This window comes from Phyllopteryx taeniolatus, chromosome 1, assembly GCF_024500385.1.
Source record: "Phyllopteryx taeniolatus isolate TA_2022b chromosome 1, UOR_Ptae_1.2, whole genome shotgun sequence".
Classification (NCBI taxonomy): Eukaryota; Metazoa; Chordata; class Actinopteri; order Syngnathiformes; family Syngnathidae; genus Phyllopteryx; species Phyllopteryx taeniolatus.
Window position 1 is genome coordinate 17916813 of NC_084502.1, and position 60948 is coordinate 17977760.

Below are 60948 nucleotides of genomic sequence, written 5' to 3' on the forward strand. Positions count from 1 at the left end.
GCCGAGTGGACCTTGTAATTGCGGTCCCTTCACCCCTCTGGGCAAATATTCAATTTTAGTGGTTTAACCTTTCTACATCGTCAAATTGCCCGGCCAGATGTTAAGGAGCACAGTGGTAGTCCTCGGCCTTCTGATCAGTGTTGAGAAAAAGCTTGCAGATTTTCTTGTTAATATTGTCCCTGCTGATTTCTTGCAGCGGTTTTCTTCCCAGAGAAGTTCTAGTCCCATCCCATGATGTCGAGTCACAAGCGAGGCATAGTATTTCAAATTGATGCGGTCATGTTCAGAAGATCAATTGCAAGATCAACTGTGCATATTAACCCTGCAGACAGTTCCTCGATCCAATAAGCACTGTAATTTGTCAACTGTTAAGGTGTAACTCCACTCAAACGTCTCTTTTCCTAAATGTGGGGAAGTAAAATAATTTATAGAGATGTCTATTTTTGTCTCATTCCATGGATAGAAAATATCAAATTATGAAAAAGCAGCAATCATAACAAGAATAAAAACATTAAATTGAAACATGTTATATTAAATGCAATCCTTTCTGGGACATGCTAAATCTTGATCTCTTCTTTTTGAAGCAATTTTCCAATAGGAATTACAGTTTTTCTCAATCGGCTTTACCATTTGCACAACAACTGGTACATTTCTCAAAACATTCAGCACAAACTGCAAAATTTGGGACTTCACAAACAAAATCAGTATCAGAATCCTATTTATTTGCCAAGTATGTCAAAAACACACAAGGAATTTGTCTGGGGTAGTTGGAGCCACTCTAGTACGACAAGAGACAGCCACTGTGACAAAATATACTTTTAGGACATAAAAAACACACTACGGAGAGACATTGAGCAATGGAAGGTTACCAGTAATGTGGTAATGCTGATACAATGACAATTGTGAAAAAATTGAAGAAATTTAAGCAGTTTAAAGGGACTAATAGTGTGATAATCTGGAACTATGAGAATTGTGCAAAATGGGTGCAGATAGTTCTCAAGTGCATGAGTGGCCAGTATTGGTCACCAACAGAAATGCAAATAGTGCAGAGTGATGAGACTACTACAGTGAGTCCACAAATAATGTGGTAGTGTCTGAACAGATATGTTAAAAATTGGCAGCATGACACAATGGAAATGTAAGTCAACAGGTTACTGTAATTGGTTAATGGCAAGAGGGAAGAACCTGTTGGAATGTCTGCTGGTTTTGCTTTGTATTGTTCCATAGTGCCTACCTGAGGTGGTGACCAGGATGTGGAGGGTCCAAGGACATTTTGCATGCTCTTGTCTTAGTTCTGGTAGCATGCAAGTCCTCAAGAGTGGATGGGGGGAGGGTACCGAAGATTTATTCAGCAGTCCTTTTTGTCCATTGCAGTCTTGACTTTGTCCTTTTTTATGGCAACACCAAACCAGACTGTGATGGATGAACACAGGACTGATTTAATGACTGCTGTGTAGAACTGCCTCAACAGCTCCTGTGGCAGGCTATGCTTCCTCAGAGGCCGCAAGAGGTACATCCTCTGCTGGGCCTTTTTGAGGACTGAGTTGATGTTGGTCTTCCACTGCAGGTCCTGAGTAACTGTAATTCCCAGGAACTTGAAGGTCTCAACGGTTGGCAGTTGGACATCGTGAGGGGCAGCTGTGGCGAAAGATGCCTCCACGATCATCTCTACAGTCTCGAGCGTGTTCAGCTGCAGGTTGTGTCGGCCGCACCACAGCTCCAGCGGCTCCACTTCCGGTTGATACGACTCGTCACTGTCTTTTATGAAGCCAATGACTATGGTGTGGTCTGTAAACTTGAGGAGTTTGACAGCGGGTGCGTTGAGGTGCAATCGTTCGTGTAGAGAGAGAAGAGCAGCGAGAAGATGCATCCTGGGGGGCCCCGGTACTGATGGTGTGTGTGGATGAGGTGGTGTCACCCAGCCTCACCTGGTGTGTCCTGCCCGTCAGGAAGCTATAAATGGCACTGCCACTGGCAGATGGCAGGCAAGATGCTGAGCTGGAGAAGCTTGGAGGACAGTAGTTTGGGAATTATGGTGTTGATGGCATTCACAAGCAGGATCCTCACATAGGTCCCTGCACTGTCAAGTTGTTCTAAGATCAAGTGCAGTCCCATGTTGACTGCATCATCCACAGACTGCACAAGGTGAAGCGGAGGTCCTGTGACGCTCTTGAGGTTGTCCAGCATGAGGTGTTCAAAGGACTTCAAGACCACAGATGTCAGGCCAACAGGCCTGTAGTCATTCAGACCCCATATTACAGGTTTCTTGTAGACTGGGTTGATGGGAGAGCGTTTGAAACAGGATGGTACTTCACACAGTTCCAGAGATCTTTTGAAAAACAGGTAAAGTGCATTTTACTATCAAAAAATTATTTTGATTATGATCATGATTATTTTGGTGGAAAAAGTGCCTTGTGCTCACTAAACGCAGCTAACGCAAGTATTTGGACCCAAAAGAAGTATTTTGCTGACAAAACACTTACATTAACAAAACATTTAAAATGCACAGCAAAAGCTAGTAATTCTCTCAAACATTACTTCAAATGAATGACATCATGTTTCACAATTGACCGCAAATAATTGAATACTACTACTACCGTATATGAATAGCTGTTTCAACCCATGTCATGCCAAAAGTAAGCACATAAAATCACACACGCAAACAAAATTTCAACAATAATTTTATGAGCTAACAATCCTCCTGCACTATTTGCCTATTTACATTCAGAAATGCCTTGTTAAAATACAATTTCATCTGCACCAAAAACCAAGAACTTGTACTTTGGAGAATTGCATCCACACCCAGAAACATACCTTGAACAACAAGTATTTTTATTGCTTCCTTTTGACAAACCTTGAACCTATGGCTGGAAACAGCCAATACAAACACCAAACAAAAACTAATCCAATAGCTAGTGTTGGGCTACAGGTTTTCATCCACATCGCCTTTGGAGTCGTCTTTTGTGACATACCTAAGAAAGAATCTTCTCGCATGTTTTCTCCCTCCCTGACAAGCATCCGCATCTACTGCCAGAAAACCTGCATTTCATTGCATCCAGCAGGGTCTTCTCCTGTTTCAAACCCTTCCATCTTCATTCTGAGAAGAATTCCTCAATTGGATTGAGTAAAGGGAAGCGTGCAGGGAGTAACTGCATTTTCATACAGGTGGGGCTTAATCAGGACAACCTTTCCTCTATCATGCAGGCCTCTTCCTCTCAAAAGTTCTCTCTTGACTCCTCCGTCCATGATCGCAGATACAAATGATATGGTCCAGAGCTGAGTACCTTTTATAGTTGGGTGAGAAATGATTGCTGACTGAATTATTCTGAGTCTGAGTCCCATGCAGGTGCTTCGACTAATCCAACTCGCTGTGAGGTAAGATTGCAGTTGTGTTTCTTGGGATGAGAACAGTATTCATTTTTAATGAAAAAAATGGTGTCAATGTTTGACAATTGTGTTAAATCTTTTGAAAAATGCATCTTTGTATGACAGCTGAGTTACGTGTTTTGAAAAAGGTCTGGGAAATGTGTGAAAACAATGAAAATGCGTTCACACGTTTGGAGAAGACTTTGGCTGTGCTCTCATTGTGATGATAAAGGTCAAGTTGGTCCGAGTTTCAATCATTGAGCCAAAGCAACTCAGAAAACCTGTAATGGAAGTACTGTAGAAATACTGTATATTCTAGGATCAAGCTATTGCCATAACAATCCATAAAGCCTTTATTAATTGTATATTTATTTTTTTTAACATTCTTTCCAGTCATACAGGTGTAAAAACTTTTAAATTAAGTACAATGTGCATGGTGTCGCAGGAGGTTTCTGACGCTGCTTACTTTATGGAACTTTTATCACTTTCTTCTGTTGAGCATGGTCCTTCGTTTGGAATAATTAACAGCATAAAAACACATGCAAAAAGACAAATAAAAAGGTATGGGAATTGAGGTCTGTGTGAGTTAGACAACATACTGACATCTTGTGTGAAGTCTTTCCTGTTGTATGAACTCACTACTCGGCTTTGGAAGGTGTAATGTATTGTCTTCCAGATCTTTGTCGAAAACAAGTTGGCGAATGATGTGTAAGTCTGTCCATACGATGATAGCAGCAAAATTAAAATGTTCTTGAAGAGTGTTAATTCCAGAATCCTTCTACCTGTCCATCCATCCAGCTGCCTATCTGTTCATCTGTTCAATCCATTTTTTTTATGTTGTTCACAGTCATAAATATCGGCACCTACGCCAGCTCACTGGGTGAGAGGCAGGATAGAACCTGAATTGGTCTCCAGTCTATTACAACCCCAATTCCAATGAAGTTGGGACGTTGTGTTAAACATAAATAAAAGCAGAATACAATGATTTGCAAATAATGTTCAACCTATATTTAATTGAATACACTACAAAGACAAGATATTTAATGTTCAAACTGATCAACTTGATTGTTTTTAGCAAATAATCATTAACTTAAAACTTTATGGCTGCAACACGTTCCAAAAAAGCTGGGACAGGTGACAAAAAAGACTGAGAAAGTTGAGGAATGCTCATCAAACACCTGTTTGGAACATCCCACAGGTGAACAGGTTAATTGGGAACAGGTGGGGCCATGATTGGGTATAATACTTCCCTGAATTGCTCAGTCATTCACAAACAAAGATGGGGCGAGGTTCACCACTTTGTGAACAAGTGCATGAGAAAATAGTAGAACAGTTTAGGGCAATGTTCCTCAACGTAAAATCGTAAGGAATTTAGGGATTTCATCATCTATGGTCCATAATATCATCAAAAGGTTCAGAGAATGTGGAAGAATCACTGCATGTAAGCAGCAAGGCCGAAAAACCAACATTGAATGCCCGTGACCTTCGATCCCTCAGGCGGCACTGCATCAAAAACCGATATCAATGTGTAAAGGATATCACTGCATGGGCTCAGGAAAACTTAGGAAAACCAATGTCAGTAAATACAGTTTGGCGCTACATCTGTAAGTGCAACTTGAAACTAAACTATGCAAAGCAAAAGCCATTTATCAACAACACCCAGAAACGCCGCCGGCTTCTCTGGGCCCGAGCTCATCTAAGATGGACTGATGCAAAGTGGAAAAGTCTTTTGTGGTCCGACGAGTCCACATTTCAAAATGTTTTTGGAAATTGTGGACGTCGTGTCCTCCGGGCCAAAGAGGAAAAGAACCAGCCAGACTGTTATGGACGCAAAGTTCAAAAGCCAGCATCTGTGATGGTATGGGGCTGTGTTAGTGCCAATGGCATGGGTAACTTACACATCTGTGAAGGCACCATTAATGCTGAAAGGTACATACAGGTTGTGGAGAAACATATGCTTCCAAGCAACGTCTTTTTCATGGACGCCCCTGCTTATTTCAGCAAGACAATGCCAAACCACATTCTTGCACGTGTTACAACAGCGTGGGTTCATAGTAAAAAAGAGTGCGGGTACTAGAATGGCCTGCCTGCAGTCCAGACCTGTCTCCCATTGAAAATGTGTGGCGCATTATGAAGCGTAAAATACGACAACGGAGAGCCCGGACTGTTGAACAGCTGAAGCTGTACATCAAGCAAGAATGGGAACGAATTCCACCTACAAAGCTTCAACAATTAGTGTCGTCAGTTCCCAAACGTTTATTGAATGTTGTTAAAAGAAAAGAAGATGTAACACAGTGGTAAATATGACCCTGTACCAGCTTTTTTGGAACGTGTTGCAGCCATAAAATTCTAAATTAATGATTATTTGATGAAAACAATAAAGTTTATCAGTTTGAACATTAAATATCTTGTCTTTGTAGTGTATTCAATTAAATATAGGTTGAACAGTTTTATTTATGTTTAACACATCGTCCCAACTTCATTGGAATTGGGGTTGTACATGGCACATACAGTATAAACAACCATTCATACGCACACACACATTCATACCTGTGGAAAATTTAGAGTCCCCATTTACCCTAGCATGCATGTTTTTGGTATGTTGGCATCAGATCCTTATGAGTGGATTCCACCCCCCCCCCCCAAAAAAAATAAAAAGACTCACCCAAATATGTACTGTAGGTCTTCATGCACAAGATTTCAGTTTAGTTTTTTTCATTATTCTTGTCAAAGGAAGACACCTTTTGAACTTTTCCCATATTTTCTAGTTTAACCCTTGTGTTCTTTTAGAAATATATAAGCTCAAATAGTAATGGAAATGTGTAGAATTTTTGAGTGTTTGGGCCCTTGGGGAGTTCACTTTCTAGCAGACTGGGCCCATTATGGGGAAAAGGTTCAGGGGATGAGGAGGGCACTGGGTTTCCGGATGTTTTTCCTGGGTCATTCCCAGACATTTCTAGAAGTCTCAGGTTTCTCCCTGTCTAAACTGCAAACCAAATCCTCTTCCTCTCCAATGAACCAAGCCCCAGTTCACCCAGTCTGAAATGGTTTCCTTCCTCTCCAGTCGTTCAAATGAAAAAAACAGTGTGAGAGAAGAAGAGGAAGGAAAGTCATCATGTCATCTTTCTAACCCACAGATGGACTGAAGTAACCTTTCAGCTTTTGGGGGGGAACTCAATACTGTGTGTGAGAGGGCATGAGGTGAGACAGGCAGCAAAGTGGTTCCAGGTGAGAGATGGATGTGAACGTTGGGAAACACTGGGATCAACTCTTAGAACTGAGGTGCAAGGTCATATTAGTACATGTTTTTGCTATACTGCATGCAGTTGTAATCTGTAATCACTTTGCTGGCATGACAATAGTTTTAGAGTTTTGAGACCAAACAAATACATCCCCCTAATAAAGTTGGGTAGCCGCAATACGTTCGGCACTCAGAAAATTGAACTACAGGTGTGTGTGGGATTTGGGAATATTTTTTAATTATATTAATTAGATCATTTGTAATTGTTTGCTGACCATAATTTAAAGAAAATTCAGGTGAATTAGAGTAATTCATTTTAGTCGAATGAGATTAAGGTTCAGCAATCCAATGGTTTTTATCCGCTCAGCAACTGCACATGCTCACGCCTTTGACCAGATGCTGAAGCGGGAGCAGGGACTCTTCACAGACAAATCTTTTTGTCTGTTCAGTTTTACCTGTAAGTAATTAACAAATACTGTATCTACTCAAACTTATTGAGCTCAACAGGATGAGCGATATATTATACTGTAGTTTTGCTATGGCTATGTCTTAAATTACCAGTGTTTAAGGTACTTCTGGAAGCCAATATTTTGTTCGGAAAAGTTAACCTGCCAAGACTTGCTACCAGCTAAGTAATGACAGAGGGGCAGGTGGAAGGGGGCGTTACCAGGTCAGCTAATTAGCTAACTAGTGACTGTTCGTGGTTAGTGGGCTGTTAACCGTAACCACGATTTGTGCTCTAATTTATGTTAGCAATGCTAACAAAATAGCGAAGGACATTATTGATTGTTACTATTATTATTACCATTATTCTGTTTAATGCCTTTGATTAAGTTTTCCAGTAAGGCGCTTAAGGTGTGCAAAGAGTCAAAATGCATATTGTTGTAGTTATTCGTACAGACATGATGTTTGGAGTTCGATATTTATTCTATGTTTAAAAATGGTTACGTTTGAGAATTTCAACCTTATGAAAAATTGGACGATACTGTATTAAATGAGTCAACTTTAGTTGGCTTCATGTTTTACATGGATTTCCTTGTTGATGGAGATACATTATAAACGGCAATGCCAGTGACAAAGACAGCAAACACTGAACAAGATGTAGTTTATTTGGCTGACTGGTTAGAACGAGTTTGTGGTTTTGAATCCCAGCTCCGGTGTGGAGGTTGCATCTTGAATTTTATTTTGCTAACAAGTGTCACCAATGTAAACTAAATTACATTTACTTTTACTAGAAGAAGTCAGTAGAAACATGTTAACTGAATGCAAAACAGGGTAACTGAATGAAAATGTTAACCACATATTGCGCCTCCAAAAGTATACTTTTTTCAATTAACATGATGAAAACAAATTGAATTAACAGTATATGACTGGTTTAGATGGAATTATGGTTCTAAGAGAAAATCATATTATTCCAATGATTTATTGTTTTTTAATGTGCATATGCATAAAATTAGTCATTAAGTCATTTTGAACAGTACCGTAATTGTCTGTTTTTTCCAAAATAAATGATGATCGTGGTGGCAGCCAAATTTCAAGAGAGATGCACCTGGGATTGGGAGATCCTTCATCATGCAGCAAGATAATTACCCAAAACACACTGCCAAAAAAACAAAGACCTCTCGCCCAAAGTCAGCTGGAATAGGCTGCAGCACACCTCCGACCTTAGTGTGTATAAGTGGTACAGAGAGTAGATGGATGGATTATATATACAACTCACTATTATTATACAGTTACGCTTAATGTAGTTGTTATAATTAGTGAGTTTCTCTTCAACGAGCTGGTCTCATCATTGGGGATTTATAATTTTTTTTTAACACCAAAGTTGTGTCTTTTAATGCCAGGCGCATGCGCCGAAGCAGTTTTGATGGCTTCATTATCTCATTTGCGAGCCTGTCGCTGGAAATTAGGCAGAGTGGGCTACATGCACGATCCATTTATAAACCAAAATCATAAGTAGGATGAATACTGTTCTCCTACTTGATATTGTAGGATGATATTGTCTCTTAAATACAGGTTTCTTTTTCTTGGAAGCTTCTTATGTCTCGTTATTTAGCTGGTACCATTCGCAGTCCAATTGTTGGGCATGTATTTTACCTGCTAAGTAGGAGACTGGAGGTCGTAGTGACTCCCCAAAACAAAACAAAAACAACTGAAAGAAGCTGCGGTGAAAGCATGGAAAAGCATCACTAAAGGAGAATGTAAAGCTTTTGTGATGTCATTGGGTCACAGGTTTGATGCAAGTATTGTAAATGAAAGTATGTAGTAGTCGTATTGTTTACCTAAGTCTGTTGCTCATCTTAACACATTGTTAAGTGACAAATTATGTTATCTATGTGTATCCAACCCATGCACACATCTTGAAATAAAAGCAAAACTGTTGTTGTTGAACTCTTGTTTCATATTCTCAAATGTTTTAAGTCGACAGCAATGATGAAAGAATTTGACTCACTGTGACCAACAATTTTGGAGATGAATGTATTTCTTAACAACTTCCCAGAGGAAAAGGAACACTGACTCTTTATGGTTGCTCTCTTTTTATTCCAAACTGTCCAAAGCTATTAGCTGCTGACACATTGGACCCAAACCGCCCCCTGAGCAGGATCAGGAGCTCCGGTCTGCTCAGGCAGCACTTGCCCCCATGGAGACACTCTGAAGATAAGGCGATCCAAAAGCTACAGACATCTATGGCCACCGCCCAATCTGTTGCATGCGCAGTTCATTTCACGCGCTGCCAGAAGTGCTTTGTAATTATCGTGATATTGATGAGAGCTGATTCCAACAGGTCATTACTGGCAGTTCAGCTGCCTTTACACATCTCAGTAAAATGTCTATTACTGATGGCAAATTAATTTCCACTCAGGGACGGTACTCTGTAATCTCGACATTACTGTGTGTGTGTGTGTGTGTGTGTGTACACGCGCATGTGCGTGTGTACGTGTGTGTGCAAGATAATGATATTGATATTTTAGCCCCGATCTGTATTAACAAAATAAGCAATTTACTGGATGATGCTTTGTGCTTTGTTCACACATGCACCTGCTGCAATTGGATCCACGCCACAGTCTTTTACTGAGCTCTTAACTTTGTACAGTACTTTTGTTGAGCACTAAAATGTATGCATAGCTAAGTGTGTTAAAGATGTCTGCTAAGTGATTTGTGGTATAAATGACCACTTGTAATTGAATACGGCATCTCTGTCTGGCAGTGTGGTGAATCCCCTGTGCTGCAGCACAGAGGGTAAATAAATGAGCATGAGGAAAGTGGCCATTTGAGTCTCCATGTTTGTGGAGGAACCATAATGGATTCTTTCGAGCCGTGAACGGTTTATAGTCATGTTTCAGCATGATGGGCTTATCCCTACGCAAGGCGCTAAGGATATTAGGGAATCAGCGTAAAGCAGCATGGAAATGATGACGAGAGCAAAGCCTCAGCTTGCCATTATTAAACCCCCCATCCTCTGGAAAGTGGGGGAAGGAACACTTGGCTCAGCTCCACAGTGTGATATCCTCCATTGTGAAATGTGCCATTGCTGTTTTAGGCACACAATTAAAAGGGTGCCACTCAATTTAAGAGAGAAGCCAGTCAGTGTGGCCTATTGTGGAATCCTGTTTATCCATGTGGAAATCAGTTGGAAGTCTTGGATGGGGGCCATCTGTGGGAACCCTGGCACCAAGTCACAGCATCATATGCACTTCCAATGGTTTTATTTTCTGCAGAAGTACACTGCTTTTACTCTCTGCCTCTCAGTGTTTACCAATCATGATGACCAAGGAGTATCTTGTCATCAACAAAAAGTGAAATTTGAAGATCTCTACCCATTCCACCCACGACAGCTCATATGTCAGGTAAGGAAGGATGATTAATGTCCCACCCCGCACCCCCACTGTGAATTAGAGAACACAGGTCAAAACTATTTTTCTTGGTGGGCAGGGGGACGCTCGTGGCAAAAGAAGGGGGCAAACGCTGTTTATCATCCAACTGACGACAGTCCTCCTTGAGGCAATTTAACCACACCGCCAAATCGACTGGCACCGGCCTAGAGTCAGTGCCCCTTCACTTTGATTAATCTTCCCGTGCTTCTCTTCCAACTCTATCAAAGTAATCTAAGTGAAGACACACAACATTGAACTGTCGACATAGTGCTCTGCACCATGCACATACACTGAGAAGCCGTAGTACGTAGAAATTAGGTGCCCTGAGATGTTTTTGTATCAGAGCAGCACAAAAAGAACCTTCAGTTTAGATGTGTTAAAAGATCTTTTCAGCAGATGTCTGGTGGTTGGGTTGAGAGGAATGTGCAAGTTGTACCGTTTGCCATCACGAAGGACTAGGATGACGGCTGGAATTGATTTGAATAAAACAGGAACAGATTTTGTTTTTCTGCTTCATCGTGTGGCTAGTTTGCTTTGTATCACCATTAACACATGGATTTTCAAGGAACTGTTATTCTCTGATGTGAACCGGAGAACTCAGAGATTTCAAAAAGTGGTGTTTTTGAAGTGGCCTTTGTGAGTCATTACGCAATTGTTGAAAAATGCTGTGTTTCTTTTATGCAATTTACACACTTGATTTACTTTGTTTGTCATTTATATCAGTTTTGTATCGTGGTCTACATTCCACCGTGTGCCTGTCATTATCCAATTAATACTGCGTTACTTGAGTCTTTAATTAGAATATCTTTTGGAGGATGTAATTGCATGTAATCCTCAAACATGACTACTTTGATCAAACTCTCCAAGACTTTATCTCAAGGTCTCATGAATAAATGAAACAAATGTCCATCTTTGCATTCTTTCACACTGTTATCTTGTCATAAATGAAACATGGTTGTGGTTACTTTATGGGATTTTGAATGCCACGTCTGAGGTACCTTATTTTGAACTATCAAACATATGTACAATTTTGTGAACAATACGAACTTCTGAATAATTCTTTATTAAAGATTATACCATATACAAAATAGAAGATATCCGACGTGTTTTTAAAAAAATGAAACAGTAATAAAGGCAAATTGTGTTGTCATTTCCGTTTGTTATATCCCAACGTGACAACTTCCGGGGTGACGTCATTGTTAGCCAGCCATCATGGCGGCGCCGTGTACGCGTACACTTGGTTACTTTCTCACGAAATATGGGACATCCTGTTCAAGTCTACCTGGAGTATCATCACATGCGAGTCGGCCGGTGAGTACAAATTTCCCTCCGGCTAAGAATAGTTCCACACAATTTAAACAGACCAAAATGAGATTGGAACGGCGATGTCCTTGGGCAAGCGTCTTATTCTTCTTGCGAGATGAACTTCCGTCATAAATACAGGGGTTGTGTTTGAAATTCCTCCCTATCCACTACTGTGTAGTGTACTATACAGCGTAGTATATATATTGCAGTGCTGTTTGAATATGTAGTGAGCACAAGTTACCCCGCATGTAGTGATGCGTCCCACAGTGAACAACGATGCTTACTAGGAAATCCACTGATGATGCATTTCGCAGAAACGTGATTTTCTGTTTTGAGTAAACTATTTAGACCATTATATGAAAATCCCTTTGTAGTTGTTCTGCACTAGGAATGAGTAAACGATTCATACTGCATTCCTATTCCTGTTTCTCCTCCCCCAGGTAGTGAGGAGACAAATCTGTACAAGTGCCTCCATGCACAGGAAGAACCTGGCTGCTGCTGGCCCCGAAAAGTTCACGATGGAGTTTATCGAAAAGCAGGTGGAAGAATTCAATATCGGCAAGCGGCACCTGGCCAACATGATGGGAGAGGACCCTGAGAATTTCACTCAGGAGGATATAGATGTAAGACGTTTTAGGGCAGATTTGGGCATCCATTTTAGGGGGGGGTTATAATTTAGATGGGTGATCCTTGAAGTTTTTCACCAAGTACCACCTCAAGAATACTTAGCTCTCTAAGCACCACCATCATGGCCAACGGTAAGATACAGTAGCGTATTAGGTGTAAGTGTTCATCAAAAAATGAGGCAGAGGTTTTATTCCTAAAAAGTATATTTAATATTATCAGCCGCTGTAACATTATGCTCAATTTGATAATACTGTGCTTAAATTTAGGAAAATAATTTTTTTAAAATAATGATTCAATTGTTTTGCAAGTTAAATAAAATTGGACCTAAATAAAGGTTTGAAAACAAATGGCTCTTTAAAGTAAAAGCTTTAAATACAAATTTATTACACTTAAAAGTTAAATACAACTGAACTGTACTTAACAACATGTACTGTTCAGGATTTTTCTTTTGTTTTAGTTTGTCACTGTGGCAGAGTTTGTGCATTTAATTCAGTGATTCTTCACATACCACAAGAGGGAGCCCGCACTTTGACAATCGCCGATTTAGATTACAAATTGTCCACGCAGAGGTTACACTGACAACTTTTTGACATGGCCTTGGAATAAATGTTTTATTCCGAAATCGCAAAGTGTTTCGTGTAGTCTGTGGCACCAACGGCTTTGATGCAGCAAGTGACGTGAGCTTACTCTTTTTATTCCATCGTTGCCTCAAACACTGTCACCACTAGGGTTGGGCATCGTTTGAATTTGAGCGATTCCGGTTCCTTATTTCGATTCCGGTTCCAAATGATTCTCAATTCCGATTATTTTAGGGAGCTGGGTGAAAAAAGTTTGCATGGTTTAAATAAAGGGTTTCCAAATTATGAACATCAATTTTCTTAGCAGCCTGCAGCTTAGACTAAAATGAACATTTGACTCGAGGTTCTTTACAACCAGTATCAATATCAAACCTATGAACTAAAGGGCAATGTGTGTGGAACTAACCCAATTGACTTAATATTCATTAATTAATGTTTCAGGTAAAAGTTAAATATAGCATTCTTAAAGTAGTTATTTGGGACTGTTTCATCACTTCAAAAGGCTTATATGTGCAAGTTTTAACTTGACTAACTGTTTTAAGCTTGTAACCTTTTATTTTGAAGGGTACATACCGGAACTCAGCATTTTGGCACGAAAAGTAACTTCACACGGCACCGGTGATTGTTTTTATTTTTATTTTATTTTATAATGGATGGGACAAAATGCTATAAAACGCTTATTCCTTTCCCTACCCACAGATGAGGCACAAGGTTAGTGTTTGTGATACTGTGAGACAACGTTTATGTGAACTTTGTCCCAATTCATTGTGATGTAAAGTTGCTACGGTGAAGTTTTAGCCCAATGTTAAGGTTTTTTGTTTTTTTTCATTGGCGCTAACGTTGGTTTGAAGACTAAAATAACCCATAAGTGAAAAAGTGCAAGCAACCGTTTACCTTGTTAGCTGTCTCAATTTTGCCATAGACGTATTTTATTGTTTCACTCACCCAGTTGACTGAGAGTTGACTTCACTGAAGCTCTGCGTGGTGTAGGCTGAGGCTCGTAGCGCGTCAGACGCTACACATCATGAAAGCCTCCTTTGCACAATATAATCTTATTCCAAGTGTTGCACTGAGGCGACTGGTCATTAATTTTAACAAAGATACGGCACACTTTTGTTCGCCGCCAACGTTGGGCACAAACATGTCTTCCTGGTCGTTCTTCTTTGTTGGTTTTTGCCACTTCTTATTCGTGGTTGGCGGACTGTAGGCATTGAAACTGGGAACCGAAATTTTTAAATTTGAACGGTTCCGGGAGAACCGGAACATTAATCACGGTTCTAATCGGTTCTCGATTCTTGATGCCCAACCCTAGTGACCACTATGCCACCCGAGGAACACCAATTAGCAAACAAGAGAGCTATTGGTCCTACTCTGTGAAAGGTGAAGCGATGGCTGTACCCCACATTTTCACGGTGGAAAGAAGCAAAGTGTCCAAACTCTTCAGGTGTGACGGTGAAAGAACAGAGAACAGCAGGTGGTCATTTTAGTGGTCTTCTGTCACTGCAGTTACTGTCATTTTTGTGGTCCAAAGCCCAGATGCCACATTGTGGCCCACAGTTGTTCAGGTAGTGCTCTCTTGGGAATCGCTGTCAAATGGCAAAGGGGGCACAAGTGTGGCTTCATCTCATTTCCCACTTTTCACCCTACTGCCTCTTGCCTCACTCGACCTCTCTCTGCTTGTCAAGCACGCATACGCCCTGTGACCAGTTATTCCTCGGCCACTGTTGACAAGCTGAAATCTCAACGTGCCTTCTGCACACCACCTGTTCCCTCATCCATGTAGCCAAAAGAGCAAAGAAGTACTGATTTTCGCTACGCCATCTGTTGGACGCTTAGTGACCGCGCATGCACACATGCTGAACTTGGGGTGAATTGTTGGACATATTGGCCGACCTCTGCTCGCTGTCAACATTGCCACACACAAGCTCACCTTTCCTTGAACTGGCTTGTGGCTGAGCCCCTGTCACTTGAACACCATCTGCTGACATGACCTCTGTTATCCTGAGGTGTCGTCATCATCATTGTCATTACCTGCCATTTTGTTTTCTTCTAAACTGTATTTTCCCCCCCTGCCACGCTGCAGAGGAGCATCGCTTACCTCTTCCCTTCCGGCTTGTTTGAGAAGAAGGCACGACCCCTCATGAAGGTAAAGACAGTGACTGAACACGTTCAGTTGTTCATGCTTGAAAGTTCAAATTTTTTTTCAAATCCAATTTGGGCACATTACATTGTTCTGTTTTCTTCAGCATCCAGAGCAAATCTTTCCAAAGCAGCGAGGTACATAAGGTTGACTTCAACATGTTTTTCTGTGATGCTCTATGAAACTAATGTTGCCCTTCCTCTTCGAGCAGCTGTTCAATGGGGGGCGGACAGACGGCCATTCCACTTCCTGTTTTACACGGGAAAACAGGCGTACTACACCTTGATGCATGTGAGTTTGGCACAAGTTACATTTTCACCAAGTACTGCAGTGCAGTTCAGAAATCCTCATCAGGCTTGCGTTACCACACGATAATTGATTAGTCAACTAAATTATTAATATTCTGTATATATTCATACAACTTGAGAGATGATGATATAGTCTGACATCACATCACACTTGGAGTTAAGGAATTAAAAACACAGAGCTGTGCTGTGTGCATTATCCAAAAACAAGCCACATAGTGTAAATTCCTCTGTACGTCATAATAATTATAAATAAAATAAAATATGTATTTGTTTTCTTTTCGTTCCATTCCTTTGTAACACCACCGTGTTGACAATGAAGTCGGCCAATCAACAGACAGGACAGTGTCTAGCTCTACAACCCATACTAGACACCTGCCACACTTACACATCCGGTAAAATGTGGGACAGCACAGGGCAGATATTCTGGTACAATGCATACCAAACTGAGGTTTAGCACACTGCTTAGTTGGAAACAAGATTTTAGGCATGTTGTGGATAAGGACAGAAACTCCCCTACCCTGAGTGTATTTACATTTCAGAATTTTTTTTAGGACACGCAAAGTAAAATCCTCAACATCGAGAGGCATCAGGATCGTCTGCGAGCCAAAGGACTCTTTTCCCAGGACGTCAAAACGATGTAGGTGCACAAATTGCAATCGAGGACATGTTGACATGAATCTAATAGCAATTGCTACCATTTATTAGCCCCCTTGGCACAAGCAGGTGGCTCCTGAAAGAGGAGCTGGAGGAGTTGCTGGTGGAGCCCATCTCTGTTCACGATGTAAGCAATTTCAACACAAACACAGCAAACTTAGTTTCTTAGCTTGTAGTAGTTTGGAAGGTACTTAAAAATAACACAATCAAACTTGAAATGCTCCAGCATGAGGCTGTGTAGACAGTCGCATTGGCGCCTTTGTGTGCTATCACAAGATTGCTGCATTTTTAGTTTTTGTTTTAATGTTAGAGAAAACATGTTATGTTATATGCAATCTTCAGGAATAACTCCACCTTATTGTCAGTACAGTTCTATGATTGATATGATTGTGAATGCGTATACAATGAACCGCTGTCATTCATGGAGAATAGGGACCGAGCCCTGCCGCAAATAGAAAAATCTGCAAATAATTGAAACCCTCCCTAAAAGAGGTTTGTAATTGTTTTTCTTAGCGTAGTTTATCGTAACAAAATTTTCACTCAACAGTACTATGCTGTTAAAAAATACACTAATAACATTTGCTCTTCACCAGTGTTACCACAGTTACCTTGAAAAAGTAAGGTAACTGTGGTAACACTGGTGAAGAGCAAATTTACTCATTACTTGAGCTTAAAAGTAACTTAGTTACTTTACTGATTACTTGATTTCAAAAGTAACAAAATTAGAGAAAAGTAACTTTTTAGTGACTTTCAGCAGCTGTCAAGTGGCAGGAATATCACTTTTCCACAGTACAAAAAAAGCCTTAGCTTAACCGTATCCATTACTTGGTAATGTACGCCATGTCCTCAACATGAAAAAATAACTTAAATGTGAGTGTAGTTGAAGCCACATTAAATGAGCAACTTAGAGCAGACTTGATATGCCAAATAGCCACCTAAATAGAAACAAGCAAACCATTCTCTGTACACTTCCTTAAAGACTCTTAACTGACAGACAGATAGACAGACAGAGACAGACTGTAGCAACCCTGCCGATTGTGTGGGGGTCATAGAAGGCAACTGTGTGTGTGTGTGCGCACGCGCATAGTGTACAACGAACCTTAGTCTTGTCCTCTTGAAAGAAACTCGAAGTAGTGATTGTATTTCCAGTTTAAGTAGGCCAGCCCCCCAAAGTCTGAAAATTGGTCTACACTGATGACCTACACCGTGACTGAATCAAGTATCTTGGTTGTTGACTTGCCTCATGTTCCCAAGCACTGCAGTTTGCTAATGATAAATATTTGTTGCCTGAGCATAAATGGCATATTATTATTCAAAAGCATATTAAGATCTGGTTCTCGTGAACAAAACAGTAACTATTGGCAGATAAATCAAAGTAACTGTTATCTGACTAGTCTAATATATAAAGTAACGCATTAGATTACTTATGACGTCACCGGGCCAAATTTTTTGAGTAACGCGTTACAAAGGGTTACCGGCATCACTGCTCTTCACATAACCTGCAAAAATGGAAAATGAGAGAATGTATTGTTCTTCTATGTTGGGGCTTATTGGCACTTGTTAAACCATCTTAATGGTGCATTACCACCACCAACTAAAATTGTCCTTCCACTGCAAGGCAAAGCAAGTTTATTTGTATAGCACAATTCATAGACAAGGCAAATTTAAAGTGCTTTACAATGGCAAAAAATATATATTCAGCACATAACTTTCAAATTACTGAAAAAAATGATTTAAAGGTAGACAATTAAATTCAGACATGAAAATCATAAAAATAAAACATTTTAAGCATTGAAAGTACATTAAAGTCGAGAAAAGACAAGGTTGAGCATCTAAGAGAACCTTACTGTGAACAATCTGGTTTACAGGCCTTATTTAAAGGAGCTGATAGTTTGAGCAGACCTCCGGTGGTCGCTAAGTTTGTTTCATAGGTGAGGAGCCGAATAGCTGACTGCTGCTTCATAATTTTTATCTTACATTTTTTTTTAGTTCTAATTTTAGGAATACACAGTAAGCCTGTGATGGGTAAGTACGACATCCAGGAAAGGAACTTGGAGGGACAGATAGTGGTAGATTTTGCAAAAAGGATGGAAATGGCTGTACTGTACACTTTTATCCAGAAGAGGCAGGAACATAGGGTGACCTACAAGAGCGGAGGTAGAAGCACGCAGGTGGATTACATTTTGTGCAGACGATGTAATCTGAAGGAGGGTACCGACTGTAAGGTAGTGGTAGGGGAGAGTGTGGCTAGACAGCATAGGATGGTGGTGTGTAAGATGACTCTGGTGGTAGGGAGGAAGATTAGGAAGACAGGCAGAGCAGAGAACCATGTGGTGGAAGCTGAGACAGGACGAGTGTTGTGCAGCTTTTCGGGAAGAGGTGAGACAGGCTCTCGGTGAACAGGAGGAGCTTCCAGAAGATTGGACCACTGCAGCCAAGGTGATCAGAGAGGCAGGCAGGAGAGTACTTGGTGTATCTTCTGGCAGGAAAGGAGAGAAGGAGACTTGGTGGTGGAAGCTCATAGTACAGGAAATCATACAAGGAAAAAGGTTAGCTAAGAAGAAGTGGGAAACTGAGAGGACAGAGGAGAGGCGAAAGGAATACATTGAGATGCGACATAGGGTAGAGGTGGCAAAGGCCAAACGAGGCATATGATGACATGTATGCCAGATTGGACACTAAAGAAGGAGAAAATGATCAATACAGGTTGGCCAGACAGAGGGATAGAGATGGGAAGGATGTGCAGTAGGTTAGGGTGAGTAAGGATAGAGATGGAAATATGTTGACTGGTGCTAGTAGTGTGCTAGATAGATGGAAATAATACTTTGAGGAGTTGATGAATGAGGAAAATGAGAGAGAAGGGAGAGTAGAAGAGGCAAATGTGGTGGACCAGGAATTGGCAATGATTAGTAAGGTGGAAGTTAGAAAGGCATTAAAGAGGATGAAAAATGGAAAGGCAGTTGGTCCTGATGACATTCCTGTGGAGGTATGGAAGCATCTACGAGAGGTGGCTGTGGAGTTTTTGACCAGCTTGTTCAATAGAATTCTAACGCGTGAGAAGATGCCTAAGGAATGGAGGAAAAGTGTGCTGGTGCCCATTTTTAAGAACAAGGGTGATGTGCAGAGCTGTGGGAACAATAGAGGAATAAAGTTGATGAGCCACACAATGAAGTTATGGGAAAGAGTAGTGGAGGCTAGACTCAGGACAGAAGTGAGTATTTGCGAGCAACATTATGGTTTCATGCCTAGAAAGAGTACAGAGAAGGTCAGAAGGAGCTACATTGTGTCTTTGTAGATCTAGAGAAAGCCTATGACAGAGTACCCAGAGAGGAACTGTGGTACTGCATGGGGAAGTCTGGAGTGGCAGAGAAGTATGTTAGAATAATACAGGACATGTACGAGGACAGCAGAACAGTGGTGAGGTGTGCTGTAGGTGTGACAGACGAATTTAAGGTGGAGGTGGGACTGCATCAGGGATCAGCCCTGAGTCCCTTCCTGTTTGCAGTGCTGATGGATAGGCTGACAGATGAGGTTAGACTGGAATCCCCGTGGACCATGATGTTTGCAGATGACATTGTGATCTGCAGTGAAAGCAGGGAGCAGGTGGAGGAACAGTTAGAAAGATGGAGGCATGCACTGGAAAGCAGAGGAATGAAGATTAGCCGAAGTAAGACAGAATATATGTGCATGAATGAGACGGGTGGTGGGGGAAGAGTGAGGCTACAGGGAGAAAAGATAGGAAGGCTGGAGTACTTTAAATACTTGGGGTCAACTGTCCAGAGCAATGGTGAGTGTGGTCAGGAAGTGAAGAAACGGGTCCAAGCAGGTTGGAACGGGTGGAGGAAGGTGTCAGGTGTTATGTGACAGAAGAGTCTCTGCTAGGATGAAGGGCAACGTTTATAAGACAATGGTGAGGCCAGCCATGATGTACGGATTAGAGACAGTGGCACTGAAGAGACAACAGGAAGCAGAGCTGGAGGTGGCGGAAATGAAGATGTTGAGGTTCGCTCTCGGAGTGACCAGGTTGGATAAAATTAGAAATTAGCTCATCAGAGGTACAGCCATGGTTCGATGTTTTGGAGACAAAGTTAGAGAGAGCAGACTTCAATGGTTTGGACACATCCAGAGGAGAAATAGTGAGTATATTGGAAGAAGGATGATGAGAATGGAGCTGCCAGGCAAGAGAGCTAAAATAAGACCAAAGAGAAGGTTGATGGATGTCGTGAGGGAAGACATGAGGGCAGTTGGTGTTTGAGAGGAGGATACAGGAGATAGGCTTACATGGAAAAGGATGACTCGGTGTGGCGACCCCTAAAGGGACAAGCCGAAAGGAAAAGAAGAAGAAAGAAGACGACTCGATAAGCCTGTAGGACTGCAAGGAAACCAATGTGAATTGATGGTGACTGGATGTTGCGAATTATTATCGGGGAATATTATCTGTGTCATCAAAGCACAACACACCAAAGCTCATCTTTGATTCCCCGCTGGTATTTTCTCATTGCAGTATACTCGCTTTCTCCAGCTAATTGAGCGGCTGCTGTCTCAGCCTTACTGCGCAATGGAGGAGCAGTTTGTTCTTAGTTACCGTCAGCAACTCGAGGCTCAGTCCAGTAAGCAGACAATCTCGTCCCTGGAGAAGGATGAAAAGGGCGTGGCCTTTAGTACCGCACAAGGTAGATGCAGACTTTGATTAGTAAATGTTTTGTTTCTTCTTCTTTTTAGATTGTCTTGTAGAAAATAAATGCCATATTTGTTGCCCTGTTTGTTCACTCTCAGGACGCAGAAAGACATCAAACGCCTCTGTGGTTCTGAGAGATGGCGGCTCCGGAAGTGTCAACATTAACGGGCAGAACTACCCCCAATACTTCTCTGTGCTACAAGACAGGTTAGCGAGGGCCTTTTTTTCTCTTAACCATTTCTGCTCTGACCGCACACTGTCTCCTTATCGTGAACTATTGGCTTTACACGATCAGGATTTTTGGGGCCGATCAGCGAGTTTAAATAAACGATAACCGATCACCAATCTGATCACAAGATGGAGCAATGTGTCTATTTAAATGACCTGTTCCTTTACTGTATATACTTGTGTACTTCATCACTCAAAAAATATTTTTACAATAAATAATGTATTTTTGTTCATCTATTTATGCCAGTGAGGCATAGTGACAGACAGAACAAATGAATGGTCTTCTATTAGATGGCAGGAAGTAGATACAGTAATTAATGTATCCACTTTTTGTGACATTTTTGTTTGTCGGTGTGCCGTGAGATTTTTCAATTGTAAAATATGTTCCTTGCCTCCATAAAGGTTGGAAATCACTGCTCTTGTCAGATCGTGTATTCTAATCATTCAGGTCAAACCAACATTACAACATGACAGAAATAATGGGTGTTAACTTACTGTAGTTAAATTACTTTTTGTAATTAAGTTACTTCACCCACACCGAAACATGAGAGCATGATTCGACAGAACGGCGGCATGTTGACGCGCAACCGTTAGTGCTAGCACTTGCTTGCTAAGCCACATAACGTTTTGTTGGCTGCTTGCGAGCCGTATGGTCTTAAAAGTACGGAAACATACCTCAAGCAAGCCTTAAACGAACGTCCTCTCCTGAGCACCGGTGACCACCAACACACGTTTTTCTCCATTTTGTTCTTATAATACAGTCGGCCAGCACTGTGCTGACTGGTTAGCTATCTTTGGGCGTCGGGGTACACCCTGAACTGGTCTCCAGCCAAACACAACATTAATATTTATGCTCATTATTTTCAAAATTCCCCAGAGTAACTTCATCCATTCATCTTCCGTAGCGCTTATCCTCTCTGGGTTCGGAGGCGTGCCGTCGCATATTTCAGCTAGCTCTGGGCGAGGGGAGGGGCGGTGTACACCCTGAACTGGTCACCTGCCAATCACAGGGCACATATAGACAAACAATCATTCACACTCACATTCACATCTACGCCCAATTTAGAGTCTTCAGTTAACCGACCTAACACGTTTTTGGGATGTGGGAGGAAACCGGAGACCCGGAGAAAACCCACACAGCCATGGGAAGAACATGCAAACTCCACAACCCTACATGTTGCTGTAGTTGATTGCATTATCTCCTACTCACGTCTGTGCTCTCTTGGTGTCATGTGCGCAGAGAGCAGCTAATGTTCCCGCTCCAGTTCATGGACATGCTGGGACGCTTTGACATGGAGAGCAGCGTGAGCGGTGGTGGGCGGTCCAGCCAGGCGGGGGCGCTGCGACTCGCCATCTCCCGTGCCCTTTGCAGCTTTCTGCCCCAAAGAGATATAGAGATCATGAGGCAAGGTCAGGATGCCAGGCAACTGCTTTTTCCTCTTCTGTCATATAAAATCTAACCTGGAGCTGAACCGTAGGCATTTTTACAAAAACTGACAATTCAACTGATATTGCTGTCATATTGGATACTTGTTTTTCTTTGTTTCTAGCTGGTCTTCTGACTCCCGACCCCAGAGTGAGAGAGAGGAAGAAGCCAGGTCAGGAAGGTGCAAGGAAGAAATTCACCTGGAAGAAACGTTGAGGATGATACCACCTGAACTCAAAAAATGATTACCTCTTATCATGCCAGAATGGAAGACATTTGGTACTCAGCCACCAGGCGCTTGTGTCCAGAAATTACGCAAGATGTATTATGTTCATTAGTACAGTATATAATTAAACTTCCACTTCTAATCATCATACTTTGGAAAGCAATATTAGCTTTGTCACTTAAATACCGCTCTTTAAAACTATCAGAACTGGTTAGCAATGTTTTGTCAAAGAAAGAAAGTGCAGGTTGAGGTTAGTCTCAGAATTTGTGCGGTTCAGTGAAGAATAACATTTATGCAGGTGTGAATAGTAGGTGGTGGTATTCTGTAGTCGAGTAGCAGTACTAACCAATGTGTCATTGTGCTGTCAACAGTTCTAAAACTAAAAAAAAACTATTATACATTACGTGTCTGGTGTTAAATGGCAGGTCGGCCTTGAGAATCTGTTCTCAATTTCCTTATCTGAGTAAATTAAGGTTAAATAAATACAAATATTGACGTTATTGCAATGATCAGGTTTGGCCGCTAGATGCTGCAAATTTAATTTTCTGCTTATATGGAATTTACAAAAGAAAATTTGTTTTAATTTTTGCGTAAACTGTGAAAAATAGTGAAAAATATTTTTATTTGTTTTACTTCTACCACACAAACAATTATCTTTTCTGTGTTGTTGTTTTTACCTCAAACATACAATGTAAACATTGACAGTGCAGGGTGGGGGGAAAATATGAGAAACCTCCTAATTTGTGGAATACTGCATTTGCAATGGTGTACTTTAACCACCAGATGGGGGCAAAGGCACAAAAATCCAAAGTGCTTTGAATTGTCGTCAGCCACAAACAACAGGCCATGTTTTGGGTTATACTGACTGAATTGTAATTGGCAGCGTAAGGAGATGTGGTCAATAGTATTTCCAGGCATCAAAGTTCCACATTTCTAAAATGATGATAATGGACTGATGATAATTACACACAGTGGCAGGTGCGTGTAAGTGGCGGTCGGGTGGAGCTTAAAAGTCCCAAGGGCGGAGGAACAAATCTCCCAAGTGACGAAAAGCGCCAGCAAGTGATCGTCACGCTCAGGGTTTTCCTGTCGAGAAGTTTTGCACGCGGAGAGATGGAGGCTGCGGTTGCGGACCCCGCCATCGTAGACCCCAAGAGGAACCTGGCAAACTGCGAGATGCAGTTGAGGAGGCTGCAGGAGCTCGTCCTCAGGCTGGAGCTCAACGACAAGCGGCTGCACGCCAGTCCCCGGGGTCACTGGCCTTGCACGCCGCCTCGCTCCCAGTCGGGCTCCCTGGTAGTAACCCCCGGGGGCTGGCTCGAGTCTTTCCAACAGAACGAGCCTTTTGTTCTTGACGAGGTGGAACTTTTGGACTCGGACATTTTTGGATTCTCTGATAATGAAACGTGGTGAGTCTCTGCCGGTTGTTGTTGTTGTTGTTGCTGTTGTTGTACTGCGCTTTCAATTTTGCTTTAGCTTCTGTTAGTTCGTCTTTATGATATTTTTAAATTTGTGTAAGCTGACACAAAGCCAGATTCAAAAGTGTCCCTGTACAACTGCATCAATCCGTTGGAGGTCATTGTAGCTTGACATCTTGATTTGAACTTCCTTGTGTGCCACATGTCCAGCTGAAGGAGCTTCATCTGGTTCATTTGAAGGCTGCACTGTCTCCTCATCCACTTGGCATTTTTTCCACAAACCGGTTGGCAAACTGTACGTGGAACACTAGTAAGCCGTGATCATCATATGTGAGGCAGGAAATCATTTAATTCCACTTAATTGCTCCGAAAAGGTTTTATTGACTACAAATGTGTCTTTGTTCATCTATGCCAGAAACACGTAGCGCTGCTTGTGAATTTATATTTCTTTGACCATTATATTTAAAATCAATTTTCAGATTCAGATTTCGGCTTAAAGTTTAGTTTTAATAATTAGATTTAGCATTTAAATTTAATGTTTAGGTGTAATATTTAAGAATTGGTTTTAATGATTTGATATATTCCTAAATTGGCAAATATAGTTGTAAATGTGCGAAAAAGTGAATCTCAAAAGTTCACATTTTAAGAACCGTTTGAAGGTAAATTTTGCACTTATATTCAGCCTGTGCCGCTTTACAAACTGCATAGTGACAAGCAGAACAATTAAAAATGCTTTTCCACGAGCTCGCTGAAGGTACATAATGTATCAACTATTTTTTTGTTTGTTTGTTTGTTTTTTCTTTCTCTCTTCCCTCCTCATTTAAAATGTGTTTTAGTCCAATGAAGGTTGTGAAACACTGCACAAGGGTGGGTCTGGAAAGACTTCTCTAAAGTGGGCCAAGCTACTCCAACTATATTGACATTGAAACATGTTAACTCTGTGAATGACACACTTTTGTCCTGACTGTCTGTATGTGTGTCTTGGACAGGTTGTACGTGCCCCCCAAAGCCAATGAATCGAAGGCAGCGAAGCCTCTAATGCCCTTAAAATGGTGCCGGCACATTCTGGAGGCTCCTGAATGGAAGCGAGCGAGGCGTTCCATGTGCCTCCAACTGGAGTCAGGTGTGAGATGGGTTTGGTTTTCACCATTGCAAAGCCATGCCTTCCCACTAGGTTTACAAAATTCTGGGGATTTTCAAAGTTGGAAACGTTCCACAGGAATTGACAAGAATTTATGGAAAGAAACCAGGAAATTTAAAGTTTCCCGTTTGGCGTATTTTCAAAATTCCCCACCTTACCTTGAAAATTTAACTGAAACCTTTTGGGAAATTTAGCAGAATTTTTTTTTTTTTTTTTTTTTTTACACTATTTTGCAACCCAATTTCCCACCGACAGCCATCTTGGTGTATCCACATGTACTGTCTGTTTACTCTGCAGGCGTTGCAGGACTCTATAGGCTCCAGTCTAGGCGACAATGGCGTTCTGTTTACTCAGGACACCAGTGACAGGCGGTGCAGCTGATCTAACTGCATGGTGCCAAGCTCCTCTCAAAGACATGTTTTATTTGTCACATTAATAGCATATTCGGGTGGTTCTTAAATTTATTTGCACCAATTTCCACCTTCATGACCCACATTAAAATACAGTAGTGTAATATGCAAAAGTATAATCAAAACTAAAGTATATTTAATATAATAGTAAGCCACTATAACAATTTGCGGAGTTTGAACATTAACACTGTTTTTAAATATAGGAAAATGACAAACTACTTGGTTAATTATTTGTTTAAAATGTGCTGCATGTAAAAGTTAAACCTTTTACCTAAATGTTTAAAAACAAATGGTTCTTAACAGTTTAATGCAAATGTATTGAACTTAAAAGGTAACTAAAACTGCACTGCACTCAAGCAATGATTCTTCTATGGGGTATGCAGACGTATACCATACTTTGAGAACTACTGCTCTATTACTTTTCTCTGGATGGTTCAGCTCTTTCGGCTGACCAGTGGTGGGAAGTTAAATTTACTAAAATGTACTGTCAGCGCTTTGAGATGTTGTCATCACTGAAGAAATTAAGTATTCCCTGAACATCCTTAGCTTCCTGTTGGCGTAGATTATTGAGCAGTCCCCGGGCCGCCTCCACCCCGCGGCCTCCAAGCAGAGTTGCCGTTGTGTCCCCCATCGGCATGCCGCGATCCGGCACAACCCACTCCAGCCCCGTGTCGCCTGAGACACCCGGTAACCACACAGACGTCGTACACCAACAAAAGTTATGCTCGACTAACAATGCCAAGAGTTTTTGAGTTGCGAGTCATCGCTTGGTTGATCAGTCAGTTCATTGAATGGGACAAACAGTCAAATTACACACGTACACAAAATGAGAACACTCACATGGAGGTGCTGTATCTTTATATCGCTGGCTGAGTCTTGAACTTGAATTTCTCAACTTTTCTAAAAATTGCTATTTTTCTTCCCTTAGCGTCCTCTCGGCCTCACTCTCAGAGTCCCATTGGGAGGGCAAGGACTCCCACCTTCATCCCCCACCTGATCCGTGGTAACCATTCTTTCCCTTCTTGCCCCAAGATGCCCAAATGTGCTTCATGAGTACTTAAATTGGAGTCAATACTTTGCAGGCCGTACTAAGAAATCGAGTGTAAAAAATTTATCTGCCTCGATAAATTACTCAATTGATGTAATCACTGGGTACTTGTCAAACATAAGCTTAAGTGCTACACGATACCAGTCCCAGATCTGAAGACATTGGTATTGCTGCCTCTTGTATGATGTTTCTTGGTAAATATTTATTTTCTTTATCTTGGTGTGGCTCTATTTTCGTACCTTCATGTTTGTCTATGCCTGGACCTCGAGTCTATAATAATGATCTACTTATTTACACTCTGTACTTAAGTTGAAGTACAGGGTCTTGTGTGTTTAAAAAACAAAAAGTTGATGATTCAACTCCTTTAAGTACAGACTCTGAAATGTACAAAAGTAAAAACAAATCTTTACTGTCAATTATATATAATACCAAATTGGTGTGGGGAGGGGGGTAGTTTCCCTCTTTCATTAAATTGCATGCATACTAAGGAGAGAAAAATCACTGGACCCACTATCAGAACACAGAAACCTGAAACATCTACTTGATATTCAAAATTATGTATTTATTTATTTATTTTTTAAACTTCCCATCACTGATCACTAGGCAGCAGCCTGCGCGGCTGTAGCCCTCGGCCCCCTGTGGACTGTGACGTCATCTCTCCCGGGGTGGATGAGGATGACTTGTTCCCTCACGGCTACAAACTGCAGGATCTGACTGACGTGCAGGTGGTGGCGCGCCTGCAGGAGGAGAGTAGGTCTAAACCCAGAGTGAACAATTCCTTTTTTTTGTTTTTGGTGCACTTTTATGGGTGATGTCTAATCACCATCATGCCCTGTCCCCACTAACCGTAGATCTCAGAGCACATCGCTACTTTAGCTTCATTAACCCCACCAGGTGATTGTATGTGTGAATGTGTGTCAGAGGTGGGGACTCGAGTCGCATGACTTAACTCGAATCAGACTGTAGTCAATTTTAGGACTCAACTCGACTTATTTTTTATTTTTGCCACGGTAACTTGCGACTTGCTTGAAACTTGGGACTTTAGACTTATGACTTGCACATACACTCCTTACAAAAAGTCAGGGATATTCAGCTTTCAGGAAATATTTCAGGATGAGCCTAAAATGGACTGTAACCTTTACAGACAAAAGTTAATTTGATCTTCTCTTAAATTTTGAATACAGGTACTGAAACACTGAATTTTTTGTACAACTTGCTATTCTTTCTATGCCTTTTTGAGACTCTTCCAGTCACTGCATCTCATTTTATAACTTTAAGGCCTTGAGACTGACTTTGACTTGCACATATGTGACTTATTCCCACCTGTGAGTGAATGTGGTTGTGGGTGGCATGCCATTCCTCATGTCTCGCTTAACCCAGAACTCAGACAGGATTGCGCCAGCACTTCATCCGCCCTGGCCAAGCGACGCAGCCAGAGCATCACCTTCCCACTCAGCGCTCCCCCCGACCTGGAGGAGGAAGAAAAGGGGGACGGCGGAGATTACGCCCCTGTGCCGCCAGAGCGCCACCTCTGCCTACTGCCGCTCGCCCGCACCTTCTCCAGCGCCAGAGATTTGCAAAGCAGCAGCAGCTTCCTGTCCTTACATCCCTCCACCCCACCGCTCCCCTCTGCAGACCCAATGCAACTGTCTTTCAAACTAGGAACAGGTGAGAAAAGGCAGCCACACCCATGAGTGACCCGCTTCCATGGCCCTATCTCTTAATAATAACATTCTAAGCCTCTTGAAGTGCGCTTAAAGCTCTGTCGGCAGTGAGTTTCCGATCCCACTTTGATGGGATTAGATTCATCTTAACGTTAGTGCTGGGAACTGTTAAAGGAGCTTTATGTAGTGCCTTAAGCCATCGTTCCCAAATGGAGTGTTGGCTGTGACCTTCAGATGTCACCACAAGAACGTTTACTCCTGTTTCTCAGAATCAGAATTGTCTTCATTGGCCAAGTACAGTACACTACTCACAAAAAGTTGGGGATAGTGTGTCGTTTTGGGGTGCAATTTCAGGATGAACCGAAAATGCACTAACCTTTGCAAGTGAACTCAATTTGACCTTCTCAGGATGCCCTTGTCTAACTGTTCATTGATTCAGTTCATTTTGCACAACTTGCTGTTCTGTAATAAGGAGCTGAACAGAAAAATTCACAACAGGTGCTTGATCCATGAATGGTGCTGGGTCAATTAGAATTGGTATTTGAGACCAAGACACTCTTGTTAAAGAAGTCTTTAATATCCATGAGCTTTTCCTGGATAAATAAAGGTTAGAAAAATAATAATTACCAAATTTCCATTCACACCTGTGGATAATTTTGTCATCAATTCAATTTTCAAATATGGTAGGAAGCAAAAAGACCCACACAAACAGAGGAGAACAAAACTCCACACAGGAAGACCTGGGCTGAGATTTGGACCTCAGAACTAAAACTAATGAGCTAAACACTATACTACTGCGCAGTCAGCGTCCTAAAATGGAAAAACATGTTTAATTTGAAATGGAATTTGACAAATGTGTGGGATTAACGCTTTCTTTCCCCCCAGATATGATTAAATTATGCATTTGGCAGAAATTACAATTTCTCAGTCAAATAGCACCAGATCAGGCTGTACGCTTGTGTGTTTGTGTGTGTGTAGGATTTTAGAATTGTGAAATACTCCATTAAGCGCACTTAACATTTTCACCTGATTGTTTTGTGGAGAAACTTTTATTGTACATACAATATCATCAACTGGTCTCCAGTAATGCACTTCCCCCCCCCCTGTTTGGGAAACATTTAAGCTTTACGAACTATGTACTATCTAAGGGCTCATATTAAATGTATTGGATGATCTCTTTTTTTGTCTTTCAGATAAGATGCAGAGGAGCTTGCCTAACCTTGCCCAAGCTCACAGTGTTCCCAGCGCTTCTTTACTTCATAACAGCCAGAGCTTTGATTCTCCAGGCTGGTTGACACGCCTGCAGTCCTCCAGTGAGTTATCAGAATCAGAATCCTCTTTATTTGCCAAGTATGTCCAAAAACACAAGGAATTTGTCTCCGGTAGTTGGAGCCGCTCTAGTACGACAACAGACAGTCAATTGACAGAGAACACTTTGGAGACATAAAGACATTGACAAAAAAACAGTCACTGAGCAGTAAAGGGTTGCTAGTTATCTGGTAATGCCGGTACATTTTTTTTTTTTTTGGACAATTGTGCAAAAAGATTCAGAATCCTCTAGCACTTAGAGCAGTTCGAATGACTAATATTGCAATAGTCCGGTGCAATGTCAGCTCTCATATGAGATTTTGATCAAATTCTACACAGATGTTTGTACCTTTTGTTATACGTATTACATGTGTACAATCAATGTTATGCATATTAACATCCTATACTCTTATCCATAGTTATACCTCACAATTTGTTGCACATTGAATGACTTTCAATGTGTAATATTATGCAGGCATGCATATCAAGTTAGATTCACTGTACATATTGGGTGTATTGTCATTATTATACAGTATATCACTATCAATATTATTCCCACTTTGTACAATTTGTACAAGTTAGTGTAGCATAATTTGACAATTTAATTTACCACATGTAACATCTTAATCTTCTGCCCCCCCCCCCCCCCCCTTGCTTAGATTCAATTTAAAACAAAGTAAATTCCTTCGCAGTGCTGCGCTTGTATTTGTTTTTCCTTTGTTGGTTGTTTCTATATTATTACACCGTGTACTGTACATGTGTAAATATTGTTGCTGTGACAATTTGAATTCCCTCACGCGATAAAGTATCTATCCCAGGGGCCTCCCCGATCCTGCGGCACACCAGAGTCCAGAGTACGGACAGTGTATCTTCACCGTCACGGCAACCACTGAAGGCCACTGCCTATGTCAGCCCTAGCATCAGGAATTCAGCCTACGTGCTTACCCCACGGTCGCTGGGCAACAGCGGCAGCAGGATCCCGATACTCATTAAATCCTCCTCCCTCTGTCTGTCAAGCCCCAGCCCACCTTGGTCCACCTTCTTCAACGACACCGCAAGCCCCATCGCCAGCTGCAAGGTGGCCCAAGCACGGCACAGGTATAGAAATATGGTGCGGTTAGTTTCCACGTGACCTTGAAAGTGCAGTTCTGATGTTCCATGCCACCGCAATGTTGTCATGCTTTTAGTTTTCTGATGCCGCCAAAGTGTTTATGACCCTGCCTGGAGGGATAGCCGCAACTGATAGCACCCTGTAGCTTAGGCTATCCCGCCTTTTAAAGTTGTCATCAAGTATTTATTGTAACGTGATTTCAGCCTGTGCCTAGGGAGAGTTGTCACTGCTGCTTCTATGCAACAGACACCCTTTTACAATTACTTGAGCTATTTATAGATGTAAAAGTGTGGTCATTAATCAGTTTTTACCGATTTAACATGTGCCAATAATGCTGCTAAAATCAGATGTCTCCAGTATGTGGGTGCTTTGTATGTATTAAGCTATAACTGTAGTAAATATTGGTGTTGTACTTTTTAAGATACTTGTCTCAATGTGGTTTGATTTAAGAAAACACGACACACACAAAATACAAACTTGGTTTGTTCACATTAAATAAAAAAATTCAGATTGTTCAGATTTGCTTTTCACCCTAAATGTCACAGTAAATGCACAGTGTAAATAGCACCCTTTGTTTATGGTTGTTGTGGCACAATTTGATGTTTTGATGATGGACTAAATGAGTGAATACTTTTAATAAAATCCACTGATTACAATCAATTTCTAAAATGGTGATCTCTTAAGTGAATGTCAAATAAACATCTTGTGTACTTAACCCTGCAGCAATTTTAAAATATACCCTTAATGTAACTCCTTTACACTGAAATTTGATGCCTTTCCAAAAGTGACACAAAATACATGTTTAAAAATGTCAGTCTTTGGTACAGGTGCTACAAAGTTTGTGTATGCAGAGGCTGTTCTTGGTCAATTTGACCCATGTCTACTAAAATCGATTTTAGATTTATCAGCGTGTGTTAAATCAAGGAAAATGGCAGTCATGGTGGTAATCTTACATTTTTTTGCATGTAAAGTTTTATTTGGTGGCAGCAGTGTTCAAGAGGAAGCTTGAAATGTTGGCCTTTGAAGGGTCATGGTGAATCTTGAAACGGGAGGAGTCCAAGTAATGTACAGTCCTGTGGAAAAAGTATTTTTCCCCCTTCTCAAATTCTTATATTTTAATGTAAAGATCAGACAAATTTAACCCAAGTGAACTGAAAATGCTGTGTTTAAATGATTTTCTATATTAAGGGGAAATAAAACTATTCAAAGTTACCTGGCACTGTGTGGAAAAAGTAATTACCCCCCTTGGTAAATCATGAATTGTGGATAGTCAAAATTTTTGGTTAATTTTCACTGACCATACCCAAGCTTGATCACCTCCAGATCAATCAGTCAAGAAATCGCTTAAACAGTATCTGTCCCAACAAAATCAAGTCTGACAAAATATTTAAAACAGCTGCAAAAAATGACACTGTCTTGTCTTGTTACATCTGGTGTAAATGTAGAAAAACATCATACCTGCAGTAAAACATACTGGTGGTCTTGGACTGTTTTGCTCCTTCAGGATGTGGACAACTTGCTGTGATTCATGGATTCAGCTGTTTAACAGAAAATCCTGAAGCAGAACGTTCAGCCATCAGTTTGTGACCTCAGGCTGAAGCGCACTTGGGTTCTGCAGCAGGATAACGATCCAAAACACACCAGCAAGTCAACTTCTGAATAGCTTGAGAAAGAAACAAAATTAAGGTTTTGGAATGGCCTCGTCAAAGTCCAGACTTGAATTTGATTGAAATGCAGTGGCATGACCTTAAATGGGCTGTTCATGCTGGAAAACTCTCCATTTGTGCTGAATTCAAACAATTCTGCAAGGATGAGTGGGCCAAAACATCACCACAGAGATGTGAAAGATTCATTGCCAGTTATACTTGAACACTTGATTTCATTTGTTGCTGCTGAGCATGGCCCAAGCAGTTATTAGGTTTAGGGTGCCATTACGTTTCACACAACGCCACGTAACTTTGAGTTTTTTTTCCCCCTTAATAAATGAAATCACCATTTAAAAACTGAATTTTAAGTTCACTTGGATTACATTTGTCTATTTACATTTGTTTGATGATCTTAAATATTAAAGTGGGGAAACTATGCAAAAATATACGAATTTGAAAAGGGGGCCGATACGTTTTCACGGCACTGTATTTTTTTATGGGATGGTATTCACGGGAGTTGAAAACTGTCTCACCACATTTGCACAAAAGTGTGTCTCTGTGTGTGTGTGTGTGTGAGAGAGACTGATGCGTGATGCGGAACATACTATGTGTGCTTGTTCATGGAAAATGAACAGTGTGTAAGGGGAGACAAAAGTGATATCAATACAGTACAACACCCTGACAATGTTATTTCTGGCCAGCAGGAGGCAGCGGTAAATTTGAAGCATCTCCAAACTCTACACTGTAAACGTAGAAGAAGAGGATCTGAACCGCGTTCACGTGACGGCGGTTGTAAATGTAAACAAAAATCAAACGATGTAGTCACACTGAAACGGAATAACATGTCAAACATAAAATGGGGGACAAACTACGCGTAAACCCGGATTGGATGTCACATTTACCCGATGAGCTTCTTGACGTATCGCTGTGGAACTTGGCCATTCCCGGTAAACACAAACATATTGTTCCCCGGAGGGAATGGCTAAATATACATAGTCTTTTAGATCCAATGTTTATAATATAATATTATTCATGTTTTTATTAATAGTAATTCTTAACGCATTCATTGTTTTGTGTTGTTTTCATTACAACAATAACTGGATGAATATCCTACGGAAGCGTATTGCATTCACTTGGATAAAAAGAAAAAAAAACTCCTGTTTTTCTGAGTAATTTTTTTCAGGGCTTTGTATTTGTAACTATTTTTTCGGTTTTTCGGACAATTTTTTTTCCACCTGTTTTTCTGACTATTGTTTTCTGTTTACCATATCTGTCCCACTGATTCTGGACAAACATTGCTGTAGCTAGCAGATCTGAATGGGCTTTCCTCCTGAACAAACGCAAAGTCAGCAGGTGCCTGCGTAATGTTGACAAACTAATAACAATACCATCTATGTGACTCAAAGACAGGAATATCTCCCAGTGTCTTAAACCCATATCAAAATAAAACTTGATCAAACTGAATAAACCGGTCATGTTGCTTACTACGGATTCCGCAAAGAATCACTTGCAGTTCGCAGGTTCTCGCGTGAGTTCGATGTGTCCCGATAACTCATAAAAAAATTAGTCAGAAAAACAGGTGGAAAAATATTAGTCCGAAAACCAGAAAAAAATAGTCAGAAAAACAGGTGGGAAATTTTATTTTCAGAAAAACTGAAAAAAATAGTCAGAAAACAAAGCCCTCCAAAAAATTACTCAGTTTTACTTAGTTTTTTTTTTTTTTTTTTATCCAACTGAATGCAATATGCTTCCGTAAAATATCTACACTAGCCTATCTAAAAAAAATACGGTATAAAGTAAAGAAGGCATCAATGGCTGGAAATTGTAGCTTTCCTCCTAAATATACGTCACGGACACACATATTTGTACTGAGCATGTGTCTTTCAGGGAGCCATGACAGCATGTCTTTCTGTCTGGACTTGTCCTCTCCTGTCGTGAAGTCAGAGTCGTGGCTCCTCAAAGTGGTCGACAGACTTGCTCCCTGTTGGACGAGGCCTTGCGTATTCCGCTGGGCCACCACGGAGGTACAAGCGAACCTTGCATGTTGCGATTCTTTTATCCAAAACATAAACCTTGATTCTAAATGTAATAATCTTAGGCCTCTGGACTCCGCATCCTAGTTTAGTGTAGTGACGTGCGGTGAGGTTCATGATTCACTGATCACGTGACGTCTGGAGCTCTATGAAGCTCAACTCAACACTGCCACATGCTGGTTTTGGCACCGTACATACCAGACTCCACTGTGCACCTTTAGTGGCTTTTCTGGTCAATAAGAAAGAATAAATGTCACACACTTTCATTAAATGTATTAGACAGTCTGTTAAACGTCAGTCAGTGCAGTACATGTGTGATAAAACGATTGGCGATGTAGTGAGGAAACACCAATGTCTCTTGTGTGAAGCTACGGACCAATCACAGCCTACCTGAACGGAGGTGTGCGTGGTCTCTTGAAGCATCGTGGGAGCGACAACTCAATGTGACTCTTAACTGCGCTTCCTATGCATTTGAACAGGAAATATGAAAATTCAGCTATTTTAATGATGAAATTATTGGATTGAAAAAGAAAATCAATGGAACAATTTAATGTAATCATAAGTTGTTTTTTTTTACTATTCACATGCAGTGGAAAGGAAAGACCACCAGGGGGAAGTGATTCCTCTGCCTCACTTGCCTACCCTGACCGCACGTCACTGGTTTAGTGGTGGGTTAATTACCAGGTTAGTTGGGGCGCGCATTGCACAAAAACAAAACTTTTCTTTGAAAAACAATAAAATGCAGATTTTCAAATGTAAAGAGGTAAGACTTATCGGGACATAAGTTCAAGTCGAGTCAAGTCTTTCATAAGTTGAAGCCAGCAAATTCCAAGTCCTGGACATATATAAAGGTGGCGTATATCCTATAAACGGACGGCTGCTTGGCCGAGCTTGGAAAACGACCACGACTGTTGCGTCGGCGACTTAAGTCTGACTTGAGTCAAGTCATGTGACTCGAGGTCGCCAGCTCAGGTGTGCATATTTGCATGTTTATGGCTTTCTTCCTCTGTGCACAGCAAGCTGTACTCAGTCATCAGTGTGACCTTGGCATTCGCTTCTTGGACCTGCGGATTGCCAGGAAGTCAACAGAGTGCATCAAGTTATTCTTTGCCCATGGTATCTACACGTGGATTACTGTCAAGGTACTGTATATACACACAGGACCTGTTTGACCAAGACATCCACTAACTCCTTGAATATTAAAAGAATATCTATCAGAAGTTCTAGCGATCACAGAGAGGAAAAGTGTAACGGTGACCATGGAACAGAACCACAACACATTTTCAGGAAAAACCTACCACGACATATGAAATTAAATGGTGACAGGTGCGTTATGGGTCCCATTTAACATGAGTTTGAATGTGATTGGTTCATTCTGAACACAGCCACATTCCCAGAAGGTTTGCACGCTTGGGTACCATGGACTCCCCCCCCCCCCCCCCCCCCCCCCCCCCCGCCCCCCCAAATTGATTAAAAAACAAATTGAGTTGTACAGGTCTTAGCTCACATTAATATTGGAAAAAGGTTTGAAATGATTTATCTTGGTCTCATGTTTTAATATCACAAAATCATTTGAACAGGGGTGTGCAGACTTGACTGGATATCCATTGTTGTGAAATGGTGGAAGACTGGAACAGTTTCAGCAAATTTACAGAATTGGATACTTTCAATGGGGACTAATGTGAATTTACAGGAATGTTTGTTTATTTGGTTCTGAACTTAATATTCATATATAGTAATTAGGATTTGTGTGTCAGCAGGAGGCACTGGAAGAACTGGCTACCTGGCTGGATGCACATCCTAAAGAGATTGTTATCATTTGCTGCTCACATTTCAGTAGTCTGACTCTCAGTGACCACATACAACTTGTAGATTACATCGTATCACTGTTTGGACCAAAGCTCTGTTCTTCACAGGTAACTTAACTGTTATATTAACTCTCTGGGCTCTATGCCATTTTAGCTGTGTTTCATGCAAATGTAATGAAATTTACCAAGGGTAGGTTTGTGTCTGATAGTCATTTCAGACTTCAGCTCTTTAAATATATCAAAAATATACTGTTTACATCCAATTGTAAATGTTGGCCAATTGAAACCCATGAAAACTATATTGTTTAATTCCATGTTATTTACTGGATTAAATAATACAGTTTGGATAAAATGGGTTTCATTCTATAATCAGCTAAAAATTATATTCTGTTTTCTACCAGATTACATAATTTCTCAATATTTGGACAAGAATGCAATATGTAATATCACTTTTCAAAAGAGGAATTTAATGTCTTCTTTTACTCCAATGGAATGATGCAATTTAGAGATATCCTCTACTGACAATGAAGCGTTACATTTTAAGAAGTGTTAGCTTCCTCTGCTGGTTGGAGAAAGACTACTAGCAATACATAAGAAAAAAAGGTGGTACTGAAAATAATGCATATAAAAATATCATTTTTTAGGTTGTTTTACAACCTGTGTTTGGTGGAAACTGGAATAATTTGAAGCGTTGAAAAATACAAATGAATGGATATTTAATACTAATGACAGGAATTGATTGAAGTTAAAATGTATATGCATTACAAGGCAAAAATATAAAGAAAAAAAAAAAATCTTAAAAATTTCACGTCTGTATGTGACCAAAAACAAGCTGGAAGGGTTATAAAACCGAACAAGGCCGTGAAGGTTCATGTTAATGATAGAATGAATTTTTCAAAATATTCTGAAATTATTGCCTTTTTCTGCAGGATTGTCCCACCTTGCGATCCTGTTGGTCCAAACATCAACAGATCATTGTTTCCTATGGCAACCAGGAGATGGTCCAGCATCATCCTGAACTGTGGACTGAAATACCTTACTGGTATAAAACTGTTGACTCATAGCTTAATGCCAAACCACCACGTACTAAAATGTAAATGACTTTCTGTAGGTATGCTGACAGCACTGATCCAAAAAAGGTGATTGCATACTTGGAAGCTCAGAAGCGCAAAGGAAGACCAAGTAATTTAGATCCATTCATGCAAAAAAACAAAAAGTCATACATGACTATAATGCAGCAGTTGACCTTAATAAATCAACTCACATGGCTGGTCTTTCCTGATATCTGTTCTGCAGCTGGTTTTTACATCTGTGGCCTGAACCTGACTGAAAACATTCCGTTTGTCTTCCTCCATCCCTTCCAAAACATGAGGAAGATTACCACAAAGGCCCTCGCTGTGCTGCTGGGCTGGGTGGGAGAACAACGACCAGGACCTGAGGTGGGTAACATCAACATCATCTGCTGCGACTTTGTGGGCGTCTCTGACTTCTGTGATTGTGTAATCGGCCTCAACTACAAAGGCCGGTGATGAATGAGACCAAAAACAACCACTAGACAATCAGCACTTTGATCGATGTAATGCTATTTAATCACACACAAGTTTGAATGTGCAGGATAGACAATGGGGGTTGAATGTATTAGGAAGTATATTAATACCAGAAATCCCTCAGACACATACACTCCTCCACCTATATTTTTAGAGTTTTGTAAATTTGCTGGGTTTTCGTTGCTGGAAGTTAGAAAGTATACAGAATTATGTATTGTTATTGTGAAGTATTTGGAAGGCAGAACTCCCCGAGACACACACACACTCCACTTTTTATGTTTTTAGTGCCAACACATTTTTAAACTGTGTGGACATTCATTCATTCATCTTCCGTTCCTCTGTGTGGACATATGAGGGGAAATCCCCTAAGTCGCACTAGACTCTGGAGTTGAATAATGGATGCTGATAACACCAAATGAATTGCATTTCTGGTTAATAGACATGATTAAGATTATTACTCATTTGTTGTTCATTTTATATTCTAGAACATGGAAAACCCGATTTGTACAATCAACTGCATAATAAATGTTAAAGTTCCTTTGGTCTTTTAGTCATTCTTTCGTGTGACACTGACAACATCCAGTAGTTTATGCTCAGCATTCAGCTATATGATGCTGACTTTCATTAAACTGCTGCAAAAATTTCACAACTAACAAGTTTGACAGAAAACAGGAGGTTGTTAAGAATTTATTATAGTTAGCTAATGATGAAATGCCAGAAGGTTTCAAGTATGCATCAAAAGCAGCAGACTTAGGGAATGAATGTTTGGACGAAAACAATGCAAATAAACTGCCAAGGGATAAAAAGGACAACAACATTTGGCGGAGTCTTGCCTCACAGATTGGACTGCATCAGTCCACCACCAACCAATTACTCAATCTTCCCCCCGTATGCAGTTCATTTCTGGACTCAAATCCCTCTTCTTAGTTTGTTTGCCCAAGGTCACAGAGACAATCTCCGCATGCTCTGTATGAACTTATTTCTTCTTCTTCTCCTGCGTGCTGGTGAACCACTGATCCAGAAGCTTCTTGCTGTAGTAGATCTGCCAGCCGTGCACCTGCACGGAAATGATGATCACCAGATACATGACCATCACCGCCGAGAAACCAAAGATGACACGGTAGGCTTTGCCGTGTCGATACAGCTGCTGAGCAAACGGGAACATCTCCATGCTGCCGTAGATCAGCGGCGCCACGGAGAAAAGCCCAGCGCTGATCATGGAGATGACCAGGTAGCTGATGTTGTTACGTGGCAAAGCCATGAAGCTGAAGGCGGTGGGAATAACGCTGAGGAGGTACGGGTACTCCCACTGGTATGGAGAAGCGATCGTTTTGTGGGACACCAGACTCAGATGGCTCACTGTCACCTGATGCAGAACGAGACAATTTAATAGGAGCACGGCTGACATACCGCTAAGATAATTTAGTGAATTTCTACCTGAGCGGCCATCAGCATCCAGATCAGCAAGTGGACGATGTTGAGTTTACGGATTTCAGACTTCAGGGCCACGCTGTACACACAGACACAAAGCGACACAAGACGGCATGATTAATAAGCAGCCCCTTCAAGAATTTGCAGGCTTTTTTTTTGGGGGGGGGGGGTTATTGTTGCCTAAAATGTATGATTTCACAGAGCATTTGACAAAAACTGTGATAGATGTGATTTTAAGCTTTTGTTGTTATTAAATATTAGCATTGAGCTCTCTCTTTCCTCTGCCTTACTCAGTGATGTCTCACACACTTAAGGACCCCATTACATTACACATTTAAAGACAGATCAAATTTGACATTATTAACACACACAAATAAATTATTAACAACAAAATGCTGGTAAAATATGAAGGTGGCGAGTACATCTCAGATAAAATGATTTACAGTCGTAAATAATTAAACAGATTAAAATAGAGGCTAAATGGAGCATTTAAATACAAAGTACAGGGTTCCTACACATTTGAGATTTCAAAATTCCATACTTTGTCCAGACCCTAATTTCTAGACGTAAAATGGATAGATGTGTATCATTCTGATTCTTTATATGCCATTATGTTGTCAATTAATGAAAAGACAGGCAGCAGAGGACGGTTGCCTCTGCGAAAGCCATTAATCCTTGATAATTGTAGAACTCTAACCTTGATTTGAAATCCTCTTTTCAAACGCTAATTTGAAAACCTAACACTGTTTTGAAACACTAATTGAAAACCTAAACCTGTTTTGAAACCAGAACTCTCTTTCAACCCGAATTGGAAACCCTAACCCCGTTTTGAAACTCTACTTTGAAAGCTGACCATGTCTTGAAATCCTACTTTGAAACCCTAGCCTCATTTAAAATCCGAAACCATAACCCTGTTTTAAAACTAACACTGTTTTAAAACGCTAACCATGTTCTGAAACCCAACTCTGAAACCCTAACCCTGTTTTGAAACCCTACTTTGAAACCCTAACCCTGTTTAGAAAACATAATTAGAAAACCTATCCCTCTTTTGAAATCCTAACCCTGTTTTGAAACCCTAACCCAATTTTGAAAGCCTACTTTGAAACCCTAACCCTGTTTAAACCCTAATTTGAAACTCTTACCCTGTTTTGAAAACCTTATTGAAACCTTATCCCTGTTTTGAAACCCTGACCATGTTTTGAAACGCTAATTTAAAATCTTAACTTCATTTTGAAACCCTACTTTGAAACCCTAACCCTGTTAATTCAAAAAATATTGTGTATATTATTTCTATGTGACTGTTGATGCAAGGTCTCAGGCTGGCAACGCTGTACTCTCTGTTGGTCTTCGTTGACTTGACGGCGGCATAAAAATGTCGCAGGCTATCATTCAAAACATCAAGAGTAAAACATTTTCGTTCGTATTTGTTTGGGGGTTCCTTTTACCAGGAATTGTTTCTGGATTTTAATTGCCTGTTTTGTTGTTTTCTTCACGTTGATTTCATCCTTCTTGTCTGAGAGATGATTTCAATCTTACGGAGTTAACTCTTTGTGCTGTTTCGCTCTCTTCATTTTTGCCTCAATTCCTCAGCAGCATCCCAGTCATCAAAGGTCTTCTAATCTCCAAAGAAATGATTAAATCACTCATTATTGTTTTAAATTTGCAAATTAAGGGTGCTACGCATCAATTGGAACAATGTAATGATTTTTTTCGACTGGAACTACTTGACGTTCGAAGGGCCCCCACCCAACACTCTCCCGCCCTCGGGCTGGGCGGGGACTGGCTGCATCGCGGTCCCTGCGGCTCGGGGGGGGGGGGGGGGGGGGGGTCACATTCGGTCTCTGCGGCTCCCACTGGGTGGCCAGTTGTCGGGGCGCCTCGGTGGGGTCGGCGGACCGCCCTGGGTCTCTCGGGGTGGGACGTGTCCCATCCACTGGGCTGCTCTCGGGTGGACCCCTGGGCCTGATCCCACCCCTCGATTGATTGGGTGGGGTCCTCAGCCTCCGCGGTGCGGCCACAGCAATTAAAGGACACTTCTAGCAGGCACACAACCCTAGGACTCTTTCACTGGGTTTGGGGTCACGTACTTACTGCGACAAATAACTCATGAATATGCAAATCGCTTGTGTATCCCCTCACTTATACTCTCGTCCTGTAGACTTTTATAATTTACATAATTAATCCCACCACACTTCAGTTGTACAGCCGGGTTCACGACCCTTGTCCTGCATGCTTCTTCTCCTGTCCTTGTCCTGTTGTATCTTGTCCTATCGTTCCTTCACAGGGTGTAGCACTATAGCCCCATGCAACACTCATATTTAATGTTTCATTGTTGTCGATAATGTAATGATTTACTTCTCTCATCCTATCTACAATGAGTGCTTTGTCTTTTGTCTTTGTTTCTCTCGCCCTTCTAAAACTTTGTTCTGTTTGACTGATCAAGTCTGCTTCTCAATGAACCTCAATTATAATAATAAGAAACCACAGCGGAATCTTAATAACTCCACTGTGACACAGTAACACTGTTCCGGCATAAAAGGGATACAGATTTTCCATTCTGCTTTACCTAACAGCCGAACAGGACAAAAAAAAAAAAACGAAGGGTCCCAACCGATGTAATTTTCTGAGCCAATCAGAATCGAGTATACACCAAGACCATGGTATAATACTGTGTGCTCTCACACAAATTTAGCTGCACTTCATCACAAACACTCACATATACACATATATTTACAGAAACAGGTGAGTATGCCGACATTAATTTTATTTTACAGTAGAAAAGTGTTTGTCAATAGATTATTTTCATTTGTGCTTCAACACAGCATTGCACAGGGTGCTACTTGGACATCAGAAAATTTTGCACTCCCTTTAGCTGAATATTTTGTTGGGCAATGTCACACACACCTGTTGCTTCGCACCAAAAAAACAAGGAAGTGAATTTGGTGATGTAGTGTTACATTTGCATGGGTGACTGCTACAGTATGATTGGTGGAACTCACAGAAAGAAAGCTCCAGTTTAATTAGCAGAAAAGTTGCAGTAACTGGATGAAATTATGTTGATTGAATTTGCATGAATTGTTGTATTCGCTGCATCCTGAATTGTTGAAGGGCCCTATTAAGGATGAAATAAAAATCAGCAAATCACTAATAGCACTTTAGTGGGACATACCTCATTTGGTAGTGTGAGGCCACTCGCTCCCTGTGTTCAAAGTCACTGCCATCTGTGCCCGTTGCACGCGGTCCTGCCCGGGAAGCCATGGCTCAGTTCTGAGTGACAAGACAGTCCACAAGTCTTAAGTTGTGTCCGAAATCACTCACTAACCAATGTATAGTGCACTATATAGTGGTTACACCATTTTGTAGAGGTGTCCGAATGCTTAGTGATTAAATTCAGTGCCCTATATAGTTCATTCAAAATTTTCCACAAAGCATAGCAAATGTAGTGACCAACTCATGGTCCCTCACGGAGTCGTGATATACCATAATGCATTGCGTCTTAAAGAAGTAGAAGAATTGCTAGATGCGTCACAGACGCAGGGAGTGAATTTTTAGTATAAATGTAACTTTTCAACAACAACAAAAAACATTCCATGTACTTGTTTACAAAAATCATCTCGTTTTAAATGTGCAAAAGCCTACTTTGTTATTGTGCGACAGCTGTGACGTCATTAACAGAGCGCCGTGTCGTGAGCTCACTAGTTGGAGAGTAGGGAGTCGTGAGAGTGAACGATATCAGACACGCCACTAGAGCTTGTCATGGCAATGTGAATAAATAAAGTGGTTGGGAAACATTGTGTACACTATTGTAACAACCAGTACTTAAATACAAAACATTTGTAATACAGCAAGTACTCGCAAATAGCATTACACAGCATGGTATATTGGATTTTTAAATTTACTGAGTGGAGGAGCGTGGGGCTTCGGTGCTTTGCTGACGGGCCCCCTGAACGTAGTCAGAATACAGACTGGCATCTCTCCAACTAGTAGCGATTACTTTTGTCCAAAGCGAGACTATGGATTTATTCACAGCCAAGTAGCCTACTCGAGTTCCCATTTAGAGGTCAGACCTCCTTCCCCCTGTTACACTCCTCAACTAGCAGTAATATATGCATTAAATGTGATGATTTAAATGAAAAGGCCATGGCTAGCACATCTAAACAAGTGCGACTTCCAAAGAACGGATTCATTTATTGTGTTGCGGGTTACCTTGGGTCAGCTGGCTAAAGGGCTAACAGTTAGCGTAGCCTGGAGCACTTGTCGGCGCTAATGTGCTGTGAAAATTATCCAAATGTATATTTTAAGATTACAAATACATGACAGCACTTACATGTTACTTCCAGGTCTTCGTATATTCGTCGGCGTGTGAACTGATTGAACTGGCCAACGCCGTCGATGTGCGGAAGCGGAAGACGGCTGACATTTCCAACTATGATTGGCCAGACAGACTTCTTCTTCGTTCATAACGGTGGTTGCAAACTATAATACTGCATTACAGCCCCCATCGCTCTGGAATGAGTACTGCTTTTGCTGACTGACTAAGCCAAAGTGGTTCACAAATTTACCATCTCAAAAAATACTTGCTCTCCAAGTACAGTACAACCAATGACCAAGATTAAAATACTGGAGCGTACCAGGCCCTAATGTGTTTATCATAAACCAGACAGCGGCCTTTTCCTAAAAGGTATTTTCAATAATATTGTAAGCCATTGTAACATCATGCACAGTTTGAACGTTAACATTGTGCTTAAAAATAAAAAATAAAAAACTTTACTCAAATAATGATTTTATTAAAATTTATTGCACATAAAAGTTAAATAAAGACACAGTGCTAAAAGATTAAATGTGAACGTATTAAACTTGAAAGTTAAATCCAATTGAACAGTACTGAACAAATGTACTGTACTGGATTTTTTTTAAAAAAGGTTGTAACACTGTAACATAATGCACAGTTTGAACATTTAATTCAGTGGTTACTTTTACCACACTTTGAGAACTACTTGATTTAGCTGTTCGTTGACATGACTGATTGGATTCTTGTATTTAGTCTTGTTTTCTTCAAAAATTATCAAATTTATCTTTTGTTTGTTTTCTCAAATTTATATTAAATGTCTCTGGTGCATACCTTACCACTCTCTTTCATGTTTTTACACACCCTAAGTACAGGACTGTACATTGAATCGATTCCATTTCATAATTCAAATGTCCCATTTTCATGTTTTCTCAAAATAAAGTTGTATTTATTCCAGTATGCCGCACTGTCATCCTTGTGTCGATCATTTGTTTTTCTTTTCAGCACCAACCTTCGTCTTGTTTTTCCCACTCAAGGGTTAAAGTCCCAGTAAGACCCATTAAACTATCTTGTAAACTTGACACATCACAAAAGAGTCTTGTTAACAAGTTGCACAATGAATGAATAAAAAATAAATTAAAAAAATCGCAAGGTGTGAAATCTGGCTTCAAAATAGTCAAGAACTGAAACGTTCTTTCAGCGTGCAGACGCTGTGAGCGTGTCGCTGAATGCTCTGAAAACCCTATATCCCTGGAACTTTCAGCTGTCAATCAAATATGTGCCTTCTCTCACGGCTCCTAAAATGGGAGGAGAATTCCCAGCAACATACATTGCTCTCACAGCCTGCAGAGAAGAAGCCTGAGCCGTGCCGTAATAACCAGCAGCCACATCGCCAGGACAATTTTCCCTGTTGAAATTCAGCGGGACAACGCACTGCTGTGGCTGCCAAAGGGTGCAACCTAAGCGGCCAGATGGACAATTTATTTTCCTTCCTCCTCACCCCACAACTTGCAGCTGGCAAATGGCGACCTTAACGCCATTGCACTGGACCTCTGGCGGCTATTTTAACTGCAAACTGGCAAGGGACAGCAGATCCTCTCCAGTTTGCTGCTGCCTCGTAATGCAACACGTGGGGGCAGACGGCAGACGCACTTCAGCCCAAATAACACAAAACACATTACACTTCAGGGAAGGCCTTTTTTCGAGTTGTAGGCACACAGTGGTTTGAAGGCCAATTGCACGGTAGTCATGGGTCAACTGGCAATTACGGGAAATGGCCACTGCATGGAATAAGGGCGCTTGGGGTTTAGATAGTGGGGGAGGGAACTCGTGCCAGAAAGTATACGACACAGCCTGCTTTCGTCACAGGGTTAGTTTTTAGCCTGGCCAAAAAAAATCCGTCCACCTGAGATGGTAAAGAAGAGTTTTAAGCTATAGCTCAACAATTCAGTACTATTTTCTTCTCATTCTTTGCACGTTTTCAGCACTTACCTTGAAACATATTTTTTGTAACACAAAAATGGCTTACCTGGGACTTCAAGTATGAAACTCTCCCTTGTACTACCTATTATTCCTACATATATCCAGACAAATCCGATTGGTCCCTCAATCATAAATTCTGAATAGCATTATATATTTTTTATAGACAGGTCACACCTTCCACTTTCCTTTTCAATATGCAAGCATGCAGAGACTGGATCTGAACAAACTAGTACTCTAATCCGTTCTAATGACATGATTATTGTTATTTCTGATGAAAAAATCTGATAAGTGGTCTAGTACCTTACAGGCTCTTTTATTTTAAATTCTGCCTTATTAGCCTTCTTTTTACAAGTTAGGAAATACAGTAGCTATTGGGGAATTGACGCTACATTAAAAACTGAAACCCCTATTGGAACATTTTGAAAGTAATCTTTTTAAAGTATTGTACAGTACATACAGGTTTTGGAGAAACATATGCTGCCATCCAAGCAATGTATTTTTCATGGACGCCCCTGCTTATTTCAGCAAGACAATGCCAAACCACATTCTGCATGTGTTACAACAGCGTGGCTTCGTAGTAAAAGAGTACAGGTACTAGATCGGCCTGCCTGCAGTCCAGACCTGTCTCCCATTGAAAATGTGTGGCGCATTATGAAGCGTAAAATATGACAACGGAGACCCCGCACTGAACAGCTGAAGCTGTACATCAAGCAAGAATGGGAAAGAATTCCACCTACAAAGCTTCAACAATTAGTGTCCTCAGGTCCCAAATGTTTATTGAATGTTGTCAAAAGAAAAGGTGATGTAACACAGTGGTAAACATGACCGTGTCCCATCTTTTTTGGAACGTGTTGCAGCCATAAAATTCTAAGTTAATGATTATTTGGCAAAAAAATAAAGTTTATCAGTTTGAACATTAAATATCTTGTCTTTGTAGAGTATTCAATTAAATATAGGTTGAACATGATTTGCAAATCAATTTGAGCGTCTGCCTCACAGTTCTGAGGAACGGGGCTCAATCCCCGGCCCTGCCTGTGTGGAGTTTGCATGTTCTCCCTGTGGGCCTGCGTGGGTTTTCTCCGGTCACTCTGGTTTCCTCCCACATCCCAAAAACATGCATGAATTGGAGACTCTAAATTGCCCGTAGGTGTGAATGTGAGTGTGAATGGTTGTTTGTTTGTATGTGCCCTGCGATTGGGTGGCAACCAGTTCAGGGTGTACCCCGCCTCCTGCCCGATGATAGCTGGGATAGGCTCCAGCACGCCTGCGACCCTAGTGAGGAGAAGCGGCTCAGAAAATGGATGGATGGATGATTTGCAAATCATTATATTCTTTTTTTTATTTGTTTAACACAACGTCCCAACTTCATTGGAATTGGGGTTGTATCTTCACCTACACACTTTTCGCATTATTCACATTTTTGTTCTTCAGTATGGAATCATAAGTTTACTATACTAAAGTAATACCGTAAATAACCATTAGTCAAACACATTTTTTCCAACAAAAGTTTCTAGGGGTATTCCATTTTAGAAGCAAAACAACAATCTCCCACTACTGCTTGGCAAAAGGAAAAATATTTAACTGCAGTTATTAGTACAACAGCCTTTGTTTGGGCAAAACGCTGAAAACACCTTTTCCACTTTGCATCCACAAGTCAAGACTTGTATCAAACAATGTAGATAGGATTTACTATCTGGCATGCTGTGCATGTACAGTATTTGTAAAATAAATTAATAAAGTTTGTATTACAAATAAAAGCAGTTGATTCTGCAGCACAAATCCAAATGTTTCTCTTCATTAATATGTCATGAGTATTTTAAGAAAACTTGCAAGAAAAAGTCAACAATAATGAGTAAGTGACAGCCATTTAATCTATCATCTCTGTCATTAGACAGTGACATATTTGCTCCCTCTAAACTATCAAATAAAAAGTTTATGAAGCTGAAAATAGTTATTGTACATAAGACTGGTCAGCACTTTTCTGTAAAAGACACTTCGTTCATATGTAAATACAGATGTAATGATTTTATTGCAATATCAAACAAAGACTGTGACTATGTTGCAATAGCACATGAAAACCTTTTCACTTACTGTAATTTGTACAATTCCTGCTTCAATCATGTCATTTCTAAATACATGTGTTTTCACTTAGATTGGGTACAATAAGTACCCAGAAAAAGTGGCGTGGACATACTTGCTAGCATAAAGTCCCGCTGCCTGTTCAGATGGCAGCTGTACATGCACAGTGTCAGCCTGCTGTAAAGGGAGTACAGCGCTACCTGATGCCTGATCTAGCAAGCCCTTGGTGCACTCATCGTAAGTGTACAGCATGGGCTCATTGTTCTTCATCAGTGCTACCCACACATTACTCCCTTTGCAGTGGACATGGTAAGCAAAATAGTAAACCCCTGGTACGCTGCATGTAAAAACACCACTTTGAGGACTGTAATCTTGATTACTGTTGTGTAAGACCTTGTCGAAAATCACAGGAGAACCAACAGGAGGGAATGGATCGGTGCGCTTTACAGTGAAAGCTGGCATCTCCGAGGCATTTTTACCTATGTAGCCACCATTCCTTGGCTTTTTGAAAACTTGTTGTTGACCACTGTATGGACCAGATACTGGAAGGGTTCGTCCAAGGTCAGGATATGTCGCAGGGGGTCCTGGAGGTCCAGGTTGCCCTGGTTGTCCAGGAAGTCCGTGAGGCCCAATAGGGCCAGAGCTTCCCTTAGGACCAATCTGACCAGCAGGTCCAGGTATTCCCTCACCAGGATAGCCAGGTACTCCAGGAGGGCCTGTTTCTCCTTTTTGACCAGGCATACCAGGAGGTCCAATTGGTCCACCTGGTCCTGAAAGTCCTGGAATCCCCTGCGGTCCCTGGTGGCCTTTATCACCAGGTTGTCCGACCTCTCCTCTTGGGCCAGGTAATCCTGCAGTACCGGGGGGGCCAAATATACCCCTGTTACCTGGTTCGCCTTTGGGGCCGGTTGGTCCTTGAAATCCTCTCAGTCCATGTTGCCCTACCTCACCTATGAAGCCTGGGCGTCCCGGGAGGCCTTGTAATCCTAAATCCCCTTTTAATCCAGGATTTCCTTTCAGGCCACCATCACCATCTTCACCCTTTTGTCCTGGGAACCCAATATTACCTGAGGGCCCCATTGGGCCTGGTGGACCAGGTCTACCACTAGAACCTGTAGGACCAATAACGCCTGGAAGGCCTTCATGACCCTTTTCTCCTTTTGGACCTGGTGATCCAGGAAAACCATTGTGTCCCTTGTGACCCTTGGGTCCTGGAAAACCTTGTTTGCCATAACCAGGCAAACCTTGACTTCCTGGTAACCCCGGAAAGCCTGGTTCACCTTTGCCTCCAGGAAGCCCTGGTTGGCCTGTAAATCCATCCTTCCCTGGTTTTCCAATTCCCAATGAGCCGGGTGGCCCTGGGTGGCCTCTCTCACCAGGTGGTCCCACTGGTCCTGGTTCACCATGAGGACCAGCTTTTCCTAGCATTCCTGGCTGCCCAGGAAGACCATTCACACCAGGTTTGCCAATCCCTGGCATTCCAGCATGTCCAGGTGGGCCTGGTGGTCCACTCGGTCCTTTCAACCCGGACAAACCAGGTATACCAAGTCCTTTTTCTCCTCTGGGGCCTGGTTGGCCAGGAAGCCCTGGAGAACCTCTTTGACCTGGCTCCCCTTGAAGACCCACTTGTCCTGGCAGACCTTGACCTCCTGTCTTTGAGATTCCAGGTAGGCCAGGTGGACCTGGAAGTCCTTGAGGACCAGGAAGACCATTTGCTCCTTCATGACCAGTAGGTCCTGTGTCACCTTGTGGCCCAGGCAATCCAGGTCCACCTGGTTTTCCAGGCAATCCTGGATTTCCTGGTTTACCTATTCCTGGGTACCCTTGAGGACCAGTAGGACCTGCTTTTCCTGGTATTCCTGGCAATCCCTGTCCTGGCAGCCCTGGTGGTCCTTGAGGCCCTGGTGGGCCCTGAACTCCCTGAGGTCCAATGCGGAAACCTTCTCCAGCAGGACCAGGGGGAGGTGGACCTTTGGCTCCTCTGGCGAATGGTTGTCCTTAAAAATAATGAACATTTGGTCATAAGAGGTGAGGATTCAATACAGATGAATAAACAGGCCTAGGTTCTTTAGTGATTATTTCATTTTAAATAAAAAATGTGAGACCTTTGCGTTCTGTCGATAGCCGCTCTTTGCCCAATTCAAATGGAAGCTGAGGGAGCTCCATGCCATACTGTCCCAGTAAAGGCATCTCATTCCCTAAGAAGAGCTGTTGTGGATGGCCATCGTTGTAGTGTGGCTGGGCCTGGTGTTGTTGCGACTTTGTTTTGCTTCTGGAGAATGTGCCACCGCAGGCCAGATGGAACACAGCGATGAGTAGGTGGATGTGATGGAGGACTTTAGGAGTCATATTCTACGGTATAGAAAAAAAGTAAGTACAGTGTATCCTGAAATTATTCACAGTACTTCACTTTTTCCACATATTGTGTGTCACAGACTTATTCCAAAATTGATTAAATGTATTTTTCCCTCAAAATTTCAGAGCTGGAATGATAACCCTATCTGCAGCATCCACCAATCAATTCTGTATGGTAGAGTGGCCCGACCGAAGCCACTTCTCAGTAAAAGGCACATGGCAGCCAACCTGGAGTTTGCCCAAAAGCACCTGAAGGACTGTCAGACCATAAAAGCACAAAATCCTTTGGTCTGATGAGACAAAGATTGAACCCTTTGGCGTGAGGGTTAGAGTTTGGTGAGTTTTGTTTGAGGGGAAACCAGGCACCGCTCATCAGCTGGGCAATACCCTAATCTCAAATCCCTGGTGGTGCAGCATTATGCTGTAGGAATGTTTTTCAGCAACAGGAACTGGGAGAATAGTCAGAATTGAGTAAAGATGAATCCAGTAATGTACAGCAACATCATCATGATGATCTCAGACTGGAGATCTGCTCAAAGATACAGTGTGCCAAACTTGTAGCATTATACTAAAAAAAATACTTGACGTTGTAATTGCTGCCAAAGCTGCACCATTAAATATTGAGCAGAGGCTGTAAATACTTAAGTGCATATGATTTCTCCGTTTTTCTTTTTTTTTTTTTTTTATATTTGTAATACATTAAAAAAAAAAAAAATGTTGTCATTAGGGGATGCAGTGTGTAGAATATTTTCTTTGGGAGGGAATTTCCATTTTGGAATAAGGCTGTAACATAACAAAATGGGGAAAAAGTGAAATGCTGTGAATACTTTCCAGATTGGCTTTTTTTTCCAAGTTCTGATATTTCAACAATTTCAGGAAACAAACTCAACACTGATCAATAAGCAAAATCAAGTTAATTGCAAAAAATTGACTCCTCCAGTTCGCAGCAGCTAAAAATGCCATGTTTACTTACGTTCTGATTTGTTCTCCTTGCCAAGTATCTTTCTTTGTCCACTGCCTTGCCTTACATTAGGTTGCTTCACTGACACGTTTCCAAGGTTTGAGTGGGACAGTGGCCATCTATGGAGTCTGGTCAGGTCTCAACTCTGCCAAAAAATGAATGGCAGGTTCATGATCAACTTGTACCATCTTTACCTTTATGCAGTGATGTACAGTATGTTCTCTGAACATTCTGTCATGGCGATGGATCGGTAGATACATAGTACGGTGCGCACAGATTACATAGAAAGAAAGGTAGATACACACGGGGTTAGAAGAAGCACACTTACTCAGCTCTCAATATAGCACAATTCTGTTGTACAACAATGAAACTACAACTGCAATAATAAACACATTGTTGAATTAGTACTTTTGGTGTCACATTTAGAAATGTGCACTTTTTTGTTTTTCCCATTTTTTTTTCTTTTTAGAATTTCTTAATTCAGCTCTCATTAGTAGATCGTGAAAGTGGTCATAATGTTCTGGCCGGTTAGTGTTTTCAATGTGGACATTGGCTTAATCACTTAACAAGAGTAACAAATCTAACATGGTAAACACTGCGACAAGCATCTGAAGAATATCTGATTTCCAACATAAAGATCCAGCACCATGGACAGAACCCCATACCGTTTCACATCCCTCATCTAAAGATCCTGCTTAGGTACAGGAAAACCAGCAGGGTTAACAAAATGAAGGACAGTGAATGGGAAAATTATACCTGAGAAGCTGGAGAACTTCAAGCCTAAGCATCTGGAAACACTTCGGCTTTTGCAAAAAAAAATTAAAGGTTTGTGATAAATTGCAAGTCTAGATAAGTCAGTGTCATTTACAACCATAATTGACTTGTTACTCATTCTCTTGGAATCTTCACTTTCGCTGTCAAGTATCCAGGTATTCAGTGACTGGAGAAGTAAGTAAGAAGTGTTCCGATAATAAAAACCTTTATCAATTGTATAAGAAAAAAATTTCATTTATATTTTAACGTTGCCCTGCGATTGGCTGGCGAGCAGTTCAGGGTATACCCCGCCTCCTACCCGAAGATAGGTGGGATAGGCTCCAGCACACCCGCGACCCTAGTGAGTATAAGCGGTAAAGAAAATGGATGGATGAATATTTTAACATTCCTAATGGCCATAATAAGTGTGACCTGTCGTTAATATTATATAAAAACAATAAAGTACACTTAACATCACTTGTTGAGGCTGTCCAAAATGAGGCACAAAAAGTCCAATAAATTACATTACAATTATATAATACACAGACACTCAGACATATGATTCCTGAAAATTATGAACTATAAACTGAAACTTAAATAATTTACTACAAGATATTAATATTGTGCATGAAACAAGACTATTGTCGAAATTCTTCGATTTATTAAATACAGGGCTCCACATATGTGGTGCGCATGCGCACAGTAGCTATTAAACGCGCACCAGATTTAAATGTTACTGCTGTGCATTGGGGTACCAACCATTTTGTTGCTTCTTGTTTTAAATTTAGGAACAGACGAGTAGTGTCTTTAAACGAACAAATCTTTTGAGTGAACGTACCGCATGGAACCTCTCTTTCTCAGTTCAGTAGAGCTCAGCCGCGTGCGTTCTCCACAAACGGCGACACTCACGGGGCAGCAAGGGTAACTGAGCGCGCAGGGGCCGCTGACGAGGCGGCAGGTTTCGTGGGCATCTCGGTCTCGCTGCGCATGCGTCAAAATAGGTCTTTACGTGAAATCGGTGCGTGTTGCAAATCAGCTGATCGCAAGATCCCATACTGCAAGTCAGGTGTTGGCAATTCATTTTTTGAAGGAGCCATGTGAGAACCTGAAACGGTTGTCGAGGGCCACACCAACATGCTAACCTTAATTGTGTTAAATATGAATTTGTCTTTTTTTTTTATAAAGCAGTAAATTGTTTTAATAATCAGCTACTTAGCTCTGTTGTTATAATTAGGAAATGAAAAATGCGAGAAACCATTATAATGAGTCATCTTAAAATGATGTTTTTACGAATGTTATCATCACATCACTCTTTAATTAACATTCACAAAAAACATCTATACAGTGACGATTAATGTTTTTTTTTTTGTATCATTAAAGTGTGATGACATTATGAGCACAAACCACTAACTCATGTTAGTCATTCCTAGTTAGGACTCGCAAATCATTCCCGGGCAGAGTCCCCTCTTCCCTCCACCTTGCACACAGACGACACATCAAAATAAAAGCGGCACATACTTTACATTTTATTTTGATCACAAACTGTGGACAGGCCAGCTGTGGCCCGCGGACCGAACTTTGCCCAGATGTACAATAAGTCTTTAATTTGATCTATGAGGCCTGTGGGTTAGGAAAAAAAATTAGAACCAAGCTCTGATTGTCCTTTGAGAACCAGACCAAAATTATGTGCACCCCTGAGTCCAAACTCTGACAGCATTTGGAAGTTAACAGTTCTTGTCCTTCACTTGCATCATCATTCCTTTATACTCAAAGAGCAGCAAGTTTGGGAAATACAGAAACTTTAAAAATGTGCAATGACAAGTAAGACAGCAGAGCTTTGAAAGGCATTTTTACCTGAAACACATGTTAGACCTGACATCCAAGAATGTATCAATGTGAACTGTCTGAAAGAGAACAGCATGTCTCCATCAGGACCTACAGCATCAATCAACCTCATTTGTTATGGCCAATATATGCTAGAGTCCAGAATAAAGCTCCCTTTATTTCTTTGCATGATGTTGATGATCTGTCATATTTTGCAAAAAAAACCAAAACAACAACTTGCAGACGCCTTTATAACCCCAACATGATGCAATAGACTTTACCAGTTCCAGATGGACTACTTAAAAAGCACAGTCTTTGGAGCATTTGCTTGGAGCTCAGAGTACATTTGACATGCAACACTCAGCTGATGGTAACAAGAACCGCGGCCAAGACATCTGGGATATGCACCTCTGTGTGTGTACGCGAGTGCTCTGGCCAGCTGTATTTTTAGTGGAAAGGAGCACAACTCTATATTTCAACTCTATTTAAGTACATACATCTTTGATGATGCCATTTTAAAACAGCATTGAAAGTGAAAGCGGTCACAGCTTGCATATCATGTAAATGGTAAATGGGCTTCACTTGTATGGCGCCATTCTACCTTCAAGCTACTCAAAGTACTTCGATATTGTTGCTTTTACAAGTCTGACGAGCCAAGTGGCATGTGTTTTATTCCAGCTCCCTTCAACCACTGGCGCGGAAATATACGTAGGCTACATGCACATAATTGCACGGCAAAACACACAGAGGGTGTCTGACTTATTAACAGAATTTCCTTGAAGTGCCGGGAACCGCAAGTCACCTTACGTCTAGCCACAGTTTTTTTTTTCAGACAAATGCCAACAAGCAAATTCATTGCACTGCACATTTGGCACCCATAATTCATTGCCAGAACCTCATGTGGTTGCTTTGTCTCATATTTGCACTGGGTCCCAAAGGTACTCCGCCGTGTTTTACGGATTTGATGGGCCAAAAATAACATGCGATCAGTGAAATTATGGGAAATTCTGAGGCTTATAGTTTGCATTTGTTTAATTCTAGATTATAAACTTTGATTTAAATATGCAATACAAAGGAGCTATTGTCCAGGGCTAATTGTTTTTCCACACTGCAAAGAAGCAGCTGGTTACAATACAATACCAAATCTAAATACAAAATCTAATTGATTGCTAAATTGGAGGAAGAAAATTCATAAGCAAGCAATCATTGTTTTTATTTTTCAATGTGGGTTTTATTTTTCTGTTAATTGTATGGATGTGTAACACAAAGAGCAAAATGATGTGGTGCTCCTTCAACACTATTTTGAATGTTTGAATTTTATCCATCAACTAATTATATTTGAAGAAACTGTGCTGAGCACCCATAGCTACTGAGCGTCATTGGCGTACACTTTGGGCTGTGCTGCCTGTCAACGGATTACAGATGTGAACTCTCTCCTTTTAAAAATACAAACCACACTTCAGTTGTACAGCCAGGTCCACGATCCCTTTCCTGCATTGCTTCCCTTCCTGTCCCCGTCGTGTCCAGTCCTGTCCTTCCCTCACAGGGTGTCGCACTAGTGACCCATGCAACACTCGAATCCAATGTGTCATTGTACTAGTTATATAATGCTTTACTTTCCTCATCTTGTTTACAGCTAGTGCTTTGTCTTTTGTTGTCTTCTTTTCTTATATTATTTAGTTACATTTTCACTCTCCTTAGTTTTTTCTGTCACTCCCCTTTAAAAACTGTTCTGTTCGACTGAACAACTGTAATTCTCAATAAATATCCATCAGAATACAAAGAAACCACAGTGGCATTTTAAAAATTCCACTGTGACACAGTAAAACTGTTCCAGCATAAAAGGGATACAGATCTTCATTTTTGCTTGACCTAAACAAAAAACTAATTTCCTGAGCCGTCAAGCTTTGTAAAACATGTCAAACTACTGAGTTTATGCAACGTGCTGCAGCATGAAGGTGACACCGGACCAGTTGCTATAACAAGATATGACAACCTATAGATCGGAATCGACCAGTGGTGAGTGGTTAGGGCCAGCAAGGCCTCAAATTTGGCCTAAACACTATCGGAAGTGCTGATCTACATTTTCAACCACAATTCTAATATTTGTTCTTCGATATTGTATTTATTTATTCCCAACAGTCTCTTCTCATTTTGTAGAGTTTCTCTTAGCTGCACTGCTTCCAGTACATATATGTGGATGTTAGATTTGTTTGTTCTTTCAGATTTTAGCCTGTATGTGTTTTTTGCCATTGCAATCCAATCTGCCAGGGGCCTTCAGAATCAGGACTGCTGGCTCATGTAACTTTAACCACAGTGGACCTTCGATAAAACGGACCCCAATATGACAGATATCGGATAAAACAGACCGTCGGGACTGAACAATATGTCCAAAAATAGTTTCCATTTGTCACTTGAGCTGCCGTTAACAAAGTCTGTTAGTTCCAGAATTGGCCGCTGATGTTTACTGGCGCTGTAGTGCAATGCAGGCAGAGAATGGGACTGATGTATTTTCGGTTCACAGGTATACAATATTACGAGATCAAATTTCAAAAGACGTGGAGGGCATGTGATGATGCACGCAGAGAGAGAGAGAGAGAGAGAGCGAGAGAGAGAGAGAGAGCGGCATGGTAGCATTGTTAACTGAGGAATACAAAACAAGTTTCTGGAGTCTAGAACATGCTATATTTTTGGTACAGTAAAAGTCTTTTTTTTTTTTTGTCAAGCTGTTCGCCTCTGGCAACAGATTTGAAACCAGGAAGCACAGTAATTCCTCGCGACTCATGAAAGCGACACCCCTATGATGAGTATTGTACATCAACAATGTCACCATGACCAAGCACGACATGGTAAGTTTGGATAAAATGTGAAACTTTCAAACATTTTCAAACTTTTTTTGATTATTTCCAATAACTTTGTGCTATACTGGGTGTTTTTGGCTACGAAGAAAACCTACAAAACAATAATTTTGTACCAGTACTGTACAGTAATACGGGTGCGTATGGCCTTGAAAAAGTGCTTCAATGTAATGGACAAACGGCTACATTGGACGACACCCGGCCCCTATTAATCCATTCTATCGAGGTTGAACTGTAAATGATTCTTGATGCTTCTTTAACCAATCATATTTCAAATTCGCCTTCACAAGGCCAACAAGCTGGCCCGCGATTATGTCAGCATTTTTCTGTCACCCTGATTGGTTGGTCAGAGCACAATTTGTTACAGTCAACTTCATCTGTAGCGATCTGCACACATTAACACATTTAATAATCAGCATATTTGGTGAGTATTATGTATTTTATTTAATAAAATGGATGGATGGATGTTTTTAAATAAATAAAATGTTATTATATAAATATTGATTGCGAATGTCCAGATGATGTACATGGTACAGTTGCATGTTTTTATACTGTATTGTGTTTTTGTATAATATTGATGGTTTTTATAATTGCAATGCGATAGTAGGTGGGTAAATCTCTCTACCACACTCTCTTGGCTTTTGCACCACCCAGAGAATGACGATTCTCCCTCTGCTATGAGGCTAAATGTTCCTACAGTTAAATACTGTAATTACGGTGTCTAATAGAACACAACATGCTCGATATCTGCGAAACACAAGGATGAGATGATTACAAACAGAAATTTTCCAACCAAACTTGCAGGAGAGGAGCATTTGTATGCAGCATTTCTATGTAGCAAGTGGGAGACAAGAAAGTGGTGCACAGACACATGGTGGTGGGATCAAGAAGCACATTCTCTCCATGCTACATCAACATTTCCTGTCAGGAGGCGGGAGCGAGTGTGGGGCACAGTACAAAGACATTAAGAAGGCACCAAACATAAAAGTCTGAAGGAATCGTCTGGTCCCCCTTTGCACCCGTTAAAGACAAGGGGCACCTGTCCAATAATAGCGCAACAGCAGCTAACCTCCAGGATGACATGTTTTGAAAAATGTATGGTTAGTATTCTCTTTTGTGGTGCTCATGAGCTCTGTGGATGTTCTTGAATCAAAGCTCCAATTCAAATCAAATCAAGCACCAAACAACAATTCATCCCAATCAATGCACAGAAGGACAAACCAATGTACATTGAGCTAGCAGCTGCACAAACAAAAAGGTATACAGACAGTGTTACAGACACAAACGTTTGGCAACTTGTGGGGCCTGCATGATGACCACTTCACATTCTGGATACAGAAAGAATGTAGTTTTGCAGCCACAAAGCCACACTTATTAGTCGGTCAGTCTTTTCTCAAGATTTTCAAACTTCTGATGCATTTCAATTGTCTGCACTGTTTTGCTGGCAAAGAGACAATGCAGAAAATAGGATGCAGCTGCCAGACATGCCAATAACACACACACAAAACAAAAAACAACCTAAAAACAAAGTGGTGATGCACCTCTTACCGTCACGTGTTGTTGCTATACAACTGGGTGGATGTCGCTCAGAACTTTGATACATACTGGTGAGGCTTTTATGTGCAAGAGGGAGGAGCTGCATGAGGAGAGGAGGGAGCCCAAATACAAAGAGAACCACAAGATCTGCTAAAGGAAGAAGGCGCAGAGAACGGACAACTGCGGAAAGGCAGTCACAGTGCTGTAATCTACTTCGGTTTGCCTCAATTTACATTAAGTTGCTATTAAGTTGTTTCCGTTTACATAATCTAAATCTGATACAAGATACAAATCTCTGCCTATACACAATACAACCTTGCGTCATGAAGCCAAATAATGTAACCAGTCTTTTCGTATCTCTGTATGATCAATTGCAATTATACAACATTGCAAATTAACTTGGATCATGAAAATCTCTCTGTAGTGTTCATCAAAATTCACAAAATGCATACATTAATCCAACTGTATTCTACTATGTATGCGTGGGTAATGGAATAGCTGATGAGTGCATGTGATCAAAATGACATTTTATCAAAAAAAAGAGAAAGGAAAAATGCTCTTTGCAAGCCAGACGATGTAATCTAGTCTAGTCTGGTTTGCAATCCATGTGCAATTTTACTGAGGGTTTGAACTTTTGCTCAACTTGTTGCCTATTTCAAGGTGTCATTTCCCACTCTGAACAGCTGGTTCACATTTAAGTAATATTTTGTTGTTGTTGCTTTTTTATTTCACTTCCGCCTCTCCAGGAAGAAAACACGTCTGCCAATTTGCAGTCAGAAAATAGTTGCACCATCCAGCAAAACTTGATTATTATTATTTGATTATTACTTGATTATTTCCCTGTATCCATCATTTGTATGAGGGTGTAGCAAACGTAGCACATGGCAGAGACAACATGATCAGCGGGGAAACTGTCACCTCACAGCTATGCATACCCGCAGTTTGTTCCAGTTTTTTTTCTCATGCAAAGCGATATATTGACATCTTGTAGAAAAGGCTACAATATTGTTAAGTGCAAACTATACTTTAGTCTCCACCTTTTTGTTAAAACACCAAACCTGTAAATGACAACAACAACAAAAATACAAATTAGATTAGTGTCCCGCGATCCTAGTGAGGATAAGCAGTACAGAAAATGAATGAATGAATGATTTGCTGTTCACATTTGGTGCTAAGGGTGATGGCCTCATGTCACTGATGGTGTAGTGGTACGCTCGCCTGACTTTGGTGCAGGCAGCGTGGGTTCAGTTCCCACTCAGTGACGGTGTGAATGTGAGTGCGAATGGTTGTCCGTGTCTATATGTGCCCTGCGACTGACTGGCGACCAGTTCAGGGTGTAGTCCGCCTTTCGCCCGAAGTCAGCTGGGATAGGCTCCAGCGTCCCGTGACCCTAACCAGGATAAGCGGTGTTGAAAATGGATGGATGGATGGGTGATGGCCTCTCTTTTGTAGTGCACACCAGCCTCCACTAGAGGGTCATTTACTGTGCAGGACTATTGAGACTGAGGCCTTCTAAGGGCAAAAATAAGGGGAAATTGGCACTGATTGCTCAAGATCAATTTCCGAGTCTTCCCAAAGTCCTCACTCTGTTGAGCAAGGCACTAAACCCTCACTCACTTTGACATCTCTCCAAACTGAATTCCCCCTTATGGGAAAAATTAAAGGATTCATTTATTTTGGCCAATACATCAGGTAAGAAAGGGAAATTATGACATCAGAGAAATATAAGCTAGTTAACTCTGAAAGAAAACATGTGGAGGAATTCAGCTACAAGGTCAGTGAGAAAATCATTAGATAGAGTTTCACAGTCATTACATCGCCTCACTGTTCTTTTGTCTGCAAGTTTCTCTTCACATTTAGACACCCAATCAAAACAGGAAGTGCGTTCAGAACAGGCCCACGGAAAATAACCTGAAAATCGTTCCAATTTCTACAGTGGACGTAACTTCCCCAATGTGTAAAGCATCAACGTGAACTATCGTGTCCTGCTCAGCCGCCCTGCATATCTTTTTCTCCTTCTTAATAAACAGGATAGAATCAAGTGAGAAATCATCGAAAAACAGATGAACAAAACAGGATCAGTGTTCTTGGATTATAGCCACATTACGGAGCATCTGTTAAAAACTTCCCAAAATAAACAATAAGCTAATTCCTCATGACCATATAAGTAAAACAAGTATAAATGCCTGACATTGCACAGGTTCTAATTAAAAGTGTATTCTAGTGATATGATCCTTGCGCCATTTACCTTGGAGCATGTGTCTGTATGGCTCAACACATTGTAGCTACAGCGGCTATAAAAAGTCAACACCTCCCTGTTCAAATGTCGGGTTTATTGTGATAATAAAAAAGATGACCAAGATGAATAATTTCAAACCTTTTTCCACCATTAATGTAGCCTATAACCTGTACAACTCAAAACTTATCTTTTTGACAGAGGAAGTAAAAATAAACCACCAAAATAATGTGGTTGCACAAATGTGCACACCCTATAACCTATCCTATAACTAGGATTTGGCTGTGCTCAGAATTAACCAATGAAATTCAAACTCATGTGAAATGAGAGTCAGCACACATCTGCCAGCATTTAAAGTACCTCGGAATAACCCCAAATAAATATCAGCTGTTCTATTCGGCTTGTCCTGACATTTATTTTGCTTCCGAGCAGAAGCCTGGTTTTGCGTTCACACTGACTGGTATATTTAACTGTTCCAAATTCCCTACACCATGTCTAAGACCCCAGTTACAGTTGACGAAAAACAGCCCCAAACCGTGATGCTTCTTACCTGGCCACCACCATGCTTCACTGTAGGTATGGTGTTCTTTTGGTGATAAGCATTGTTGTGTTTGTGCTAAACACATCTTTTGGCAATATGGCCAAAACGTTCAACGTTGGTTTCATCGGACCATAACAAATTCTCCCAAACATGTGGTAAAATGTGTGATCGTCAGTGGGCCCGGATCCCAAATATAATAGTGTAACTCCACCTTCATGACCAATTTGGTTGATTGTGAGAGTGTCTTGTGATTGGTAAAAAACAAGGATGCAAGAGGTGAATTTGTGCACATTTGGATCGTTTATTGATTGACACAC

The 60948-nt window shown here is 41.1% G+C and overlaps 5 protein-coding genes across 11 annotated transcripts; 3 read left to right on the top strand and 2 right to left on the bottom strand.

Moving 5' to 3' along the window:
* The first annotated feature begins 11656 nt into the window (after nucleotides 1-11656).
* Nucleotides 11657-23050, top strand: mrps9 (mitochondrial ribosomal protein S9). Of its 2 annotated transcripts, none has more exons than XM_061777142.1 (11): nucleotides 11657-11793; nucleotides 12228-12410; nucleotides 15076-15138; nucleotides 15239-15269; nucleotides 15344-15423; nucleotides 15992-16077; nucleotides 16146-16221; nucleotides 20599-20767; nucleotides 20871-20979; nucleotides 22241-22410; nucleotides 22551-23050. In XM_061777142.1, the coding sequence occupies exons 1-11, from the start codon at nucleotides 11695-11697 to the stop codon at nucleotides 22640-22642; spliced, it is 1158 nt and encodes a 385-aa protein (XP_061633126.1). In that variant the 5' UTR covers nucleotides 11657-11694; the 3' UTR covers nucleotides 22643-23050. The 2 variants fall into 2 exon arrangements, with proteins under 2 accessions (XP_061633126.1, XP_061633119.1); XM_061777135.1 differs by having other exon boundaries at nucleotides 22241-22405.
* Nucleotides 23051-23330: 280 nt separating this feature from the next.
* Nucleotides 23331-31412, top strand: LOC133479752 (SLAIN motif-containing protein 1-like). Of its 3 annotated transcripts, none has more exons than XM_061777102.1 (8): nucleotides 23337-24061; nucleotides 25060-25193; nucleotides 26168-26308; nucleotides 26550-26624; nucleotides 27273-27419; nucleotides 28050-28337; nucleotides 29527-29646; nucleotides 30448-31412. In XM_061777102.1, exons 1-8 carry the CDS (start codon nucleotides 23766-23768, stop codon nucleotides 30771-30773), a joined length of 1527 nt encoding a protein of 508 aa, XP_061633086.1. In that variant the 5' UTR covers nucleotides 23337-23765; the 3' UTR covers nucleotides 30774-31412. The 3 variants fall into 3 exon arrangements, with proteins under 3 accessions (XP_061633107.1, XP_061633086.1, XP_061633097.1); XM_061777113.1 differs by having other exon boundaries at nucleotides 23347-24061; nucleotides 30460-31412; XM_061777123.1 differs by lacking the exon at nucleotides 26168-26308 and having other exon boundaries at nucleotides 23331-24061.
* A 1745-nt stretch (nucleotides 31413-33157) lies between these two features.
* Nucleotides 33158-38324, top strand: zgc:112023 (PI-PLC X domain-containing protein 1). 3 transcript variants are annotated; one of them, XM_061777168.1, is made up of 7 exons: nucleotides 33158-33345; nucleotides 34286-34422; nucleotides 35448-35573; nucleotides 36189-36347; nucleotides 37169-37281; nucleotides 37351-37421; nucleotides 37536-38324. In XM_061777168.1, the coding sequence occupies exons 1-7, from the start codon at nucleotides 33255-33257 to the stop codon at nucleotides 37766-37768; spliced, it is 930 nt and encodes a 309-aa protein (XP_061633152.1). In that variant the 5' UTR covers nucleotides 33158-33254; the 3' UTR covers nucleotides 37769-38324. The 3 variants fall into 3 exon arrangements, with proteins under 3 accessions (XP_061633152.1, XP_061633160.1, XP_061633169.1); XM_061777176.1 differs by having other exon boundaries at nucleotides 36192-36347; XM_061777185.1 differs by lacking the exon at nucleotides 34286-34422 and having other exon boundaries at nucleotides 33169-33345.
* Nucleotides 38325-38460: 136 nt separating this feature from the next.
* Nucleotides 38461-43700, bottom strand: jagn1b (jagunal homolog 1b). Of its 2 annotated transcripts, none has more exons than XM_061777197.1 (4): nucleotides 43545-43700; nucleotides 42387-42484; nucleotides 39224-39296; nucleotides 38461-39152 (listed from the first exon to the last, which is right to left on the bottom strand). In XM_061777197.1, exons 2-4 carry the CDS (start codon nucleotides 42473-42475, stop codon nucleotides 38763-38765), a joined length of 552 nt encoding a protein of 183 aa, XP_061633181.1. In that variant the 5' UTR covers nucleotides 42476-42484; nucleotides 43545-43700; the 3' UTR covers nucleotides 38461-38762. The 2 variants fall into 2 exon arrangements, with proteins under 2 accessions (XP_061633181.1, XP_061633190.1); XM_061777206.1 differs by lacking the exon at nucleotides 43545-43700 and adding an exon at nucleotides 43424-43529.
* Nucleotides 43701-47336: 3636 nt separating this feature from the next.
* Nucleotides 47337-57963, bottom strand: LOC133479773 (collagen alpha-1(VIII) chain-like). The gene is made up of 4 exons (XM_061777156.1): nucleotides 57867-57963; nucleotides 50896-51028; nucleotides 49673-49919; nucleotides 47337-49564 (listed from the first exon to the last, which is right to left on the bottom strand). The coding sequence occupies exons 3-4, from the start codon at nucleotides 49914-49916 to the stop codon at nucleotides 47637-47639; spliced, it is 2172 nt and encodes a 723-aa protein (XP_061633140.1). The 5' UTR covers nucleotides 49917-49919; nucleotides 50896-51028; nucleotides 57867-57963; the 3' UTR covers nucleotides 47337-47636.
* Nucleotides 57964-60948: the final 2985 nt, after the last annotated feature.

Excerpts from the sequence above, each read along its gene's own strand:
- mrps9 (XM_061777135.1), top strand. The coding sequence starts at position 11,695 with ATGGCGGCGCCGTGTACGCGTACACTTGGTTACTTTCTCACGAAATAT. Across the intron at positions 15,139-15,238 it reads AGGCACGACCCCTCATGAAG|CATCCAGAGCAAATCTTTCC; the intron begins GTAAAGACAGTG and ends TGTTTTCTTCAG. Across the intron at positions 16,078-16,145 it reads TCCCAGGACGTCAAAACGAT|CCCCCTTGGCACAAGCAGGT; the intron begins GTAGGTGCACAA and ends ACCATTTATTAG.
- LOC133479752 (XM_061777102.1), top strand. The coding sequence starts at position 23,766 with ATGGAGGCTGCGGTTGCGGACCCCGCCATCGTAGACCCCAAGAGGAAC. Across the intron at positions 25,194-26,167 it reads GTGCCTCCAACTGGAGTCAG|CTTCCTGTTGGCGTAGATTA; the intron begins GTGTGAGATGGG and ends GAACATCCTTAG. Across the intron at positions 27,420-28,049 it reads GGCGCGCCTGCAGGAGGAGA|AACTCAGACAGGATTGCGCC; the intron begins GTAGGTCTAAAC and ends CGCTTAACCCAG.
- zgc:112023 (XM_061777168.1), top strand. The coding sequence starts at position 33,255 with ATGGGGGACAAACTACGCGTAAACCCGGATTGGATGTCACATTTACCC. Across the intron at positions 36,348-37,168 it reads CAAAGCTCTGTTCTTCACAG|GATTGTCCCACCTTGCGATC; the intron begins GTAACTTAACTG and ends CTTTTTCTGCAG. Across the intron at positions 37,282-37,350 it reads TGGACTGAAATACCTTACTG|GTATGCTGACAGCACTGATC; the intron begins GTATAAAACTGT and ends GACTTTCTGTAG.
- jagn1b (XM_061777197.1), bottom strand. The coding sequence starts at position 42,475 with ATGGCTTCCCGGGCAGGACCGCGTGCAACGGGCACAGATGGCAGTGAC. Across the intron at positions 39,297-42,386 it reads GCCTCACACTACCAAATGAG|CGTGGCCCTGAAGTCTGAAA; the intron begins GTATGTCCCACT and ends CTGTGTGTACAG. Across the intron at positions 39,153-39,223 it reads GGATGCTGATGGCCGCTCAG|GTGACAGTGAGCCATCTGAG; the intron begins GTAGAAATTCAC and ends GTTCTGCATCAG.
- LOC133479773 (XM_061777156.1), bottom strand. The coding sequence starts at position 49,916 with ATGACTCCTAAAGTCCTCCATCACATCCACCTACTCATCGCTGTGTTC. Across the intron at positions 49,565-49,672 it reads GCTATCGACAGAACGCAAAG|GACAACCATTCGCCAGAGGA; the intron begins GTCTCACATTTT and ends ATTATTTTTAAG.